This window comes from Pagrus major, chromosome 11 (assembly GCF_040436345.1).
Source record: "Pagrus major chromosome 11, Pma_NU_1.0".
In the NCBI taxonomy this organism is placed as follows: Eukaryota; Metazoa; Chordata; class Actinopteri; order Spariformes; family Sparidae; genus Pagrus; species Pagrus major.
In genome coordinates, this window is record NC_133225.1 from 31,711,224 (window position 1) to 31,783,312 (window position 72,089).

Consider the following 72,089-nt stretch of genomic DNA (forward strand, 5'->3'; position numbering starts at 1 on the left):
GACGCTGCCGCCTCTGGACCTGACGCCGCCAAACCTGCCACACCCACCCTCGTCCCCATGACCAGTCTCACCAACCCCTTCCTCAACCCCTACCCCAACCCATATCCAGACGACACCATGATGGAAACCCAGCTCAACTCCACCGACCCAGAACAGCCTCTAGTCTGACCTGCTCCACCCTGATCCTGAATGTCAGGTGCCAAATAATGAATCTCCTCGTGTCCTGGTTCAGGTGCAGCTGAAGGGGAAAAACAAACGTAGTCCTCCTGTTCCTGAGCAGCCTGTCATCTTCAAAAGGGCACGAGCTGGATTCTCCTGTGTATCTAGTGTCTCGTTGAGCTGTGACATGCAGAAGGAAGCATGGTCATCTCTCTGTACATATTGTGTTAGTGTTTAAAGTTGTGTGGTGCTACAGTACAGCACAGAGGGACCAGAGAGCTCTACAGTGTGTCCTCTCACAGAGATCATTCCAGTCTGAGGAGGTTTTTACATTTGTCCTCGACCTTCACCCTCAAACTGTATTTTAGATTATAACTTCACTCAGACATCACAGCTGCTGTGCCATTTGCAATGGTTTATTTTAATAAACAAACACTGGGCAATGTAAATACCTTAAAGGGGAAGTCCACTGATTTTACACAAGAAGATCAGTTAGCTAAAAGCAGTTATACTGTCTCGTTTGGCTGCTTTTTTTTAGTAGTTGCGCAGGTTGCGTTACAAACTAAAGTCATGGCGAGGAGGATATATTGAAAAGAGAGTTTGGACTAAATTCATGATATCTCAGCCTCTGCTGCTTCGAGTCTGACCCTCTCTGATGTACAGAAAATACCTTAAAAGTGTAGTTTTGTTAAATGTTGAAAACAATTTATAAAGTAAGGGTTTACATTAAATCAGTGTTGAAAAAAAACAACTTTTCACCATCAAATCTGTTCCTGATTGTGCTAAAGGTCGTACCCAGATTTATAAAACCCATTCAGCACAGCCAACTGCAGCACTCTTCATGCGAAAGCTCAGTATTATTTTCTCATTACTGGCACAATCATTATTTTTCCTGTGTAAACTGTGACTGATGTAAAACAACATAATGAGTATTGAAGACTGAGGAATGTCGAGGAGACGTTTCATCTGGATCCAACAGGTGAAAGCGCAGTATTTATGAGAAGGACATATTTTCTATGGTTATGTGAAATGCCAAAAAAACTGAGAAAAAAAAAACAAACACCAGGGTGAGATGATGACTCAGAGGGTCTTCTTCAGTTATGTGTGCGATGCTGAGGTTTACCGACTACGACCACAAACACAAACCTCTCTTTTAAATCTCAGCACTGGAAAGAGAAGGAGTCTGTAGTTTCAAACAGCCGTGAGTACAGAAAATGTCAAAAACTCATGATGAAAGTATCATGAGTTCAACTGCTTGCATGAATTTGCATTTACTTATATTGTGTTTTCTTTCTTTTGCTGTGAGAATTCAGTGTTTAATTGGTTGTTAAATTTCTTATTTTTCTTCATGAACTTCCTGTCCGGCTGTTGTGGAGGCGACGCTCTCTTACACCGATTCTCTCGTCACTTTTTAAAGCCGAGCCTCTTCAACAGCCTCCTGCAGGAACAATGCACTGGTCAAAGTGAAGGTCTAGACCATCGCAAACATAATCCCCAACAAATTCTCCTGATTTGTTTCTGAAAAATCCGTTTTAATTTGATTAATGAGTTTTGTGTTTTCAGACGAATCCCTTGTACAACCTTGTAGTCTCTTTGTCTTTCTCCAGTTATTCTCTCTGGTGACATTTTATCTCTTTATGCATGAAAACAAGCACATTGAGACAGATGTTACCTTTGGAGAGACAGACTTTTAACTTGAGGTAATTCTCTCATTCCAAAGATGAATTAATCAACTGCTCGCTGAATTTTTGCACGGCCGTATCTGTTTGCAAAGGCTGAGTTCTCTTTGCAACTGATGTCACAGCAGATGTTTGTTCCTTTGGTCTGACTCAACTATCCTCTGAATCCCAATGTTTGACTCTACTTTGTGTCTCCAAAAGTGCCTTTAAGCACAAAACAAGTATTTTGACTTCTGTTGATGATTTAAAAAGAATAAAAGATTTGTCTTTTCATTTCAAAACGAAACTGCAAAGTAAAGAAAAGGGTTGAACAAAGTGCTTTTATGATGCTTAAGACTAAATCAGTGTTTTAAACCTGGAGGCCTTCAAACTACTTTAACTCATCTTTGCTGAGGATGAGCAGAACATACGACAGATTAGTGTTTTAATCAAGCAGTGCTACAGTATATCAACTCGGTATGTCATGTACAGTACACTGTATCAAGAATAAATATGTTGTACTTTTCTTGTTTTATCAACACATACTTTATTTTCCTCTACAGCAGAAAAAAAATAAATCACAGGACTATAAAATCTGAACCACAAGAGACTTTTCTTATCTTCAAAATAATCTTCAAAATGTGAGACAATTTTACTTCTAATCCGACTGAATTTCGAAACATATTTCTAAACAGAAGAATAATTTGATCTAACTATAAATGTCTGAAAATTTCTTTAAAGACAAACTTGAACTGGAAAACTCCAAAACAACAACAATTGAGTGAATAATTTATTTTAACAATAAACTTTATGACTAATAACAATAGAAAAGTTCAGTTCAGTATTATACCATAGTTAAATGTTGAGTTTATCTCTTCATAAGCATTATTTTATTGGTAATTTGCAGGTAAAAAGACGTCACTACTGAGTCCCCAAACTGACAACATTTAGTTCAATAATAATTGTTATTTAAAGACAAAATGTTTTGCCAACTGATTGGTTTAAGTTTGTTTTTACATTATATTGTAACTTTTTAAAAAGGTATAATTTGTTAATGTATTCAGTTATATTATTTACTTGTCTGATAACTTTTTTGAAACACTTCGCCAAAAAGGCTGTGAACATTCAGATAATTCTTATGTTTTTAAAGTTATATTTTTTTACATTAGTCCTTTAACTGTCCTGTTATATTTTCTGTAAATGATATCTAACTACACGGCGGTCTAAATGCAGTATCAAAACTTTATTCATATTGCAAGGAAGACTTTTTTTAACAGCCTGATTTTGAATATCAATTATTTAAAAATGAAACACCACATTCGTGCAGAAACAAAACTGAGGACAAGGCGTCTGTGTTGTCAGTGACAGCACTGCAGCCAAACTGTTTTTACAGGTCGATTTTGACTGAAGGTCAGTCTTGACTCTGGGAACAGCAGTTGACAAAAAACAAGGTACATTAGTAAATGCCCCAGAGCTTGATCTTCACCAGTAGACAGAGTTTGACCAGTTTTCATTGAATTGCAGACGCTCAAATTTCCATTTTTTCTAAGAACATTAAGAACTTCTTTTCCATGTTAATATGAACTTCCATTTTATTTTTAATGGACCTGATAAAATAATGTTTTTGTCTACATACTAGGATAACTAAAAAGTATTTTAGTGACTGCATTTGATTTTATTAACATTTATTTTACATACAATACAATGAGTCAAAATTGCCAGAAACAGTAATGACATTTCCACAATGGATCTTGGTTAAAATGTGACTGTTTTTGACCTCTTGATCAATGGTTTTCATCTTTTTCGAGTCACAACCATCACTAGACCAATGCTGTAGATAACATCGGAATGTTTACCTGAAACTGAAATATAGTTACTAAAACGTTCACTTTTCAACCAAATTCTGTCCAGTCTTACTCTAAATGTCTATACATCTCTTGACCTGCAAATTACCAATTAAAATGTGTTTTAAGTCCAGAGAGAAAGAGAGGAAAGAAGGGCTGACCAGAAACTGTTGTCCTGTTGTTCTGCTGTGTCTGTATTCAGTGCAACCTGAAATAATAACAGTGCAGATCCAACAGCAGCCATTGGGGGGCCCTGTTTCATCGCGTGATGTTTGGGGAAAGGGCTGGACAGAAATCTCCACCTCTGCTCTGCTTCAGTTGAATGTTCAGTTGAGTTCATCAGAAACATTTTGACAATCTCACCGGGTCACGAGCCTCATTTTGTTGATGTATTTATAAATGAGTTTCTTTAGTGTTAATACGGGAGTTGGAGCCTTATATTATTGCCAGTACTATGTTGATGTCAGACAAAGATGTTGCTATTATTATTATTATTATTATTATTATTATTATTATTATAAGAAGAATAAATATTCATTTGAACCTGTTGTTTTGAGCTATGATGTAGTTAGTTGAAGTGTTTGAAAGGTCTGTAGCCAACCTTTGTGAATAAATAAATAAACTGCAGTTTAAATGTGCGAGACAGAAACAAGCTGCCAATGTCGTACCTTGTAAAACGAGTTTTCTGTGGTTCAAAGTGAATAGCTGTCATTTAAAGACTTGCGCTGTGATTGTTCTCTCATTTTTTTATTTCATTATTTTTTAATGGTGATTGTGTTTGCTAAAAGTATAAAGCCTCCTGTGATGCCTCTGTACTCTCTAATAGGCTGATGCATGCGTGTTAAATCGTTTTGATCTCATTTTGACCAGCAGATGTAATCACGAGGGAGGGTCGAGCTTTCAGCCATTAAGGGAATCTGAGCTGGGTCCTTTCTTTTTGAACATAATGAGTGGATGAGGCGATTAATAAGCTAGAAGACGGATAGTGGGTTTCAACTGTGAATGATTTCTCAAATTGTAGCTCCAGTCCCATCAGGACCCATCGAACACTTTTCCTTTGAATGTTAATCTTTGCTGACATGAGGAAAAGTAAAGTGCCATAAACAACTGCTGTACTCTTTTTGTTCTTATTGATTTTACTGCAAAGCATGACAAGGTGATCTGGTTTCAACTGTTTTTTCTTTTGAGCCTTTAATGGTGGTCATCTTTATTGAATTGCTTTATTGTAGGCTACTGATCGCTTGTGTGAATCAGTTAGAGGTAAAAAAAAAACAATAAACAACACCTGGGGCTCAGCAGTTTGTGTGCTGATGGCTGAATGTAAAGTAACTTAAGCACTCGAGCCTGCTTCTGTCTGCTCCTCTTCTGTTCATTTGATCTCTGTCACTGCAAAGTGCACCATTTGATCTTGTTTCGGTGTGCACATTAGAATGGTTTTTTGTACATTATGGAAGTATCGACAATAAATGTTTTTAACTTGTGGCTCAATGTTGTTGTGTGTGGAAAATATTGAGCTGTCTCCTGGATTAAAGGATAAGGTTGGTGATAGGTATGTTTTTATTGTACGTGTTAATCCATCTCTGAGCACTTCCCAATGTCCCTTTCCTGTTCGAGCTCTCAGCCCCATTTGTTACTATTCCTTCTAAGATTTAGGACATTTAGGGTGCATATATTGCAGACTAAATTAATTTTTTTAATTTCTTTAGAGGCAAATTCACACCCCTTCCAGTGTGCCCATGGGACTTTATTTCAGAAAATAATTGTACATTAGTCAGTGGCGAGAGTCAAATAATTTTTCGTTGTTTTTCATTTTAAAAGATCATTTTCCAGGTCAATAAAGTCTCAGTTTGTCATCAAACTAATGAAATATCAGACTGTGAAAATCCGAAATTATAAAGGCCACACAGCCAATAGTCTCGTTAGTGACATCCTTTCATTTAACTGCAGTTGTGTTATGGCCAGTTTTATTGTGATTTTTATTTTTTTAAATATCTTTTCTGTGCCGAGTTGGCGGCCATGTTGGTGCTGGTGACGTGTGTTGAACATGACGATGTAGTTCACTGAGTGCTTTAAACACAAAACTAGATGCTATTTTACTTTAATTATGACAAACTGACTGTCTCAAGATGAAAAATTAGCTTTTAAATTGACAAAGATTTGATTCATGACACAATTCAAGATCAACATTTTTTGTCTCTCTCCATTCACTACCATACAAAGTTTTCCTGAAATAAGGTCCCATGGGGCAAACCGGAAGACTTCGGCTCTCCATTAAAAAAGTTGATGTCACAATAAATCTGGTCATACTGACAGCTGCATTTATGTGAAAGGAGAGTCAGTTTAGCAAGCTAGCTGATATACAGCACCAGGTCTACAAGGTTTCAGTTACATGTTTTGATGAGCATTAAATGAGAAGATGTCACTAACACTATACACCTGGGTGTGAAGTCTTTAAAATTATGTTTTTTAAGTCTCACAGTCAAACTGCAACTTTCTCGAGCTGAAAAATTATCTTTTAGATTGACAAACATTGTATGTGTAATTCATAGCACAATTCAAATGGGAACAAAAAATTATTGATCTATTGCCATTCACTAACATACAGATTTTTTTCCCCCCTGAAATATGCACCCCACCCCCACTACACATCAAACACACAAGCTCAGCTCAACCTCAGTCTTTTTATATCTGATCAACTTAAATGAAACATGTTAAATATAAATAAACTTACATTATACTGTATAGAACTATTCCTCTCTATCCAGCATGAGTTTCAGTGGTGGATTAATCCGCATTTGGTTCTTCAGTTGGACAAAAATGTATTAAATGTGTATTTATCCGCCACAGAAAATAGTCCCCAACAAATGCACTATTTATTCTTGTTACATGAATGTTTGATAAAAACTACAGAGGCCTGCCATTTTCAGGACTTACACAGCAATGTTAAAAAATGAAAATATACTATGTGATTTATTTTCAAAGATTTACATCTTTGGTTAGAAACAATGGGTTAGGAGCTGAGTGCCCGAGTTATGTTAGTTTTATTCCAAATCAATAAAACTCAATAACAGTGTAAACAGTAGTCCAGTTTAGTAGTTTGTTTTGCTGCAGTAATGGTTTTATGTTTTCTTTTTAGAAGTATTAAAAAAGTGCTAAAAGTCGTTACATTTTTTATTTTAAAGAAAACGCAGATACCCAGTAACATGGACGTCCAAACTCTGATGAACAGAACTAACACTTAAGAAAAAGAATAAAGGTAAAGGTAAAAGAATAAAAAAAATTGAGGACCATTGAGTGCATAAGAATATTATGAGAGAGTTTTGTGAGATGGACTTGTTGGGTTGCTCTTTTCACTGGATGTTGACAATAAGAAATATATAGACGATCCTTATCCTGTACCGCTCATCCCCAGCCCAAATAAGAAAACACCAAATGAAACTGGCATTCATGTAGTAAACTGGAACCTGTAAAAGAAACACCAACATCACTTCTTCAAGAAACAACAGAGAAATAACACTGTAGATGGGTGTAATCTAAAAGTTCACACACAACATGAAAAGCTCTCTCTCAAAAAACATCACAATGGAACATGTTCAGTTAATATCAACCTCCACTTCCTCACTGCACAATTTTAAATTGGATGAAAGCTTGTTTTTGTTGTTCAAGCACAAGAACATCACGCCTTGAATCTGACACAACACAAAAGCACATCTGTTATGCTGCACAGCAAAGACTCAAGTACATGGTATAGTGTCACACTCCTAAATAGTTGATTTTGTTACACAGATTTTGAGAGCAAACCTACTGAAGGTTCAAAACACCTGAACTGCAGAGAAAGAGTTATAGTTCATGATAAAGGCACTGTAGTGGTCAATAGCTGAGTAATATTTCCTTCCATGAATAATACTGTGCGTAAATACATGTACATATTTGTACTGAGCCTAACACGTTAAAACACAGAAAGAAATTCAAAGCATAGATACAAAGATTATTTCTCAGAGGAATCAGGTTCTGGATTAGCATTAGCACAGCAATCAGCATCACTAAACCTATGCTAACAAATAGGGAAAGTACAGTACAATTTTCTCCACATCTTGCGATATTACAGCATATAAGAATAAAACATGTATAATACAAAAAATATGTTAAATCTATAAATACCAACGTGTCTGTTTAAGCTGTTCAATCCATTTTTATCTACCATTTATGGGCCTTTTTATACAATAACAAGGTCATTAAATACGGTTTATAAATCTGTTGGAGGAACTGTTCCGTCGTCATAAAATGTAAACTCTAGCTCAGGTCTATTTACATTCACACAAAGACATAAAAACAGTAATCAGACAAATAAATAGATTTTACAGTCTAGTGCTCCAGATGTGTGCTAGTGCACTGTGCAACATGTTGCATGCAGAGCCACTGATGGTAACACGGGCGCATTTTATTAAACAAAGAAAGTCTAATTATAGAAGTAGTGTCTCCGCATGTGATTGTACCATTTAAGAGACCAGTAGCAATAACATGGACATCTAAACTAAACTCTAATGAACTGGTGGAACTAATCTATAAGAAAAATCAATGTTTATTGGCAACAATCAGACACACCAGCTGACCAGTGGAACTGAAAAAAAGAGGGGGAAAAAAGGGAAAAAAACATTACTTAAAAATTGTGGTTTGTTAATGTTTTTGAGCGAGCAATAATAAGTGAAAGAGTATTTAGGGATCAAGCTGTTGGAACTATGCAGCAGTGACAGTGCCAGTCATTGTCATTTGTAAACCATCCTCAACATGACGGATTAATGAGCAGAGGTACTGCAAGAGTCTTGCATCAATATCTCAGCCACATGTCTACACTGCACTGACATTTTACGGAACTTTTTACTTTTAAACTCTGAATGTTCCTTAAAGATAAAAGTAAACTGTAACAAAAGGACAAATATACTCTCCTGTGGTTGGTTTTATAGTTTGAAAAAAGTCTGAATTTATCCAAGGACATAGCAAATTAGTCCAACCCAAGACAGTCATGAACTACATAGCTCTGTGAAATTTAGACAAATAAAGGCTGACTCTTGGGGAGATGAAAGCCAGAGTCTGTCTTTGTGAAAGAAACCTCAGAGGTTTGATTGCTACTAACAGCACCTCCAGCCTGGTCGCATGTTCCAGCACAGCCCTGTCTCCTAGACCTTACTTCCATATACAACTAATTGCAACAGTAAGAACATTTTGAGGGAAATGTGATGATGACAAATACATTTTCTACCAACATTATGAGGAGATGTTGTTCATTAACATACCTGGCAAGTCACAAAAACATTTCATTTGTTTTTTCGCCAAAATAGGCAATCTTGCAATACACTCGCCACTTGCAGCTGTGACAGCACTGGCAGGAAAATACCTGAAAACCAGCCACAAAACAAATACAAATATACAACAAAAAATAAATATGTATGGGGAATGCCAAAGGTCACAAATGCTTTGATAATAACAGGAAAAAATGTCTCTTTTGCCAATAATGAAACTGAAATATGTACTTCTGTCACCACCTCAAAAGTCTCCAATGAAATGAAACGGGAGGAAACTGAAGGTGTATAGAGGAGCTTGGGTATGTCGGGGTTCAGTTAAGATAGACAAAGAAACCTGCAGGCATCAGGCTATTGAAAGGCAAACAAACCTGTTACACAGATAAGCACGGCCCTGATGCAGGTGACCTATGAATGGTGACTTTGGATCGTCTCTAAACTAGAAAGAACAAGGACAGCAAAGACATCTGAACAGGGCCTGAACCGAGCAGAGATTCAGGCTGACAATCAGTTTGGATAAGGTCCGCAGAGTGTCAAGGAAGGAATCACAATCACAATCACAATGACCTGAGAGTGCCTTCACAAAAAGGCATCATCACACCCTGATTGGCTGTGAGGGGAATGCCCCAAGCTGCTCTCACCCATTAATTAGGAGCCAATCACCACACCTGCACACAGGTGATCTGAATCTACTGCAATCAATCCAGAGGGTTTTAAAATAGACAGCAAGTACCAAATAATGGGACTGCCACACAGCGACAACAGCACTGTTCAACTTTTATATGGTTATGTTTCAGGACTGGCAGCACGTGGTTTAGGTTAGAGAAAGATCATAAATATCAGCAGCAGATAAATGTGGTGTTTCAATCACACAAAGAAACATCTATGAATATAATCCAGGCAGCGATTACATTGACACCATAGCATAGCTGTGAAAATAATTTAGTATTATACACTAACATAATTTTTAGGAGACAGGGTTGTCCAGGAAATATAATTGGCTGTGTCAAAGTTGTGGGTGGGAAGCCTGTGAGGGATCACGTTCTTCTCACTCCCTACCCTCTCCAGGACAAAAGTTAGCTGAAACAAGGACTGCACTGCTGAGGGAATATGTCATTTAAAACTGGGAGAAAATGGGAGAGATTGTGAAAACACCTTTTTTTTTTACTTTACTTTTTTTTACCCTACTAATTAACATCACTGCTTCAAGAAATTCCTGAAATTCCTCTCCTGCTCCTCCTCCACATTGTTGTCCGACTTGTCCTGTTTTCTCTTAGCATGTGAAAATACGAGCAAAAAACAACATTTTACCACAAAGCACAGCAGCTGAGACACAGAAGTGCACAGAAGCACTCAGGGGAGCCGTGACTGAAGAAAGTAATCATAATTCTGATGTCAAAAAATAAATGTTTTTTCATTGTGTGTGTCGTGATAACAGTGCTTTAGTAAAAAGGGGAGAAATATTTGGTGTTTGTGAGTCAGATGTGGAGGAGGGCCCCCTAAGCTAAATCCTGCCTATGATAAACACAAAGGGCACCAAAATATGTGACCTCTTCTCCAGCCAATACTAAAGCCAGTACTTTGGAAAATAATTAATATCGTGGGGTAAAGTTTGAGTTTGTGAAAGATGTGTGGGATTTTATAAAAAGACTCAAGTTAACTCCTGTAAATTAGGCAGCCCGTGTGGGATTCTGCAGATAATTCGTACCGTATTAAGTTAAGAGGTACCTTAAACATTCAACAATCAGGCTCTGTGGTTTAATCACTTGTTGACGACGACTCCTGGCAGGTTTGTAACACACAACACGAGGACCAGCGCTGTCCAGTGTTCCTCAGACAGTGGACACGTTGTTGGGTGTGAGGGCGTGTGTCTCTGAGACCGGCTGATCTTTGGGGCTCGATTTGTCCAGGACGGATATCTGAGTGACCGTGCTGCTTTCAGTGAACAATGTGCGCCGTCGTTTACTGTAGCTCAGGTAGCTCTGAGTCTGCCACTTCCAGAACCTCTTCTTCAGTTCAGCCTGCACCTGATCACACACACCAGAATCCATGTATAAACACACAGAAATAAAACCAAACATAACAACATGGAAAACAAATGCTCCAGAGACCAGACTGAATTGTGTTCCTCTCTGAATACCAAGAATTTTGGTCTATATTATTGCCTTCCATGCCTAAAAAAGGAACTGTGATAGTGGATTTGCAAATTTCAGTCAATTAAATACCAATACTTTATGACAATTTTCCAAAGCATACCCAAGATTTTTAGCCTGATTTCCCAAATGTGAGAGACAATGGATATAATGTATCACAGTATGATATGAAAATCAATATTTCTTTTTTTTTACAAAGACAACTAGGAAAGCTCATTGCTGCCAGGTCAGAAAAAAGTATCATGTTATAATGTGAAAAGTTTATTTATGAAAAGATCTTAAATGGAACAAAGGAACAATGTGTGATTGATTGGGTGAGATGTGCAAAACCACTTCTATGATCTTTGAACTGTCAACATACACAGTATCTATTGTACTGGAATTCTGTCATTTTAGTTGTATTGTTTGTGTGTTTTCTAGGTTTTTTTGTGGTGTCGTTTGAGTGTTTTTCCAGTTTTCTGTTTTCCCTCCCGTTTTCTTTACTGGCCTGATTTTTCCTCTACACCTGTCTTGTATCTGTCTTAATTAGCCCAGCACTGTTACCTGAGTTCTTCGCCAGTCTGCTTTCCCTCCACACCTGAACTTCCTCTCCCTCATTAGCCCTTCCCTGTTCCCTTCCGTTACAAGTGTTTTTCCATTCACTACCCTCACCTGTGTTTTGCCGCTTATCTCCACCTGCACCTCATTGCCTCGTTTATTAAGTTTATATTTAAGTCCAGTCTTTTGTTCAGTCATTGTCGAGTCTTTTGCTTAGTTTCTGTTATCCTGCTGTTCCTGTTTCCCTGATGTTCCTTTGTGTATGCCTCTTGCTTGTATTGCGGTTATCTGGATTAAAACCTCATCCATTGCACTTCCTGCCTGCCATCTCATGCATTTGGGTTCACCTTCCCTGCTCCAGCGTGACAATTAAAGGAAATTGAACACAATAATAATGTTTTGGGATGAATGTGACTAATTCTAATTATATCATATTAATTCTAAAATATTGAACACAATGTTGTATACAGCAGTATTTACTTACCTCACCATTCAGGAAACAGTAGAGCAGCGCCACAACGAATCCCTTCAGAGCAGAAAAATATTAACCAGAACTGTTAAATATTAAATATTAAAAACATAGTGTAAATGCTGGGCAAAGTTCTCTGACACTGAATCACTATGTATTTATGAATAACACAGATTATATATGTCAAACATAGCCATTTTGGATTACAAGGGCCTTACTTAAGTTTGTGTCTGTGTTGTGTGTTTTACCTGAAAGGATCCCAGACCGAGCTCGATGAAGATTCGGGCCTCTGCTCCTGTGTTTTCTGGCAGGAAGGCAAAAACCATGTAGTGCATCCCAAACAGAGGGATGAGGAGCAGAGTGGACTTGGCCAGCCTCCTGCACACAGTGTAAAAACAGACCCATGAAGAAGACATACGCTGTGTGTGTGCAAATCATTTGTGCGTGCATCTATGTGTTTGTGCGTGTCGTCATGTGCGAGGGATATTTATTCTCTTCTCACTTGAAGTGACTGGTGTCGTTGCCACCGACACCTGGAGATTTCAGCTTCTGGACCAGAATGCGGATCACATTGATGAAGATGATGAAGTTCACCTACATCAAAACAAATGACGAGCTGTCAAGAAAAATGTGAGACAAATACCACAATCTTTTGTGCTACAACTGCAGCCAGTTATATTTGTTTTACTGGCAATCAACCTCTCACTCAAAACAATTCTCTGCATTTTGAGTTACTTTAAATTAGGACAAAAGTATATTTTCTTCTTGTTCCTACAGTTTTGTGTTTGAGCTTCAGTGTGTAGAATGGTGTATGTGCAGAGTTTGATTCTTGAAGGCTGTTTTAACATCCATTGGTCAAAGTGTACATTTTTCTTTGAGCTCAGTGAAAATCAGATTTTAGGACGCAGGCATACAAACATGATGTGTGACATTACAAATAGTAATAGAAGCCAATCCTGGTCTAATTATCATTATACACAACTGTGATAGGAAACTTAAAACCTCCAGTGCACAAACACTGAGAATGGACTTTACAGGGAAGTAGCAGACATCTTGTGTCCAGCAGTTAAACTTGTGAATTAAAAAAAGAAGGAATAAGTGTTATTTTAAGGATTCTAATGGTAATTGCACTTTTTCACTAATTACAAAAACCTTGGCCAACACACATTAGAATTGAATTTTGTGTATCTTAACACGTGTGGAGGGGATCTTTAACGTCATACAGAACATGTACCCAAGTGGCTCCATTAATTTAACTGATCAATGCCTGGGTCCCTCTTCCAATCAGTGGAACTAATGGAGCTGCTTAGATGCATCTAGAATGTCTTCAGGAATAACACATCCAGTTGTTTTTGACTTATTACTTCACATAAGATACAAAACAAGATTCAGCTCCTTGCTGCTAACAGCTAGCCACATAAATAATATAAATAATAATGATGATATATGTGCATTTAGGGGAGCAGAAAGCTTGTTTCTACCTTCACTCAAACAAACACAATAAATTCACACCAGCAGGGAAGGACGGAAGTGCACTGATTAGTTGTTGGTGTTACCTGCTAAAAATAACAAGCTTGTCAACCATCTGTCCAAGTTTTCCTGCTTCCAAATAGGAAATGAATCAACTTCTGTCACTTATTTTTGCTTCTAATGTAAACACCAGGTAAGTGTCTACAGTAGCTGCTGCATAGTCAACAATAAAAGCCTGATCTAATATTGAGGACTCTTCTTCACTAGCTCCCACTTTAACTGCTCTGTACTCACCAGTAGTGACGCAGTTATTGGCGCTTTTATGATCCACCAGATGAAGGCCACATCTGTGTCATCCCAGCACCTGAGACACATGGCAGACAGTAATGAGATAAACAAACCAGTCACAGAAGAACAATATTGTAGATCTTGTCACGAACCGCACGACAACTCACTGTCCAGACACAATGCTGTGTTAGAGATGGGAGAAGCAAATTTATTTATCTGTCATCCCCTCTGAGTATCCTGTAATACACTTTACATTTATCATGGTATGATCATGATGTATTCAACATGCAACGCTATGCTTATGAGCCAACTGATTAATGTGACTCACTTCCAGAAATTGGTGACTATCTCATTATGTAACACATGGATATTAGTACATATTGTAACCTTAAAGAGGTGCAGTAGTTCACCCAATATAATTTTGAAATAAATTTAAGAGAGAAAGTTCGGCAACAATTTTCTCTGATATTCTCCTGCAGCAGCTCACCCTCTGTCATCATAGAAGTTGCGAGTAAGGATCCACGCCATTATGATTGTTGTCGGGACACCTGGGAGGCACAAACAGAGTGACCTGATCATTAGGAAAGAGTCAGACAGAGAGGAAGAAAGACAGAAAACGAAGGTAAACAGAAAAGAACGACTATTAGCGGGACACCCACCCCAGCCGATGAGTATGTACCACCAGAAGTATTTCTTCTGGAAGACAAAGGTCAGAGCGAGCAGCGTCTGCAGGTACATGCCCTCCACCAGCAGCCAGAAGTAGTTAGCGAGGATACTGAACTGGAAGAAGGCCACGGCTGATTTACAGGATGTCTGTGAGACAAAAACAATGAGAGCCACAAGCATCAGATGAGTCTGTGGATGTCATTTATCTAGAGTGATCCTAATGGTAATGATCCTTCCCATCAATTTTTGGGTCACAGGGGGGTCTGTGATGATAATACGTCTGAGGGCAAAGAAGGTGATTATAAATAGAGGTGGGAATTTTCTGCTTGGTCACGCTCATTTGAAGCAGTGGGTGTGGGTTATAATTACTCTAATTAAAGTTAAGCCCTTCCCCCCTTACTTACTGTTGTGTCGTCAAGCTTCTTTCTGGAATAATCGGCTACAGATGCAGCTTACAATAATGGTGGCAGATTGACCACTCAAAATAATTTTTCAAACAAAGATTACAAAAAAATGGCATTGCAGCTGTGGCTCCGGGATAGAGCCAGTGTCTTGTTATCAGAAGGTCATTGGTTCGATTCCCCTGGTCTGCATGTCGAAGTGTCCTTGGGCAAGATACTGAACCCCAAATTGCTCCTGGTGTACTGCTAAATGCCCTAAATGTAAATGTAAATAAAAGAACTTTGATTTTTCAAAATAAAAAGAAGGCTTTGGATTTTGTCGAAGGCACCTTTCATCAGCTGCAACTAGCTAATCAATGCTATGCTAATAACTCTGTATTTGAGCTGAATTTGTCTAATTTTTTTTACAAGAGAAAAAGCTTTGAAATATTTGCGACCTTTCATATAAAATCCTTATTCTCCGCTTGGTCACACAGTAGCTGCACCTGTGGTTGTGTGTCATAATTGTGCTCTAATTAAGGTTGTTACAGTCACAGTAGCCATGAGGTCGATGCCAGACAGAGATAGACACCAGTTGGGCAGTGGCCTACTAAGTGTCCTGAAATATAAGTGTGATTACCCTTTTCCAGGACTGTTGGTCAAAGGAATTAAAATTTGAATGCCCTTAATGCCCAGTTACTCTGACATTACGTGAGACAGCTTGTTTTGTTGTTTTTCCAATTGTTAATGGGAGCACTGGTATTCAATTTGTGCAATCAGTGGAAACACCAACATTGGTAGAAGAACTTCTCAGAATTCAGAAAAAGTACAAAGGTATTAGCATCAAAATAAACTTAAAGCACTAAAAATAAACTAAAATTGGCCATTTGAGAAAAATGTATTTTGATATAATCCAATATTTTTTTTATGATGGATTATGATTATTGATGCATTAATGTGTACATAGTTAAATACTGAAGACTGAACAAGTATCTAACCATTTTACTTAAGTACTAGTTAGAGATGTGAATCTTCACTGGCCTCACGATTCAATTACAATTCAGCGGTCAACAATTCAAATGCAAAACAGTTCATCTCAGTGTATGGCATTCCCAATGGTGGTGGAAAGTCCCATGGAGAATCCCTCGGAGCACACACAAAGACAAACGTGGCAATGCTGAGACTGTCTCTCAGCCACAGGAAGCCATAGAGGAACAGAATGACAAACTCACTCGGGAGCTTGGAAGAGGGAAGGTTTTGCCCAACAGCCGCAGGTGACGTTTCCACAGAAGCAGCAGACAATCTCACAGTCATGGACAGAATGCAGGTGAGTTTACCGGGGAACAGGCGAGGCGGGTTGGTCAGAGACAGGCAGAGTCGGCAAATCCCCGATAACGGTGGCGTCCAGAATATGCTGAGCCAAGACCCATGATCTTTCTACTGGGCTGTACCCCTTCCATTCGACCAGGTACTAAAGCCCTCTTCTGCGGCGGTGGGAGCGAAGCAGGCAGTATACCGTGTAAACTGGGCCCCCATCGATTATTCGAGGCGGTGGTGGGGGTGGGGCAGCTGGAACCAGTGGGCACTCTTAAACTGGCTTAACTTTGGAGACATGGAATGTTGGATGGATCCACATGGACTTGAGCCTCACTGCTGTGGGGTTGATGACATTCTGTTTTACAAATGGTCCAATGAACCTGCCCACTGAGCAGGCAACGTCTGTGGACGTCCAAAACAGGTTGATATCATGTCCGTCGGGCCAGGCCATGATCTGGACGTCCACTGACAGCCAGAATTAGTCGATAAATGACATTGACAAAAGACGTCTGGCCAGCCCATAATCAGTTCATAAAAAACACTGAAAAAAGACCAAAGAAAAAAGATGCTAGTTGGGGTGGAGAGACAGCACGGCTAAGAGACACTGTATGCATCTTCCCATGGCCATATAAACGTCTATACAACGTCCAGAAAAGATGTATATAAAAACTTTCATTCTGGCTCCCCAGAGGATGTCTTTTAGAGGTCTTGGATGTCCAAAAATGACATCTAAAAGACGTGATCTAGACCACTTTTTGCCCACTGGGTGGATGCCAATTTCTTGGACTCTACTTGTAGGGGTATGTCCCAGGTTGACAACCACACCTTCTGGTCTGCCTGGTAGGTGGGGGCCTTGGTGCGGCGGTTGGTTGCTTCGGAATATTAATTGGCAGCGCGGAGGAGAGTAGTTCTGGCTCAGGCCCAGGTCCGACGACAGCGGTGGTGAAGGTCTGGACAGACAGGCAGGAAACCTCCTTCTCCAGGGCAGAGAACAGTGGAGGATGGTACCCATAGGAGCTCTGGAAAGGGGACAGACCGCTGGCTGAGCTTGCTCAATCTGGCCATTGGACTGAGGATGGAATCCTGATGATAGGCTGACTATGGCCCCGATGAGTGTGCAGAACTCCCTCCAGAATACAGATGTGAACTCAGGACCCCGGTCGGTGACCATGTCAGTAGGGAGACCATGGAGTCAGAAGATGTGCAACACAACTAGCTCAGCAGTCTCCTTGGCTGATGGAAGCTTGGGCAGGGGAACAAAGTGGGCCATCTTGCTGAATCAGTCTACTACTGTCAGAATGGTGCTGTGTCTGTTGAACGGTGGTAGATCAGTTACAAAGTCCAAAAAGATGTGAGACCAAGGACGATGGGGCACCGAGAGAGGTTGCAGGCGACCAGGGGGAGCCTGGTGGGATGGCTTGTGCTGGTTGCAGATGGGACAGGCATTGGCGAGCCCCCGGGTCTCTTCCTCTACGGTGGCCCACCAGAACTTCTTTGTGGGACCTCCCTGGTCTGCCAGATTCCAGGGTGGCAGGTGAGTCTGGAGCTGTTAGCCTATTGAAGAACGTCAAGTGTAAGGGTCGACGGAACAAACAGGCAGGACCGGGCTGATCCTCCAGGGCGGCCCATAACCCTCTCCTCTGCCTCCCAGGTGAGTGAAGCAACCATGAGAGGAGCAGGCAGGATAGGGTCAGGATCAGGAGCGGAGTTCTCCCTCTCCACATACTGGCGAGACAGGGCATCAGGCTTGTCGTTGCGGGAACCAGGCCAATAGGAATGGGAGAAGTTAAACCTGGTGAAGAACAGGGACCGCCGGTCCTGCTGGGACTTCAGTCTCTTGACGGACTGGATATACTCAAGGTTCTTGTGGTCCATCCAAACCAAAAAAGGTAATTTGGTCCCCTCGAGCCAGTGGTGCCATTCCTTCAGGGCAGCTTAACTGCCAGTAACTCCCAGTTACCAATGTCATAGTTCCTTTATGCGGGGGAAAGTCACCTAGAGAAGAAGGTGCAGGGAAGGAGCTTCTGGTCGCTGGCAGCCCCGATGGGATAGGATAGCTCCCAGCCCCACATCGGAGGCATCTACCTCCACAACAAACTGTCTCTCGGGGTCAGGTACTTGAAGGATGGGGGCGGAGGTGAAGCGGGTCTTGAGGTTCTGGAAAGCCTCCTCAGCAAAGTGGGTCCACTGTAAGGGCACCTTGGACAAGGTACACAAATGCATGCCTATTTAACATGTCCCTTAGTACGTCATTGACCACGGCCTGGAATACAGTCGGGGCGTTGGGTGCGGTTTTCCAGTCGACACCTTCTTGAATCCGGACCAGGTGATAGGCATTGCACAGGTCTAGCTTGGAGAAGATGGTGGCCCCCTGCAAGTGATTTTTGGGTGGTGAGGTGCCTGGTTGCAGGTTGATGGAGAAGTAACATGGGGCGATGCAGGCGCCGAGATGTAGCCTTGGTTTTACTGAATACCTCACGGAAGTCATGGTATATGGTGGGGACCCCGGCAAGATCTGGAGCCAAGCTGGAGTTGGTTGGTGGTTTGGGCACGGCAGGCTGTTGCCCAGTCGAAGTGTGGATTGTGGTGGTGGAGCGAGGGGTACACCAGGATCAGGGGGTGCTGAGGTGACCGCAGGAACTGAATGGTTTCATGATGGTTCCCTGGTAGGAGCATGCAGATAGGAGAGGTCTGGTGAGTGACTGTCCCCAGCAGGTGATCATCCAGAGCGCTGGCTGGAACAGGGCAGGGCAGGAGCACCTGATCAATCCCCAGATGTAGAGCAAGTTCCTCATCGATGATGTTGTTGTCGGCACCAGAGTCGATGAGGGAAGCGAGAATGCGGGATACGTCCATGAGCAGCTCCTCAGAGAAAGCCAGGAAGGACGAGCAGGCTGGTGTGTGTTTTTGCCACTCGACTGGTTCTCAACAGTCATGCTCTTCCCGTTGTTAATAGTGAAAGACACCAGGCAATAAGTCTGGATAGAAGTGCTGGAGAGTCTTGCATAACGGCTGAAGAACAATCTGGCAATGAGGCTTTCCATATTGACCTAGTAAGACCTATCATTGAACACTGATGGGGGTGACAGTAAGAAATATCTTTTAACAGTAGCAATATAATAATAGGGGTGTCAATAATCATTACTTTTACTATATCAAGTACTGCATCATTAACTGTGAAAACTGGCATGTTAAATAAGACTTTGAATCGTCCCCACTTGAAGTCAAATCCAGTCCTTCAATACAGTCTCTTTCTCCCACCTGATGTTATATTTTTTCACATAATTCGCCCACTTCATCCTTGACATTGTCAGCTGAAATCATGTTATTTTGCTTTGAAATATCACCCGTGTTTCAGTGTGTAAGGGGGTAGATGAGGGGTAGAGGAAATAAGGTTGAAGGCAGGTCCTGCAACACGACAAACTAGATATTGTCTAGTTCGCAACGTGCAAATACTTTTCACAGTACCTGCAACTTTTTTCACATATGCAGCCTGGTAGCACTCACCAGGAGCTGGGGAGAAGAGCGAAATGATGAAATGGTCTAAATTCCTTTTTGATGTTTTCCTGAGTTTACTGGTGGTATTTTTTTTCCTGTTGTTGCTTTATATTTTCCTCCTTTTATTCTTTCTTTATTGTCTTTTTTTTTTCACATCTGATACAAGATCATATGTTATTTTCTTTTGTCCTTTCAACCCACGTCACATCTTTCTTTATTTTCTTCTTCCCTGTTTGTCTTCCTATTTGTATCCTTCCATGTGTTTTCCTCTTAATTCCCTTTCCTTTTACAACAACAAAATTGTTCTTTTCTCTCAGGGGGCTATTTCTACTTTGGATTACATGTTCTCCTGCTACAAGATGTTTTGATGAAAGATTTTTCCTACAGTACTTCAGTAAAGGATAAATACAGGCGCACTAATGGAGCTGTTGTGGTGTTTTCATATACTCACAGTAGACATGAAGCAGTGGTCCAGGTTTTCATCAGAAAAAAGAACTCCATCTTTAATAAAGACAGCACTCGCTCTCAGGATGAAGGAGAAGAACAGGTTGATGTGGATGTAGTTTCTGGTGCAGTGAAACTTCCTGTAGAGCAGAGAAAAGCTTTGGCGGGTGATTTTATGCTTTTAAAGGAGGTATCTCTCTGTGTAGCACATTTGGGGTATTTGTAAGTCCTTTTTTTAGGCTTTAATACCTTGCAAGCTGGCAAATCATGTTTAGTTAAGTTGAGTTGAGTCTAGCTGGTTGTAATTTAATTTAGTCATAGTTTAGTCTTTGGTTTAGTATAGTTTAGTGATAATTTAGTGTAGTTTATATTTTAGTTATTGTTAAATTGTTACTTCCGTTAAAGTTTAGTTTAGTTATGTTTAGTTTAATTAGCTAAACCTTCGAGTAAAAACAACAAGTCCTCCTTAAAAAGTAACATAATATGTTATTTTTCCATACCCTCCAGAACAACACAGATGTCTTTTTTTTGATCTGATGTCCCAATCAGCAGGAAGGCATTATTTATCTGTATTTATCTCTCCACAATAAAAAAAATAAATAAATAAGATTGAAGAGATAAATCTGTTGAATCATGTGACACTTTATGGTTAAGGTTTGGTCACGTTTAGGCACAAAAACAACTTTTTTAGTACTTTTGTTAAGTTCAGTAAAAGAAGATAAAAAGTGAAGATAAATTTGGCCTGTGGTTGGAAACAGGAAGCAAAAATCAGTCTTACATGTAAAGTCTAAAGTTTTCTTGATCTGACCCTGACCTCCACCTCAACTTCATCCCGATTCAACAACATCACCAGACTTCCCCCTCTGCGCCAATCATAATTAATACAACCACCAGGTCTCACTTCGATTTAAGCATATATTGTTTTGGGACACCATAATGAAACAACTGATGTAGGCTTTTTCTTGGGTGGACAGTCTCAGAAACAATGTTACCTGAACACAGTGAAGACAAAAATAGCCGATATAAGAGAGATGAGGGAGGTAGCATAGCCAGCCGTGTACACTTGTTTGAAGTTGGAGAAGTACGTCGTCTGAAATGGAAAAAAACCACAAAAAAAACCCAGACAAGATAGAAGAGGAGAAAGAAATAAAACAATGTTAGCATTTACATATGAAGTACTACATGTTAACTCACACACTTCACATTTATCATTAAAAGTGTTTAGAGGTCACTGTCAAAATAGTAAAAATGTCTTATTTTTCAGAACAAAGAAACAATGCTCAAAGGGTTCATGTTGATGTCTCAGAGAAGGAGAGAAATGTCAATCATCTTTTTTCAGCCTACTTTAAATAACACCAGTCATTTAGCCATACCCAATCATAATAGGCAAAATTATGGGTGTGGAGCTCATAATTAAAGTCCCTTAGTGAGAAAAGAGGGCATCATAAGGAAAAGTGTGTATGACTCCGGTCTACAGGAGATCAACAAGTTTGGTCTGAATCCTCAAATATCCACCAGTAGTGAATGCTTTGGTATCATCTAAATAAACAGGCACTCTACACAATGACCAGACAGACAAAATGTCCAAAAAACAAGGCTCAAGACAGCAGAATAATTGGGCAAATTGACTCACGGATGATGTAGTTTGTTCCGTTATGAAATAATCATCTGAATCATTTACCTCTGGCTCTGTCTTTTCATCCACGGGGAACTCGCAGGCATCTTCATAGGAGGGGTAGAGCTCAGACCATCCGTCCTCAGTGCAGTTCCTGTAGATGTAACCTGAGAAACACATGAACGTCTCAGCGCGAACAGCAGAAGAGACACCAAAAACAAGGGACCAGGGGAATCTGAGAAATCTAGAAGAGGATGTGAGCACAAAAACACAACATGTAGAGATACAGTTTGGACCCAAAACAATAAAAAGTGAGAGATATGGCATTTATCAGTTACACAAGAGAAGTAGTGGATGATTAAATAAATAGCTGATACACAGGACGAGCTCAGCTATTCGAATTTGGGGTGTAACAATGTACCGGTATTGACAATAACGATGATAGTTAAAAATTAAATATTGATCCTAATACATAATACTAATACAAAAATGATCATGTCATGTAAATAATCCAGCGCCTCTTAAATCATTTGCGTTTCTTCTGGAACTTTAAATGCAAAGTTTCAATGTTTTGAGCACCGCAAACAAAATTCTACTCACTTCAATTACATTGGGTTGGTAGCAGAAGTTATCAAAGGCAGATACAACACATGGCCAAAAGTATGTGGACACCCCGATCCTCATTCCTTTTGTTCCGAAGCTGTTTTTCTGGTTTGAACTGGCTCACTTTGTCCCAGTCAGTACAAAGTCAACAGCTTTAGAAAATAGTGTGCTTCCAAGTTCGTTTTCAGTTTGTGGCAGCATCTTTCCAAAAAGAAGAACTGAAAAATGACAGGGCCACTAAATACAGAAAGGCAAGTTCAAAAGAGTTTTTGACAGAGTAAAAGGGAGACACTGAGGTAGCAAGACAGATTCCAACAGAAAAGCTGTTCCAGACTTAAACTGTTGATTGTTGCAGATCGTTGATCTGAGGTTAAGTGCAGGGTACACAATGGGCACAACATCTAGAAAATGTGTGCCTGCGCCTGGGTCATTGGAGGGCTTTAAAAGTAATGAGGAAATCCTGAAAATTGATTAAAAAAATCAACTGGAAGCCAAATGCTTGGTGTCTGAACGGGACCAAATCCCTGCAGCAGGTGAAACGTTCAACAGTCACAGTCTATTCGTTTTACTGAGACTCTGATGAATGATAAGAATAACAACACTCTCTTCTATTACACATCGCCTCTCTCTGCAGCTATAAACACATGTATACACGAGCACAGACACTCCCAGCAGTGAAATAACACCACAGCTCTTCATTAGGATTCAATGGGCCACACTAAAGCTCCATCTGTCTGTTAACACTTCATATACACTTATACACAACAAGAGTTCTACAGTCTGGGTATTCACCACACAGAGGTCAGGTCTGGGAGCTGGCTAGGATTCAGTGATAATGTGTTGAAGTTTTAAAAGAAATACTTTTCATGTTTCATTTTTCAGGCTTTTTTAATTTAGCTGTGATTGAAAAAACAACTAAAAGGTTGATTATTGACACCATCTGGTTGGAAGAATCATGGTTAAATTATTTTTTCTGCATTTAATCTAACCATAATTCTGAGAGTCAGAGTGACTGAAATGTCTTTATTTTTCTTCTTCTTCTTCCACTCATGTGTGAAAGTTCCTGTACAGTCATCATAGTTTGATTGAGGGTCAACCTGTTGACCTGTGTAATTTTAATAATGACCTTTAGTCTGTTGTTGCACTGCTGAGCCTCAATCAAATCATTATTATTATGATTATTATTATAATACAGTCCAACAACAGAAACAAAAATAGCATATTCTGTATTTGTGAATGTGTTGAATGTCTTATTAATAAAGCTCAGGGGTAGGGCTGACTGATATGGCCCTAAAGTAATATCACAATATTTATCAGCTATAATGTGATACCCTCATGTCCCCTCTGTCCTCAAAAGCACTTCATAAGTATGAGGAAAAATCAAATATCACAATATTTCTGTCCAATACCTTGATATCAATATTGCAACAATATTGTTGGGATGACTATTGTACTTTAACTTATGATGTACTACCCTAATTATTAAGAGGGTAAAGACAAGTAATAGAACAGTCTGGTAAGAGAAAATGACGACCTCACTTTAGTGTAATGCAGCCTTTAAAACCAGGAAAAGACAACATATCAACATATAACTCTATCCAAAATCTAAGACCCTAATACAGTCTTGATAAGAAGATAATATCGATATATTGCCCAGCCCTACTCTGGGGCTCTTTTGCTTATTTTTGTTTTTTGTTTTCACCATGATTTTATGTTCCCAAAGTTTTTCTGCCAAATAAAGATAAACAAGATTAAATTCAAGGAAGGTTGACTGTTAATTAAGTAGCCTTTTGCAACATTTTGAGAAGCTCCTGTCTATGTTGGGACAAGCAGAAGTAAAAAGGGAATGCTGAAAAACTGTGAAAATACGACATCTCTATGAATGCGTATGTAGTCTGTCACTCAACAGACCAGTTTCTTCATGGAGCTGTGGGGCAGCATGTTCTACATGCTCACACTTGAGTCCCAAAAACACTTTTCTTTTTTCAAAATCCACATAATTTTTGCATTAGTGCTGCTGCTTCTGAGCTGGAAAATGAACAACCTTTACTCAAAATCTTTGGGATGCTCTGATTGTTGTTTTTCACTCTGGCTGTTTAAGAGCCTGTAGTACAGTTTGTGACTTCCACTATTTTAATGGCTAATGGGCAATTTCCTACAGTGTCCCTGAGAGCTGTTCTTGGTTGTTTTCTTACTTTGCAGCATTAGTGAGGATGTTTCTTAATTTGCTTGTGTTTTGTTTGGCTCTCAGGGACACTGAACCCTCTCTCAGACGGTAAATGCCACTGTTCGCCAAACTAAGTTGTTGGGATCAATACTCCACACAAATATCTTTTATTGACATCAGTAAATCCTCTGTATGGAAACGTTGGCAGTCTGACTCTGTTGTGAGCCACTTAACAAGTGTATAAATTGGATTTAATGCATTTTATGGTGCCAGATTGGGAGGAATGGTGTCCTTGGTAAGCTTGTTAGCTAGCTGCAACTCTGAAACAGAGAGAAGCTGTCTGTCCATCATTCCCTCACACAACCTAACTCAATGTAACTAGTTACATTTCATTCAATTACAAAATAGATGTAACTGTAAATACATTTCAGGCATCATTTTTACTTTGTTCACGTTCCTGGAAGGTAACACTGACAGTAGTCCTCTCAGGTGAAGGCTGATGAATACAAATGAGGCAAACTCTCTCACTATGGCCTTAAGTGAAATGAAGGAGCTCACTCTTCACTCACTCATGACGCACTCAAGGTCATCTGGTTTTCAGTGTAAATACATGTTTTTAAGAGGGAGGTTGAAACATCTGCAGTGAACCAACAGATTTCATGGTGTGAATATGCCGGTCCGGCTCCTCAGCACAGCCGAGGACAGTGTGGGGGTTTGAGTTGTGGGTGGTTTTACTGATATCCAGCTGCATTAGCTTCAGTGTAACGTGCTGTGGAGAGCCTGCAGGCCTGCGGCGGCGGTGGGTGAATGGTTGGATGTGAATGGTGGTTGAAGGCTGAGGCTCTGGGGAGGCCAGTGGTGCTCACACCGCCATGCTTAACAAGCAGCGCCAATTCCTTCCTCATGCTCTTGGCTCTTACAGTGAACTCTTTGATTTTTCAATTCATTATTTTCTCTCCACGCAGCCTCCCGTTGGATAGGCTCAATCTCTCCGATCAGTTACAGCGCTTGACTTAACCGGGCGTCTGTGGAGGAGGAACTCCAGTGGGGTCCAGAACCCACTAACACTAAGTTATGAAGTCATAAACAGCAACCTCCGCCTCCTGATCCATATACACTTAACTTTCACTGAGGAGCTGCTGTGTGTTTTTCTTCTTCGCTGCTTTTATTCTCACCGCTGTTGGAGATCAGTCAAGTGCATCTTTTGTAACCAGCATCCCACATACTGTACACGCTCTCTGCTGCTGCTGACACTTCTGTTAAAAGTAATTCAGCAACACTAACTGACAAACTGGAAGAGTCTTGACTTCACCCACAGTGATCCAACACAAGGTAAGTGTGCAGTCTGACCGATACTGGCTGGAACATTCAACCCTGTTTCTTTAAAACTAAGTTTATATCCTACTCTATTGCTTGCCAATTATGTTGAAAGGACGAACATAATCCTCTACTGTTTTTCTTTATTGAATGAAGCTCAGTCACATTCATATTACATTTATTTACCTCATTAGAGCAGCGTGGAGGTGTTGGGTCAGGGTGGTTGGTGGGTGTACAAAGCGTAAAGACTGTGACACCAGAGACCAGGATTTGCTTCTAGACTCCCATATGTGGTCTGGCTAAGGCAATCACAACGCTTTGGTCAAAGTGAAAAAAAAATGTGGTTTCAGTTAAATGTGTCTCAAGATATTGTTGATATTTTCTGCATTAAATAAACCAGACCATGATTTTTCCCTAACCTTAAAGCAGCTACAAAGAACTTGAGTTATCTGTTTATTCTGGCGGCCCCTGTGGACAAAAGTGCAGTGAGCACCTTGATCTGGCGAGAAAGATGCAACATATTTTGATGCTAATTAACTTTTTTTAAACACAGCAACAAGATGCATAATGATTAAGTAATCCATCTATTTGTTGCCAAGTAAGATTAATAACTGTAATATGACGATGACAAGTTTTGGTAAAGTTACTCTTCACACACTTACAGATTTGGTTGCTCATAATAATAATGTTGTTGAGAAAGCTAAATTCATCAACATTCCCTAGTAATGTTATTATTTTGCAGGGAATCAGACCTGGTGACAGGCATTAAGAATAACCAAAAACTATGAAGAAATAGCCGAACCTCAATATAACTATACAAAGTTTAATAAAGCAGTGATCACTGCAAACAGATGCTGGTGGAAAACAGATTAAATATGCTAAACATTAACAAATAACACTAACAAACATTGGTGTAAGTATCCCTTAAGTTTGGCTGTAACAAATATGTAATGATTGTCAGAACTTAACTCTTTTTTATACATCAATAGAAAATCTGTTTTGTTCATGTTTTCCTTTAATTCCTTTTCACTTCATGTGTTCCTTTTCATTATCATGATCTGGACTTTTGGTGTGGAGTTTTTGTTGTTCTGAGCTTGTGTATTTTCAGAGGTGCTCTGCTGAGGCTGGGCCTGGTTTCCTCTGATGGCCGGAGCAGCTCCCTCTCACACACCTGCAGATTATTTGTTATTATTATCAGCGCCTGCTCAAATACTCTGGTCTTCGCTCTACTCACTGCCAGATTATTTCGTCCTTGTGATGTGATACATGGCTTTACAGCTAAACGCATTTCCTAGCGCCGTAAAGCTCTTTGTCTTCTCGTGTGCAATTCAATTAACTTTGCTTCTCTTCGGCCTCTCCAGTGATCACTACCTTCGAGTCCAGCTCCACTTGCTACCCTGCCACCCAGCCTCCAACACCTCTGCCACCAGCCTTCATTCCTCCATGGATCCTCCGTGTCCCCGCCACAGCGAGCCCCCGCTGCCACACCTGCTGTACCACCTGAGCCTGAGTCTCTTTCCACTGCCACCTGCCTGTGCTTAAAGAATAAATTCCCTTCAATTCCAGACAGACCAAACATGGATTTGTCTACAGTCATGCTCGCAGCTCTGGTGGGCTGTAATCGCCACTGCTAAACTTTGAGTTAAATGCAAGCATTGGTGTGTTGGCATGCTAACAATTTTTTTAATTTATTTTTTTATCAGCAGTGAACAAAAAGCACACCTGTGCTGATGTCATTAGTTCGACAGGTATTATAAAGTATTTGAAAAATTAAAATTTAGTCCTGATGATGGCAGAGAGGAAACTCATGGGATTATCTTCGGATAATCTTAGGATTTGTCGTCAATAAATGTCTCTATCCAATGAGTAGATGTTGAGATATTTCAGTTGAGACCAAAGCAGTGGACCAACTGACTGACTGATCTTAAACGCACTAAATAACTGTGACAGTAATAAAACTGTCTTGTATAGAATCATTGATTCCTTTTAAGATACAAGCTTTTCAATCATCAGAGCCTCACTCCTAAAATTGTTTCCATCCCTCATTAATCTCATACTGACCTCATTACTCTTTAAAAAAGTGTCTTTTAGTCTTTCAATAAATATTTTATATCTCCCCTTTTGCTCTGCATGTAATCAGACTATTTATAATTTCCCGCCTGAATAAGGTTTTTACTGCCTCGTCTTCCACATTCTGTATTTCCTCTGTTCGGTCTGTTTGTGACAACACACACATTTTTCTGTCATCATTCGTCTCCCAAACGTCCAACAACACATTTTTCTAACATCTCAGTTGCATCTGTATCTGTCTGTCAGCCATTTGATGATACATGAGAGATTCTGTGCATATTTACTTTTCTCTAGACCAGCCAGCTGGATGAGACAAGGCTCTGGGGAAGGTGGGGGTCACGTAAACAGTCAGGAGAGCAGCGCTCTCTGCAGCCATGTTCAGACGAAGGAGACGAAAAATGTCCAGTCTCCATAAACCACTCAGTGAAAGCATAACACTGATCCTGAGAGATATCTAAATATAACCTGGTCACTGTACTCACTGTAAACTGAGAGATGGATGCAGTGAGCTCATGTTCATTAGGTTGTAAAAGTTCCATCTGACAGTTTTTCGGCATCTGAAAAATCACTCTTCCCTTCACAAAGCCTGTTCTACACGCCAAAGTCAACATGGCCTTAAGACAATGTATTGACTGACAACAACAATGGAGGAACTACAGCACAGAACAAGCAGGAGGATGAAAAGATGATCAGTATGATTGTTGGCAGGATTATTAATCATTTCTCTGCACTGATACAATCATTTCATCTGAGAAATAAAATCAGAAAGTAAAACAAAAAAAGCACAACATAGAAAAGTATATGATAATAAACTAATCAACACCCACACACACAACTAAACTTAAAAATAAAATAAAAAATATATCTGATAAATGAGACTAATGGAGCTGAAGCAGCCATCAAAAGTGAGTTGAAGTGATTTACCTTGGTTATTAGCAAACAGCAGGGAGACATTAGCGCACGACACGCTGACCACCTGTCCCACCTCAGCATGATACCAGCAACGGATCTCATCCCACGCTGTCGGACAACCTGAGACAAGAAGTGGACATTCATCATCATGTTTATCACCTCACAAGTTAGTGATGAGTTTGACTGATGAGCTCACAGTGCAGGAAAAAACCCTGAGAATAAACAGTATTACAGTCTATTATGGGCAGACACATTTGTCCCTGGAGAACAGATGAGCAAATAACTCACTACAATATGTATCGTGCAATTTACCATCTATGTCTACATTTGATTCAAGATAAGGGGAGGTAATGTAATTATCTAATGCAGTCAAGTGTATTTTTTAAACCTATATTTTCTTTTAAAACAGGGACGGTCAATGAGAGCAGCTCTCTTTTGCATTGATGCCCTGGTTACTCAGTCATTAAGGGTGTTTTCACACTTGGTCCCTGTTAGCCCTCAAAATGAACTCAGGATACGTCTGCATTTCCTGTGCATAGTTAAATACTCAATAAGAAGAACAAAAGAAGACCTTGGTACTCAGACTTCCTTGCAAGGTTGTCTGAGTATGGTTCACTTCAAGTCCACATTGCGGTTCGCTTAACCTGTGCATCATGAGCACAAAGCACTCCAGGTATGCCTTGCCCTTTACCATTGTGTTTTAGCCCCAGAGGCTTGCCATGGAGAACACTGGGATGCTCAATAAACAGCACAAAACCATCATCGCTGAGGCTTATGTACAGGGAGGAGTTTGGTCTCAGGAAGAAACTACTGGACTTCTCCATGTCCACATTCCCAAACAGATATTTTAAAACAAAACATAATTTTTGTGTTTTTTGTGCCTAAACCTAACCAGACCATAAGCACAGATTTTCCACAACATTAAACTGAAAATAGAACCTAAAGAACTGTAATCTTCGCAGAGACATTGCCATCCTGCCAACATCTGACGACTGGGTTGTTGGGTACCAGCCAAACAATTAAGAATCAGATCCTGCCAGAGAGGTCGACCTTTCTTTTCCTCTCTTTATGCAGCACACTTAATATTCTGTCAACGGGCGACTTGTTCGACCTTGTACACGTTTGAATGCTACAACTCTTGCTAACGTTTATTCACAAATCTAATCTAGAATCATTTGATCTGTATAGAAGCTCAGTCATCGAGGGTCATTTTTCGAGGGGTTTCCCCCAGTCTGGGAAAATCAGGGGGCGTTTGATCTGGTGACGTCCTCTGAGCCCACGCTGTGTCTCTGCTGCTCCCCTCACATGGCTGACAAGCTCCCCCCGCAGCCTCCATCGCTCCCGACGAGGGAGAGAGAGAGCGGTAATGAGGAGCCCTTCTCTCTCCGTCACCACAACGCTTCGTACATCAAAGCCGCTCGGCCCTGTGTCAATTAAAACAGCAGCGCGTGGAGACACTCATTCATAATAAAACACAGCTTTTGGCTACTGCTGAAGCCTCTCCTGCCAGAGCAAGCAAACATCTCGCTGGATAAGTGTCACTTTGAACTCTCTTTTTTAGAACACTTTTGGCTCACGTCTGTTATCTTTTATACACCAACACCGAGCTGCTGAGGACATTTTCACCTGCTGCATCGATTGAAAATGGCACATCATGAGGCCGTTTTGTAAATGTCCTAATGGCTCTCCAGGTAATGAGAAGCCACTCTCTAGCAGCATAAAAGGACACGTTGCTTTTCTTTGAGAGGTGTCAACAGTAAGGTCCTTCATTAGGTGCTAATTAAAGGATAGCTGGTGACACCCTGTCAGGATGACACAGTGGACAAATAGGCTGGTGCTTCTCATTAATGGTTGGATCTTTTTGTCCTGTTAACAGAGAGCATCCTGAGCACAAAGACTTGTTCGTTTTCCTCTTCATGCTTTCAAAAAATCTCCTCTCCAGGGTCTCACTTATCCTGTTCGGGTCAGTGGTCTGTGTGACAGGCTGTTGTGTAACATTCCTCAACAGCATCATAATGCTCACACATGCATGAACTGCACTTTACAACAGAACTGACTCAGAGGCATGTGAAGGCAAAGAAAACATTGCAACAAAATAAAGAAATTAATTCTTTTTGGGTTCCTCGGCTGGTCTTGTGTCATAATTTATGCATTTAAAGATACATATTGTGATTCTGCTGCAGAAGAAGGCTGCATTCATACCAGAATAGATGGAAAGGAAAAAGTTTGTACATTATTTTGAGAAAAAATGTGGACAACTCTATTTCTGTTTGTTGTGTTGCATATTTGTAGACATTAGTTGGTGAATTAAATTGATCAAGCTTTGCTAAATAGTTCCTTTTCAATTCTCAATTCATCTTTTTTATGTTTAGTTTGTTAATTTTGTCACAGATTGATTAGATTAGAGATTACAGAGTTTACTGTCATATAATGTACAAGAACATTAAAAGGGCTTCACATTAAGGTGCACAAGAAACAGACATCCACGCACAAATACAGGCATCCACACAACAAACTACAAAATGCAGGCATCCACACTCAAAGTGTAGGCAGCTACTCAGCACATTTGCACATTCTGTAGGGGTTGGGGTCATTCAAAAGTTAACCAAGATCAAATATATTTAGTAAGAAATGCAAGGTTACTTTAAAAACAAATAACACCAGAGACTATCTTGAGATGTAAATGTAAATGTAATTTGTACATCTGTACAAAATCCAGTCTTAATATACAGTATCCATTTGGAGCAATGTTTTTTAACCACACTGTTAAAAAAAGATTACCTCAAAATTACCAAGTAAAGTAGACTAATAATTCTAAGCAGTTAGAACTTTTTAGCTCATATAATCAAAAAACTAATCGTCTACTTTACTTGGTAATTCTGAGGTAATCGGTTTCCTGACTTTATTTAAATTGAAGTCAACTTTTAAAATGTACAGTGTAGTCAACCCAGAGCATTGGTGATGAACGACAGGGAAAGAGTGTGGTGTTGGTTTAACCTCTGTTACAAAAACAATGGGACTCTGTGTAAATCCGACCCAATCATGCTACTACCACCAGTTAACAATGAATCCGTTCACCTGTGGAATGATCCAAACGGGTGTTTTTGGAGCAGTCTTTTGTTGCCCCTGTACCAACTTGCTTGAAACATGTTGCTGGCATCAAATTCACAATAAGCAAATATTTACAAAAATCAGTGACGATGATGCAAAACATTAAAACATTGTCTTTGAAATCCTGCAGAGCTCCCAAACTGTACATTTTTAACACATGTAGCCTCATTAGAGCTGCTTAGAAGATTATTGAACTCTGAAAACTGTGACGAATATACAAGACAACAAGATCCACACATCTGACTTTTATGAATTATCTCTCTGAAAAAGGTAAAACAAGTCAAACCTGAGTGGCTTGTCTGCAGACTTTGCCCATGCGGCAGCAGAGTTATACAACAAACCACCCCTCTGACATTTATGTCATCTATAATAAACATCAGGAACAAGTCATGAGGCAAGCTTTGTCATTTCCGAGGGGCAGACATAATGCGGGAATGAGAATTAGATTCCCCAAATGTCAATCTAAACGTATTTCCTGTATTTCCTCTTTACCTGTACGGCCATATCTCACTATTTTATTCCTCCTCTGGCTACAGGTTCACCTCTCACACACTCTCTCTACTGGTTCTATAAAGCATTCGTCTTCTGCTGCTGTAATATTGTTACACATATTACAGCAAATAAGGCTCCACTGGGATGTGTACGACAATATCCGCCCTTTAATAAACAATGTTATGTGATAAGGGAGAAGCAGAGGTGGATGGAGAAACAGAGAGGACGAGGAGGACGAAGTGGCAGCAGGGAGATATTTAAACAGACAAAGAGCTTGACCAGAAATTCAGGTGCTGCTTGTTTAGTTGAACTGACAGATGATGGAAACATAAAGTTTGTTTTATGTTCTGTTTAGACTGAGGACACATCTCTCCTCCCTGGATCTCTCATCTAATCTCTCTCCTGCTCCAAAAGCCCAAACTGAACATCTCCCACTTCCATGTGACATTGTTGATCCAAGCAAAATGAATGTTAAACCTCAATGCGATAAAGTGAAACCGCCAAAGACGATGTCCACATTTTGGTGAATACCTACAGTACTGAGCAACTGGTTGGATGCTGGAGACAAAATGGAGTAAAAATTACAATATTTTTCTCTAAAATGTGAAGTGGCATGTGTACACCAGTGGTTTCAAAGTCAAATAACATAGTTGGGTTTGGTGGTGGTCACATTAAACTCCTCAGCTTTACTTTTAGTAACAATTTGATACCAGGTGTGTCGCCATAAACCAGCTGAGGTGTATTCTGACATGGTAAAGGCCCTGAAAACTTCTCGTGGCCCCAGCTCTTCCTGCAAAAGTAAGAATAGGTTTGAGTCTTTCACATGAGATTTTTCTGTTTTTGTCCTCACTTTTTTTTCATTGATTTAAGGTGGGCGGGGCTCCATTGGAAAAAAAGTGATGACATGCTGACTGATCACAGTTTGTTAACATTTTAATCAGACTGATGACAGCATGTTGCTGAGTCACTGTCAATCAAATGTTGGGGGTAAGAGCTGTCAGAATCATACCTATTTATGGAGAGGCGAAAGAATTCAGCTGAACCCAACCCAAGAAAAGCAACTTCTTCTTCACAAATGAGCCAGGGTGGTGGTCACAGTAAACTCCTCAACAGAAGAATCAATGTTATTAGCTCTTAAAACTGTCTGCCCTACAGATTGATTTTACTTTTAGGTTTAGAAAGACACAGGTATGCCATCGTAGAACTGCTGGGGAGTTTGTGTCGTGCACATTGTGAAATGTTAAAGTGGCGGATCAAGCCACCAGGGTTGGTGATCGCTGGTTGGTGAACAGTGGAGGTACCAGCCAAGATGGACTGGTGAGTTTTGTCTGGTTTTTATGTCAGGTTTTAATAAAGTGTGTTTTATGACCATAGAATGACTTTTTCTGCAAATGGATCCTGGTGACTTTTGTGAGCGGTTGTTTCTGGTTTAACAAAAAACACCTTATTATCTAACAAATGTCTATCTCTGTAGTGATCTTTTTCATAATGTTGGCAGTCACGTAGAATGAAAAAGTTTTGTGATGCTTTTCCGTAGTTGGATAAATACAAATTCTGCCACCATGGAAAGGCTGTGATACATCATTAGAGATTGCCTGTCCTTTTCCTGCCACTCAGGTCCCACAAAGCAGTGACTTACAGAACTGTGTCGTTGTTGACCCACAATCTCACTAGACTACATTAAAATGTCTAAAATGACTGGACCTTTGTTATGTATGTTAAGTTGTGTACTTTTTTAAGATTATCCTTAATGTTTCAAACAATGTTCAAACCAGAGAAATCTGTAATTTTTTCAAGTAATTGTGCATTTCATGTGGTCTCCCATCACTATAACATCTGGAGATGTCACAGAGTGAAGAAGGATGTCAGGCAAAAAGACTAAATAGAACATAACATAAAACTTTATTATATAACTTTGTCAGTGAACATTTATGCTTGAGTCATCAGCAGTGGTGGTTGTTTAACAATGAAGACAACAACTCCAGTTACCCCAGCAATTCTTTTGTTTATTTCAATAAAGAGACCACTAGCGGCAGAAATGACATACTGTGCTTTTAAGTATTTCAAGTGAACACATTATAGTAATTTGTGTGCACAGAAATCACTCACTTGCGAACATGTTTTTTTCCTCCACACCTGCTAGCCTCTATCTTTTTGGTAAGAAGTTTGTTGTGATTTTTTTAGGTGCAGGCTAGCTTGCTACGTTAGCCAAAATGCTAGAAATCATTTTAAAACTCTGCTCCTACGGACCAAAACAATGACTCAGGGAGCCATGACAGTCCTTCACTCTCACTTAATCTTTCCTTGCTCTTTTGCTTATTTAAACAAAAAATTGTCTGGAAAGTACCTCAATATCAACTGCTGTTCGCTGTGAATTTGATAAGAAGAGCCAACTGTGCAAACTAGCAAACTCAGTGCTGTCTGAAAATGATGTCAGAGCCACCAGATAGCCTATGTGATCAGTCAGGTCAAAATCACCAGGACTTGAACGCTCTATAAGCACTCTATAAACGCTCTATAAACACTCTATAAACGCTCTATAAGTTGAGTAAATTCTACACTGCATTAGGACAATGAGGTCAAAACTAGTGTGCTTATCACATTTTGCAGATTTCTGGACGTCCTCACTGTGGTCCTGTCCACTGCCAAACTCAGGTGGAGGCAATAACCTTCATCATGGCTTCATTCCATTCAGCTGTGTGACTGCAGGACCCAAGTACTGCGCCTGCTGGCTTACTGGCATGTCTAAATACAACAGAGCCATAATTAATGCTGTTAGCTGCACCTGCGCTTTTCATGCTAGAACAAGTCACAATGTAGATCTATTTTTATTAAACACCAGTGATGTTAACGAGCTCTTCTCTAAAATGAAATCAACAGATATATGCAGGAGTGAAATGTGCAATATTCCATCTGAAATGTATTTGAGTCAACATTAAATCTACCAAAAATTGAAGTAAAAGCGTTTAATATCCATCTCTCTTACCACCTTTACCTGGTCCTCCTCTCACCTGTACTGCCTACAACACTTTGGTCGGCGACATACTGAAGATCTGACCCAACTGACCCGAACACTTCTCCTCAGGACAGTCGTGTTAAAACGTGTCTGAATACTAATGAGTGTGAAGCTCAATAACGGTGGCTCACAATCACTGAATGTGTGTGGTATCTTTATCCTTTGTTAACCTGGCAGTTTGTGCAGGTGAGCAGCTCTAGCTGACCTGTCATATTGTCTGTGATTTGCTCCCAAAGCTTCATGCCTTTAATCACATTTTTTTCTTTTATTGCTTTTCTCTTTAATTATTTTAAAAAGTTTGTTTTCATTGTTTCACTGTTAATCTTTCTGTTGTTTTGGTCTGGAGCATGAATTATGGATAGCTTGGTTGGTTTAACTGTAAGTGTAAGGAGCCGAGGAAGCTGTTTTTTTTCTGTTTTGATAGGCACATGGAGCCTTAATGAGAAAGAAACATTGACAATAATGCATGGCAACAAATGTGTAAGGAGGTTTAGTGAAATATTTTGCTAAAAGTCATATAGATGACAGCAGGCATACCTGTTGCCAGAACAACCGCGCTCTTTCTGTGTGAAAACAAATGCTGTGACAGTGTCTGCACCAGACTGAAAAGAAATGCACCACGTCTAAAAGCTGCTGTGTCGAATTGTAGACATCAAACAATAAAAACCACCTCAGCTTACAGTCAATATGTGTCCGTCTGTGGCAAACGCTTCATCACAGGTTGGTTAATGAGGTTACTGAGAAAAAGGACATGCACAGATTGTGCTTGTAAATTGTAGCAAAACTTATAAGATTCTAACTGCAGTTTTTATTGCTACAAAAATAGGACACCTGCTTTCAGAATGGAGTTTTGTTATCACCCTATCCTCTCGAAAGTCGACCAGGAGCAGAAATTGACATAAATTCCCATAAATTGAGCTGACCTACCTTCTAATAATGAAGCTTAAACAGTATAAAGTAACAAAGGTAGCGGGGCTAAAGCTGACCTGTTTTCTACTCCTCTCATCTCCTAGTAAATGGTCACGTATTGAACACAAACGGCAATCAGAATAGAAACAGCGGTTCTGCTTTGCCACAGGGGATGTAATTAGTTTATAGTCATGTGACACTGAACGGAAGATGGAAGGAGGAGTTTGGCAAACATATCAGAGAACACAGAGGTTCCCATAAGAGTAAACGGACTGCGGGTTGACTCACATACATACACAGATCTCTGTGGAAACAAGGAGTAACCCAGCTTCCTGTCAGGAGCTGAGTGTGGAACAGACATTTTAACATTGTACTGCCATTAAATTCACTCCCATGTATTAAAGCACTTTGTACTTGTATGAGTTCACCCTGCTGCCACCTGACAAAATATACACAAGTATCCGTTGCCATACCACCAGACTACAGAGCAGCTTCCTTCCTCAGACTGAGACTCCTGAAGTTATCCTCAACACTCCACTATAACATTGTATTTTTCTGGTGAACCGTAAAGGGACTCCAAGTGGAAATCTGTGTTGGAGAATGACAAATAAATGAACCTTGAAGATTGATCTTTTCACTTTGTGTCTGCCCCTAAAATCTTGACTGATTTGATGCACCTGTGTTTGTCAGACCATACAGCTGGGACTGTTTCTCCCTCCTGACAGTCCAGTTTTGTAAAAGCTGACTGAAGAAGTGCCTCAGTTTACTTCATCAGTGTTCAGTCCGAGCTCGAGGTGTCTCATACCTGCCGCTTAAAATACTAATTGTCACGTCTTTGCTTTGGATGATCACAGGAAAGGGAGACAAATGATGCAATTAATTCTGAGCGACACCAGCTGTGCCGTGCACAGGCGGTCCCACAGCCGAGCCGACGACTGCCTTTACAACTGTGGCTTTCATCAACCTTCTCAGAGTGCAGAGACAGAGCCTACCTGCCTCGAATCGCATAACTCAGAACACTTCAAAACAAAGAGAAGTCGTGTGTCATCGTGTCAGGTGTCATGGACGTGCTTTCACACAGCATCTCAGATGGAAAATGAAGTGCGGTCCTCCTGAAGGACAAGCTGTTCCAGTCACTGAGTTTTCTCTTCTGAGCCACTGAAGGGAGGATAATGGATGAATCTCCTCTGATTCAGTTGGCTCACCTTCTACCTGAGCTGCGGACATGAAACAGGGCCGGGCCAGCTTCTTTTAATCCAGACATCTCCTCACCTGATTAGTTCCCCTGATTGTTTTGGCTGCTCTGCCAAGTGAAGGACAGTCATTTGATAACAGGAAGCAAATGTGCTCGCTGTGCATTTGATTAAACTTCTGCAATCATCAACTGCAGGAAGGCACTGAGCAGCCTGCTGTGTGCGCTGCCATGAGCCTCACATACAGATGTGGTTTGAAGGAGGGTGGTTTAATCTACTGTATAGTTAAGATGGAATTTTGATGTATGTATTTGTTATTTAATGTATTCTGTATTCTTCACATTCAAATACATTCTGTATTCTTCACATGCGTTGAGTTGAAAACGCTGTAAATAACGTCATTTTCAATTTGGGATCTCAGGGCTTCTGGAGACTTGGATTACAACAGACGAGCTGTATGGAGCCTTTTTATGCTTATTTTTGCTTGTTTTTTTACAGTCCCCAGCTACTTCAGTTGTTTAGGGGGAATGCTGCAATGCTGTTTTGCTGTGAAGCTCCAGAAATGTTTTGTGGACTATGAACCGGCTTTCAATCAGCATGGGGGGAGGAGATAAAGACTGAATTTTCATTTTTGGGGAACCAAAAAAAAAAAAAGTGTTTGGTGTGGTGATGCACCGTGCAACTGTATGATGACCTTGGATTGTGAAATCTTAAGATATGTCATTTTTGCTTTGGTTTGCATTTTCAGAAATGATGTCACATAATTTGATCTCTTAGTATTTAGGTCTGAAATTTTTGAATATTTCCTTTTGTTGCTTTTTGGAGCTGATGAGGTTTAAACCTTTTTAGTTTCAAGAAAATTCAACAGAACCACTAAAAACACTGTATGAGTGTCATTAGATTATCTTTTTATAGAATACATATTTTGTATCTACCAATAAATTTGATTTTGAGAGTTGTTTCCAGTCTATTGGATATGATCGATATAAGATTCTCTTAGACTAAGACTTCCAGTGGCTGTAACCTGGTGGTTATCCTTTAATGAGGAACCTCCACACAAAAATCAATTCCCTGAACTGAGGAAATGTGGGAGCTTGCTGGCTTTGTCTTCAACTCCTGACATTTACTGTTAAAGCTCCAACACCTTTCACTCCCTTTAACACCCTCTGAAGAAGGTGAAGAGAAGAAGCCTTGAATGAGTCTCAGTGAAATGTATAAATGTACATGGTCAAGAAGAGGAGGATTTGTCATAAAAAGAAAAAACAGCATCTCCTGACAGAAAACTCCTGTAAAATCCATAATTTTTCTGTCAAACTCAGTCGTGTTGTCTGTAATTTTACAACATGACTCGGGCCCACACAGAGTGCTCCTCAAATGAAAATCTTTGTTCGTACAACATGATCATAATACCCACAGACCTGTCCCTGTGGAGTGGTTGTTCTCCTCCTGTTTGAGGATCTGGTTGCATTCTTCCTGAGCCTTCATGTGCTGAACCACCACGGCACAGTCTGGGTGCATGGCCTCCGTCTGAGAGCAGAGAAGAGCAGAGTTACACATGAAATCACTCAGCAGGGCAGTAATGGTGATAGCGGGCAGCCACATCAGTGTGTTGTCAGTGTTTACACACTGACACCGTAAGTCAGCAGGAAACAATATGATTTCCTCCTTCTGCTCTTTTTTCGTTGATAGAACGTGTAATGTTAATGTTACGTATTTCAGGTGAAGGTACGTTATTTGTCAAGTACAATTTTTTTTTTTATATGGGCAAAAAAACTTTTTTATTATTTTTTTAATAAAGTCATACATTGGGAGGCTTGGGATTAGTAAAATAAATACTGTAAAATAAAATGATTTGAGATCTGAATTTTTTCCAGAATTCTGAAAGCTTTTGTGCGTCAGAACTACAGATGTGGGGATATCACTGGTTACGGCTACAGGCAATTTAAATGGGATCTGTGTTACAGCAGGATAGCAGGTCATTAGACGAATTGATCCTCGAGGTGTGGAGCTTGGAAGAGCGCAGTGTCTGAGGCACCGGCACTACAACACTTAAAGGCTTAATGCTCTTTGTCATATGGATTCAGAATCCATATGGTACAGGAATTAATGGATGCATCAATGGTTTCACTCATTTTGTTTAATGTCAGTTTAAACATACTGAGGCAGTTCAACAATTCAACATTGATTCCTACGTAAAGCAGACTGATTGAGGAATGGTGCTGTGGGAGTTTTTCACCAGGGTTTTTGGTTCACTGCCTCAAACATGGAGCCATTTAAATGCAAAAAGTACATTTTATGTCTGCAGTGACTGCTTTGAAAATGTTGAAATCCCTTTATAATCAGTTTTTGTTTAATAGCTGTTGATAGCAGGTAAGCAGTGTTTGAGTATCTAGGTTTTTAATGTTTTCTCTGTCTGCCCAATGTTCATGTGAGTTTAATCCGGTCTTTGTTTAATACATATCGTTGCCCTGCCACTCACCCTACTTGAAAACCCTGAGGATGTTGGTGGTTCCAATCCAGTGATGAACCTCTGCATGGTAATCACCGCCCGACAGCAGAAATGTGGGAGTTCAACGACTTCCTCTTAAAGTCCTGACATCTACTGTCAAGACTCCCCTGCCTCGCACTTCCTTTCACATCTTCTGACAAACGTGGCGAGGACAGAAACCTGCCGACCCGGAAAGATCTATAATAATCTTAGATGTATACATTTACACATATAATATAAATGTCACATATATTCAAGCTGCGTCTCCACCCTGCAGTTAAATTAATTCACGTAACAAGGTGGATGCGTGAGAAATAATCCCTTTAATTGCTTTGATGTGTTTGAATGTATTTGGTTTGAAATGTGTGAAGCTTCGCAGGTAGAACACCTGCCTGTTGGACAGATGGAGACACTGCAGGTGAGCTTGACATTTGACCTCATCCTCTCTTAGCGCTGCAGTGTTTGGTATTAACACGAGAGGGGAGATGCTTGCTGTGACTGGACAGAAAAACCTCCTGACCTTTTGCAGACTTACCATACATCTTATCCTACAGCTGGTGTTGTCTATAGATCAATCTGTGTGTCTCTGCAGTGTGTATATGTGTCTGTCCTTCATACAACCTTCATTGTTTAGGAGCTTAAAAATAAAGACGGGGCTCATTCTCGTGTTGGGAGTCTTTCCTCAGAGTTAAAACTGAGCAAAATCAAAAGCGTGAAAAGAGAGAAAAAAGATTTGTAGGAGTGTCCCTTTGTCATATTTCAACTTAAAATGTACTAAACTAAATATAACATTTATATACTGTTAAATTGTATCATATGTTCTGGAGTTATTGATGCCTATTACAACCCAGTTGCCAAATATAATCCTGGCAGTCTGCAAACCGAGAGTATATTCTAATTTGTTCTTGTGATACTATCATATTGACATTTCTACGTGTCATATCATGTTCACATCATGTGTATATGAGCTGACTCTCTTGCCAAGTGGAGGGGAGAGACCACAGCCCAAGACAGCATTTCAACATTTGTAAGCATGAAAACACTGGACATTTTTGATGAGGTGACATTTTCAGGCCATGTTTGTGGTTATGAGACATCAGCACATCTCATCCTAAACCAAAACATGATCTTTTTCTAACCCTAACCAACCAGGGCTTTGTGCCTAAACCACAACATTAAATTGAAAACATTTTCACATATCCATGGTTTACAGAAACATATATTGCTATGATCTTGTAGTGTAGTGTAGATTTGACACCAAAGATCAGAGTTTGTGTCTTGCGTCCCAGGTATAGATTATACCTTTTTTTTCTATTTAAACATATGAAGGCTTGTGTACTGTGTGTTAAGCACTACAGTATCTAAGTGAATTTATTTCTGACCATAGTTAGAAGAGTGAGATGAAGAGAGTGCAGCGCTGAGTGTGTCAACTTGCTGTCGGAGAGAAGAGAGAGTAAGGCGCAACTGGTACTGCAGAAAATGAGTATTGAAACCGTTTCAGATATTTAGAAACAATATATCAATATTTCTGAAAACACACTGCCTCAACAACTTTTAAATATATTACCATAAAATTCTGTCAAACATTCATGAACCCCAGTAGATGAATTCCAGTCATTTTGGCGATCACCTTTCCTTGAGTAGCACCTTATGTAGTCAAATATGTCGACATCTACAGGCGGGTATTAAGTGTACAGACAATGTACGTGACAATGTACAGACAATCATTGTTCCAAGACAATGAATCCTGATTACTTTGATGACACTCTTACCAGGATATTCACATGTGGCTTTGACTGAGCCACATGTGAAGGTCTTTACCACTGATTACTGGATTGCCCTGAAATTTAGTGCAGACATCCATGTCTCCCTCAGGCTGATTCATAAATCAAAGATTATTTATTTGATTTCAATAAATGTCTTTACTTATTCAGATTTATATATTTAAATGCAAACTCATATGTACAGATCTACTGCTGTATACTGTAGAGTAAAGCCAGTCTCTCTGATAAATAACAGTTCATTCATAACACAGACAGACTGATATGCTTGGATCAACATGAATCATGATGATATATCCTCCTTATCTTCTACATTAAATACTCTCATTTTATATTTAAGGAGTCTGATAAATCCACAGTGCCCCCTGAACACACACAAGGAGAATATTTACACAATTTATTTTAACTGGGTGGCCCAAACACTCCTACATCACTGATAGTTTATACCTACAGCAGCAACAAAAGTCTGTGCTGCTGAAAATCCCGATCTGGCAGCGCAGCCTCGCCGTGACACAAGACATCATATCTGTCATATCTGCACTGAGGTTTATGGAACAAACCTCTTTCATGCGAGAAGCAAGATAGCAGCACAACATGAAGAGACACAATGTGTCATTTTACAGTTTAGTGATGTGCAGAGAATCTGTGATGAGGTCCAGAGCCGGCAGAGGTTTCCTCCAACTTTATGAAGCAGAATGATAAAATCAGATTGTGTGTGTGTGTGTGTGTGTGTGTATGGGTAGGTTGTTGTATGGTTGGTTGAAGAGCTGGAGTGCCATTTGAGCACGCACTTTAATTATTGTAACCGTTGATCCGAATGGCAACAGTTTATGTTCATTTAAATTCAATCACTGTCTGAAGCGGGTCATTATTGCAGGGCGCCAATCGCCTGAAGCCAGTCTTTACCGAGCTGCCATCATTTACATTCTCAGTGATACAAAGGACGGGTAATCACCAGGTCTCTGATGTCATTAGAGATCGAGTGTGTAAGTGTGTTTGTGTGTGTGTCTATTACTGGCCAATCAATGTTTTCAATCTAAATCTTACCTCCGGGTCAAGTAACTCACAATTTCTCCTCATTCTGATGATGATAATGATACATCAAGACGTCGCCTCTCACTCACATCCCATCTTGTCGACATCAAATAGTAAATTCACATTGTGGGAGATAAACTTAAGGTCAAAGTTTTCACTTGTCCACTGAAAAATCCAGACCAGTCGCCGGAATAAAATGTTGGCAGGTAACATTTCTGCAACCACGGACACATTCAAATTTGTATATCTACCAGACCTGTTATGGTCATGGTTTGGGTTTTTGGTCAGTCATTTCCTGTTTTATTTCGTAGATTAGATCCTCATGTCTGGTGTTACTTCCCCTTCCTGTCTTTGTCTTTTTTTTGTCCTGCCCCTTTTCATGCTCACCTGTGTTCCATGAGTTAATCACTCCCTGTGTATTTAATGCTGTGTTCTTTTTTCATTTTTTGTTGGTTCGTCTGTGTCTCAGGCATCTGTTACTCAATCCTCCTGTGTTCCTGATACCAGCTTCATGGTTTTCCTCTGTTTTTATGTGACTCTTTAGTTTTCCTCAATTCTGACTGTTGCCTTTTTGTCACCTGTCTTTTTGTTGCTTGCATTTTGGATTTTGGGACTTCATCTTGGTTATAAAGCTGTTTTTTTGTTTTCAACCTGCCTGCCTCTGTGTGTCTTTGTTTGCGTTGCGGTCCCTTTTATAAATGTGGAGCTACACCTAGACGGAGAAGGCTGAAAGCCAGTGATCAGAGTTTCAGACTGCATTTTAACATTTGTGTGACACCAGTGTAGGCCTACCTCCTAACTGTTACCCTTTTCCTAACCCTAACCAGGTGGTTTTTGTGCCCAAACCTAGCCAGACCATAAGCACAGCGTTGTCACAACTTAAACTTGAAAATTGACTGGGTTGGAAACATCTCAACTGGACTTGCACACAATCTTGTACCAATGTTCTTGTTTGCCAGATGATGAATTCTACTAACTTTGTCAATCCTTTGATTTGACTTTAGCATCACCATGAGTTTCACATTGAGTTTGTCCAATACTTTGGTTTAAAACTTCCATTATTCCTTCAGCCTCAGCATCAATCCTTCCTGCCTTCATTTCCAGCACCAGAATGACTGTCACTCATTCTTTCCCCCCAAATCAACTAACTGCCTTCCTTTGGAACAAAATTCAGCCACCAGGAAAGATAACTCACAGAATCGAGAATAACTGGATTGCATTTTTTCCACTTGACCTCTTTGGACTGTGGCCTTTAAGATTGATTTTAAGGTTTTACGGCTTGTTTGTTAGGCAGAGGCACGAATGGCCTCAAGCTGGACACAGAAGGTAGAGTGTCATTTGACATCAGGGTTCAAAAACTCTGGAAGTGCCTTCTGTTAAAAATCTGAAGAGAAAACCTGAGTGTCCTTTTATTGAACTCCACAAGCAGTGGAATGTATTTATATACTGTATTTAGGTACATATCTGCAGCACTTTATATCAATGTACACTGTAAACCCAGATTTAGTTTTAATTAAACTTTTGAGCGCTTGTTGATTATTCTTTTATATTTTGTGAAACCCCTCTGCCATTGCAAAATCAAATTAGTTGTTGATGAAATGATGAAATATGCAGTACAATGATCATATTAAGCACATATTACTTAGTATTTTAAGTTTATGAAAGGGAAGGGAGGGGCCTGATCCACAGCAAATTAGCAGCATGCATTGTTAAATGAGAGTAAAAACTCTCCGGAGACCTTTTTTTCATAGTTTGAAGAAACATATATGATTGAAGTTTGATGTGTGTCTTTTATACATTTCAGTATAAGTCGTGTTTTTTTCTTTTCTTTTCATTTTTTTTTCTCCGTACAATAATGAAGACATCGCTAACCATGATAAAGGTTATGAATGAATTCAGTCTGGACCTAATCACATTTTTGTAATTAGGTGAAAATATGGAAAAATTGTTTTATTTGTGCTCAAATACTGGAACAAATAACTATCAGCAAGTTGAAGGATTGTATTGACTCTTCAAGAGACTTTCATAGGAACTTGATGGTTAAGATAAATGTAAATTAAAGGGTAGTTCTTTATAGATTAATCTTAATTTATGTTGTGTTTATTTAACTTAAGATAGTTATCTGTACAACTTAGACTCCTGAAAAGGCAGAATTTATGTGAACTAATGGTTTTGAGTAACTAATGTAAACTCGATATGTCTACTACATTTAATTATGTGTCTAAGTTTGTACAACTAGATCTGTTTAGTTTCACCTTGTGTAAAAACTTGCGTGGTTTAAGGCAACGGGTTTCTACGCAGTTTTCTAGTAAAGTCAACTAATTCGGAAGTTGAGTGGACTACACTGTTCATACTGCTCCACCACATACTGGAGGACATTACTGTAATGTTTTATTCCACGACATTTATCTCTAATCATAAATTACTTCGCAGATTAAGATTTGACATAAAAAAACACGTGATGAGTTATAAATGATGCTGCATTGATATAGATGAAACTCCCCAACTGTATGTTAAGTAGTGGGTGTAATAACACCTATTCAAATTTAATTTGGGATCGTTCTCCTGAGAATCGCAGCCCAGTCACCAGGATATGATGTTAGTACTTAACATTACTGCAAACCACAGATACATCCAGGGTTGACATTTGTATCAAACACAGCATATCCCATTCACATTATGTTCTTTTTAGGAAACCTAGAAACATTTCCAGATGTTTTACGTGGCATCAAACCGGCTATTTTTTACAGGAAGCCGGATCATCTCCATCCATGAGTATGGCTGCTAAAACAGGTATTTTAAACCAAACCATCCTAACCCTAACAAAGTGAATTTTGTACCCAAACCTAGCCAGAACATAAGCACGGCGTTGTGACATGAGAGAAATAAAAATTCAACCTAAAACAGACATAAAGACACTTTCAGTTTTTACTTATCTGTGGTTTTACACAAATGTACTAAGTACTCAGTTACATTTATTCTGGTGATTGGGTTGAGAAAAAAAGTTGGAGCCAACTCATGAAATCACAAATTCTTAGAGACACCAGAGGTCTGAAACTCTTTTAAAGCTGCAAAGTATTATTTTTGTATCAACAATAGGTCAAATGATGATGTGTAATGTGGATTATGTTGATCGACATATAGCTGATGGAGAAGACATTCACAATGGCATTCAGTTCAAATAAGGTTAAAATGGAATAAAACAGGAAAATTCTCCACCCTGATTTTTCTGCATAATACAGATGTGTGTGCAGAGAAATAAGAGAAGATATTAATGCTTTCTCTTTGCTGTCTGGAGCCGAAGGCAGCAGAGTCAAGTGTCCAGTGTTAATGGAGCCACATGAGACAACGATGGATCTGTTATTTTTATTGATTGATTATTCATTTGAAGGTATAATAATGTATGTGTGGTTTCATCAGTGTTGCTCCTGTTGATAGTTGAAAGTTTCTCTGATATTTATCTTTCATTCATCAAATTTTATAAATTTGACACTGAAATAAAGCAAAAAGTCACAGTCAGGTTCATAGTGAAAAAGTCTGGACTATTAAACCTGTACACTGCTCAGCCAGTAATGAAGTTAAGTCACATGTTTGACACCATGTACGATAAATTAGTCATCCATCAGGTAGGGGTGAACAGGGTTGGTTGTCACATTAATAAGATCTAGCTTGACCCTGAACTCTCAGTCTGGGTTCAGAGGTCAGCTACAGGTTAATTTCAGGAATAAGACACTTGACATTGAGGTGAGAGAACTTGTAGTGTTTTTCATGTCAAAATGTTAATATCCAGCTCTTCTGTGTTTTTTTGTCAAGGCTTTTAGGAGCCCGTCCTCATCAGGAAAACCACCACAGCTTGAAAATGCAAGCAGGTTAATATGACCCATATTTACGCCAACCTCTAGCGGCTGTAGTCATTATCACAGCTGCAAAGGAGGAAGTGAGGAGAATAGTATAAAAGGTGATGGAGATCTGGGATGGACAGTTGGGTTAGGTTGCTGTTGCTGTTGTGCTGGGTTAGACAGTCATGTGGTTTAGGGAACGGTGATATATGGTGTTCTGGGAGATGCTGACAATCAACCTGTTCAGTCGTTTAGGTTTGAGGATGTGTTGGCTTTTACACAATGTGGTTGTTAGCTTAGTCACTAACAAAAGATCCCAGTTGGGGATTCTCTTTGGAGTTGGTTGGCACATGTGACAATATGTGTCACTGACATCAGGATGAGTCGAGTATTATGGTTTATTACATTGTTCTTTGTATTGTTATATAAGTATAGGTCTTGGCTTGGGGACTTGAAGATGGCTGGTTCAAGTCCCACTTGGACCAAAAAAAGTATGACATAGACTAGTAGTGGAGAATGCTAGTTCACATCCTGGGCATTGCCTCGGTGCCCTTGAGCAAGGCACCGACCCCAACACTGCTCGTTGGGCGCCGTGCATGTGGCAGCCCCTTGACTCATCTCCTCTATACATTGTGTGTGTGCCTGTGTGTAATGTGAGTGAAAAAAAGAATTTTAATTAGTTTAATTAAACTAAAGACCTTTCTGTTTGCCACTGCTTTTTATTGAAGCACATTTTATTCTTTAGTCTTGTCTCTTTTAAAACTATTCTGTTTTAGCTTATTTTCCTATTTCTTAACTTGTTTTAATGTTATGCCCATGTTTTTAATGTATTTTAAATGCGATTTTTTATGTTTTTTAATGTAATTTTGTGCCCCTGTAAAACACTTTGAGTTGCCTTGTGTCTGAATTGTGCTATACAAATAAACGCGCCTTGCCTTGTTGCATTTCAATGAAATAAAAGTATTAAGTTCATTTTTAAGGTGGGCGTCATGTTTTATTTTTCTCCATTAAAATAACAAAAGACAACCGACCCCAGAGTGTGTGACTCGCAACCACTGGATTAACAGAACAAGCTGAAGGAGAGTAAGGTCACTCTATTCTTACCTGACACTTTAGGCTTCCATTACACATCCAAGGGAAATTTATTAAGGATGCAGTTTTTAAGGGATTCAGTAGAAGTAAGAAGTGTGACAACCACCCTTCTCCCCTGATGTTTCAATCCAGACACATCAGACAACATGAGGGCAGCACATCAATACCTGCTGAAAACAGCTTCTCATCTCTCATCACTTTTCCACCTTGGAAATTTATTTTAAGTTGTTCAGATTCAAATTCAGATAACTTTATTTTCCATCAGAAGTTGCGTGAAATGCATCAGCAACTTGCCAAAACAAGTACAGAAAATGAAATGTTAAAAAAATAGTATAACATTTGTTTAAAAACTGCTTGGTATTGAATCTATAACAGTCAGAAATCTGACTGGACTTTATTCCCCCTTTTATTCCACCATGACCGCTCAAGGGAGGAATATGGACATAATTAAACATGAAGATTATATTCAGTGTTCTGCTAACTATGATCTGAATCTGAGGATATTATGTGATATGTTTTATGGTCACCCAGTGTCAGCTGGGATCGGCTCCAACCCCCCACGACCCTGCTAAAGGATAAGCAGTTACAGATAATGGATGGATGGATGTTTTAATGTTAACTTTGTGGTGTGCTGTGGTGTCATGTGTCACTCTATGTTTAAACTGTGTGTAAACGTCTTTGGAACTGCCTCAGGATGCAAAATAAATTTCAGTTTAAACATACCATAAAGCTGTATCCTATCTTGTCATATAAATACACAAACTAAGAGGACAGTGTCTAATGTTGTTCAATAACGGCCAAATGGGAAACAAGAAAGAAGAAAATGACAGATAGACAGATATAGCCTATGAATCAGCAACCACTCAAATATTCAATATTAAAAGTGGACGATGTTGGTTAAATGGCCGCTATGTAGTTTTGGAAAATTATTCAAACTGAGAATTTTAATGTTTGCTGTTTTAATGATATACTAATACAAATTAAGGAAAACCAAAAAAAATACATAAGTGAATAAGTTATCTATTTTTTAAAAACATATAAGAATATAGTTTATTTTAAATTTACAGGTGCTTGAATTAATCATTTAATGTCTCTTAATTACATAAAATTAAAAAAAATGTTATTATACTCGTCTCCCTGACCTCTTATCAGACCTTTCGATTGGCAGATTCTAGCTCACACAACAAAATGTAGGCTGAATGTTTCTCTACATGTGCAGGAAGCAAAAACTGCTACTTGTCTACAAATATAAATGAGTGTGAAACAGCTGAAGTGTTATTATAAATCCTGCAGATCAGGTTAACCTGAGTGTTGTCAGCGGACTCACCGTTCTCCACACCGCCAGCTGCAGGAACAGACCCAAGTGAAGTAATGTGGCCATCCACTTCAACCTCGAGCCTCCAGAGATGAACAGGCTGTGCCACAACATTTCTAATGTTTCTTCACTTTGACAACTAAAATAAAAATATGTCCGAGAATAATATCAGTCTTCGAGAACAAAAAAAATACTTCCATGAACCGCGCCGATTGTTAGCTGTTTACCGATATGGATGTGGTGTCCGGTGCAGGGAACTCTCCGCATTACGCGCGGAGGAGAGCCGGGACTCGACTGAGCCAAACAAGGTGCGCTCCTCCCTGAAGAGGCGGAGAAGAGGCGGAGAGGAAGCGGAGCGCACAGACGCAGCAGCGGCGCGGAGCTGCGCGCTGACACACGAGAGAAGATCCGGAGGAAATGTTCATCTGGACACACACACTGATGGAAATACATTCATACTGACTGCTTTGGTTGAGTGTCTAATAACATATCTTTTAAATACTTCATATATTTTATGTCCTGCGTTTTATTATGTGTGACACACATGTGAGTCCATGTAGTATAAACAAAATGTGTGTTTTTTCTAAAAGATTTTAAAACCGTTATCATCAAAATATGAAGGCTTCAACCAGAAATACTATTATGAGATGTGGTTCAAAGCTCCACAAGACAATCTCAATGTTTGTCAATGTCAGAATATATAGCCTTTATGTAGTTTGATGTAAACATGTTGGAAGCACTCTCATGGGACATCTCCCTCACAACATTGTCAAATCTATCAAGAAAACTGGTCTCAGCATTTCAGAACTAATCACTGACTGAAAAGGTCATTTCTAGCGGGATTAACAGGGCCGGTTTTTGCCATGGGCAATGTGGGCGACCGCCCAGGGTGCAATCTATGTGAGGGCGCTCAAAAAAAAAAAATACAAAACAAAACTCGCCAGTTTTCTAGACTACCGCTCATTTCCATGTCAAGTTAGTGGCGTGGGCGCTGGGGCCTCACTGTCACGTCAACTTGCTGCTGAGAGTCACACAGGTTGTGTGTGTCAGCAGAGGCAGGGGGAGGGGGAGAGGGAGAGACTGATGATCCCAGGCCACACAACACAAACTGCTTCCAAAAAAATTGTATTTCATTCCTAAAATTAATATAGACCCATATATCTACATGTAATTAATTGGGTTATGTGAAAAATGTAAATAAATAAATAAAAAAATCTGTGCATGCATCTACGTGAATTTGTTTACATCACGTGACTCCGGTTGTTTGACGGGCGAACGGACGGTGTTGGCAAAAGGTAATGATGTCGAGTCTTCATCTTCATCATGGATCAAAGTAAAAGAGCAAAGAAGCCATCAGGTGCCCAGTTCAGAAAAAGAAGAACAGAAGAAGAGGAGAAACGGGCAAAAGATAAAGGTATGCAGATTTCTGAGTGACGTGAGTGACAGTAGCCTATAGGCTATTTATTAGCCTCTTGCTAATATGTTGCTACTTAGCCACAGAAGGTTTTTAGTTTTGCTGAACTAGCAACTATTAGAATTGAGGCATCATGTCATGCAACTAATTTCACCCGTAGGCAACCTAGGCTAGTTTGTGTTTGCAACACAACAAGTGCAAATTCACACAGACGTCCTGACTGTGGAGTTTTTAATGCTATACGCTGTATGCTAACTTAAACAACTTCTAATATACATTGACATGGCATTTTGTAAGCTACATGTGATATAGCTTTTTGAATAATTTGTAGTGTGTTATGCTTAGTTAATAGGATGTTAACAAATGTTAATAAAATGTGCATTATGGTCATTTTAATTGGGTAACTGATGCATGTGTGATGTAAGTGTGATCTAACTTACATATTGTATCTTAATTGTGAATTCAGGGGCACTTCTGAAGTATTTTGGAGCTGGAGCACCCACTGGCCAAAATGAGGAGTCAGACACTTCCACAGCCACAGACATGGTCCTGGAGTCTGATGAGGAGCCATCTACCTCTGCAGCCACACAGGCCTCTTCAGGGATGGTCCTGGAGCCATCTACCTCCTCAGCCACATGTAATGTTCCTTGCAGGACTCCTCAGGTGTGTGTGCGTGTGTGTGTGTGTGTGTGTGCGTGTGTGTGTGTGTGTGTGCATGAGTGTGTGTGGGGGGGTGTATGTGTGTGTTTTTGCATAATTTTTTACTTTTGTAAATGCTATAAATGCTGTGAATAACATGTATACTAATGACAATACAATATTTTTTTTTAGCTTTCTTCAGGGATTTTTCAAGCATGGTTATTAGATCCTGTGGTGAAGGATTTGTGCAATTTACATTGGTGTTTATATACTGTATTTCATTTATTTATCTTGTTTTTTTCTCTGTTCTTGTTCCTTTTTTGTATTTAAGATTATATATAATAAAATAATACAAATAATATTTGTTTTGTGGGGGGGGGGGTTGTCAAGGGATGGTTCGCCCAGGGCATAAATCTAGCAAGGACCGCCCCTGGGGATTAAAGTGACTTTATGTAACCTTTCAAAGCCTTGTTAAATCTCTCTGGGGTTTTAAAGGGGATTTTTTTTAATTTGGGTCATATATTTAGATGTTTTGGTTTGTAAATGATTTGTACCAAAAGTTGTGGAATCGATGCAGTAGATGGCCTCCGCTGGCGATTGCAACATGGCTGCAACGAAATACGGGCAACTACAGATGTCAAAGTTACGTCCACTAAAAGTGCTTCTTTTTGACACCAGCAAGCTGAGGTTGTTATTCTAAGCATCTGCTGCATTTACACTGGGACCGCTGAGGAGATGTCCTCAACACTTTTTGAAATGACTAATTTTATCTCCATCACTTTTTTTATATAAAGCATGATTAGTTAAAATGTGATAAAAAAAATAGCTAAACTGTCATGATTTGGACTTGTTTTGGACTCTGTGTGTTGAAGACAAATTCAATTTTCACAACCGAGACAGACCCTTTTTGTTAAATAGTAAGATCCTTTTTGTAACCAGAAACACAAGTCTTGTTCAAGGAAACGTCTCACCCTGAAACCTCACAGGACGAGGTGTTATGGTTGCTGCCTTATCTAGATTGTTAAAATAAGTAAAAAATTCAGAAAATTGATTCAAAATTCTTGTTGGCAGTTCCTCTGGGCAAACGCCTCTCTCCAACCCTTCTGAGGCATCACCTTCCTGAAACAGCCCAACTCTCGCAAGATTTCAGAGCAAGACTTCTCCTTGAACAAGACTTGTGTTTCTGGTTGCAAGAAGGCTCTTTCTCTTTAACCAAAAGGTCTCTTTCTGTAGAAATTGTTTTCTGTAATGTTGAGAGATACTTCAAAGAAAAACCTCAGCCTGTCAGAGACAAAAACAGACATTTTTGGTGGACGTAACTTTGATGGTTAGAATTGCCCCAAAGGATTACGCTGCAGCCATTGCAGCTGACATTGTGTCACTGCTGTCAGCTGAGGTAAACTACTGGACGGATACCAAAACTTTTGGTAAGAATGAATCATTTACACACCAAAACATGGCATTATAGTCCAAGTTATAGGCCCAAGTTTAAAAATACTGGAATTCTCCTTGAAAGTTAGTCTTTCGTGATCTGGTTGTCACGGTGTGTACCGGGACAGTTTTCTTTTCTTTTCCTGTTGTGTTTTTCCCCTATCCATTTCCCTGCTCCTTTTCCCTTCACCTGATCCTCCCTAGTATGTATGTGTGTGTGTGTGTGTGCGTGCCTGTGGCCGTGGCTTCACTGCTGCAGAAGAGAGACCCACCTGTGTTTCATCTACTCATCAACTACCACAACATATCCCTGGTCTTCGCCTCTCTTCAGTGCCGGATTGTTCCATTGTCTCATCTGGTGACTCTCCAGCCTTTACCAAGTATAGTATCTCGTGCTTTGTCCATCCTGTGTGGATTTTTCATGTTTTGAGATGTTGTCTTTTTGCTTGACTCATATGCAGATACCTTCAGCTTTCTCTCTGCTCAGCAATCAGCCCACCTGCCCATCTGCAATTCCTGCCTCACACTGGATCCCATGTGAGATCACTTCACTCGGGCTCAAGCTATTCACTTGCCTGCCCTCCTCCTCGTTTAAATGAGTCCATTGAGTCTATGTGTAGGCTGCATGCACAAATAGGATGATCTGTAGTTTGTGTTAAGCTATGTTTAAATCTGCCTGCAGAGTGTGTGTGTGTGTGTGTGTGTGTGTTACAGTTTGCATGCCCTTGCAGTTTGGTTTCATTACTCTGGACACTTCATATAAACAGTTAGAATAAACAGTGAAGGTTGACAGAAGCCCACAGAGCAGCTGTGTGTGTGTTGGAGGTACCTGCACCTTGCAGAGGTCGATCGATGACAGACAGTGCCTGTGGCTTTTCCACCAGACCACCAACAATGAACTTCCTGCAGACAGCAGCACCTGTGAGCTGTGTATGTATGTATGTATGTATGTACTGTATGTATGTAATATATAATATGTGTATATATATATATATATACACACACACACACACACACACACACACACACACACACACACACATACTGTAACTGTTCAAAAATGATTCTATAAACATTTTCTGACCTGTTATCTCTATAGTTAAGGGGTTTGGCTAAGTTAAGGAAACTAGGACTGACTTGTTTAAGGTTTGAGGAGGATCATCTTCATGGTTCAACAAAACTAAAGTCACATGTTCATAAAAACATTCTAGACAGTTTAATCCGATTAAAATGATTAGAAAAAGGGTTATTTACACTCTTTACATCTTCGCTGTAGCTGCTAAGCTAAAAGCGTGAGCGCACACCCCACCTAAAAGTGGGTGCACTAACTCAACAACGCATTAAGGGTGTAAAAAATATATTTTCAAATCAATTTGGGATCTCAGGGCTTCCAGAGATTTGGCACTCCGTCTCTGTTCTCGGGCGTCAAGAGACTTGAATTATGCCTGATGAGCTGCATGGAGCCATTTATTTATTTATTTATTTTTACGTTTTAAAAGAAGTCCCCAGCTACTTCAGCTGTTTAGGAGAATGCCACAACACTGTTTGCTGGGAAGCTCCAGAAATGTTTTGTGGACTACAAAACTTCACCTGACTTTCCATCAGCATGGGGGGAGGAGATAATGCCTTAACTTTCATTTTTGAGTGAACCTGTCCTTTAAATCACCCTTTTGGACACTTACGAATTGTCACCATCTTCTGCCAGCATTGACATTCATACGTTGAAGTTTTGCACTGAGTGATTTTTAGTAGTAAACTAAACTCTGGACAGTGGAAAGCTGAAACAACAGGGCTTTCCTCTTCTTATCCATTTAAACTGACTATGACAGAAGAAGCTGGTGCATGACCTGAAAGTTGTCACTGTGTTACTGATCTTCCAGCAGAACAAATGAAAAGCAGAAAAAGTCGATCAATTTAAGAGTCTGAACAAACAACCAAAGCTGTGTTAGGATCTTCTCTTGCAGGTTTAGGGCTCTAACCCCATCAAGGTCAGGATAAGCCTCCAGGGTATTAATATAAATCAATGCAATATCCTCACAAGTGTAACAGCAATGATGTATAAAGGATAAAGAAGCTGAATCTGCTTGACTTTGGAGACAAACTGTCCTCCTTTCTGTTGTTTTCCTCATTTGATGTCCCAGTTCATCTCTCTTTGACTCACAACAGATTATTTTTCCATCATGAAAGAAACCACCAGAGATTTCCTTTTATGTAAGAGGTGATTTATTCAGGCGGTACACAACATAACCCTCCTCAGAATACAGCATGACTGATAAACAGCCTTGAAACACCAAAAACATCTGAGGGAGAAAATCTGAAAATATATGATTCACTCTCTAAAGTAGAGATGATGCATTCTCTGTAGTTTTTGTCATTTGGTATATTATTGTATCATGAATCAGATATTTTGTTATCAACTATTGAATAAAACCATTTTTAAATGTCAAATGTAAGAATTAGAACTGATTTCCCACTGTTAAAATAAAGTTTTATTGTTAAAGAATAGTAGTAGTTACTGTATATTGCTAAAGTCCAGTACTTGTTCGATCCAACCACCTCACAGTCTTTATACTATCTGCCAGACTTCCTCCTTCATTGCCTTAACAATCACTGCCGCCACCAGAGGCTTTCACAGTTGCCCTGATGTCATTTATCTGCTGAGGTCATGTGAGACACTGTCTGACCACTCTAGTGAGGTTGTTTTCCAGATTTTAGCAAAGTGTTTAATGAGTAAAATACATAAATGATAGAAACTACTCAATTTTTTTTTTTTTTTTTTTAATCTTTCCAAGGTTCCCTGTTCCCTGTGGAGTTTTTGACCTCTAGTAGAGCACTCCTGCCAGTGGTTTCACACTATCCCACTGATATAAAGGTGCCAAAGTGCCAAGAAACGCAGCAATGTACCAGCAAAGGCAGATTAGAAGAAGAAGACTGTAAACTAGTGAACATTAATATAAACAATGATGATTAAAAATACTTCTATGAGGATGAAAACGCATACGATACATTCATTGGACCTCAAGGATGCACACATTTGGTTAAAGTGTAAAACAGAAAACTGGATAATCAGACGTGACATCAACAGACATCTCCCACCGTTGATTTTGGACACCCACCACTGTATTAAAGCTACAACTGACCTCTTCTTCGTTTGTCCAAATCTGTTCCTTTGTACAGAGGAATGCTGTTTAGCACCAATCCACAGTGTGTGTGTGTGTGTGCGTGTGTGTGTGTGTGTGTTTGCATGTGTTGTCATTGCTTGCTGGTCGCCTGCTGTTTGCAGCTGCATGTCCCTGCTTGGCCCACAGAGACGCTGTGAGGCTCTGAACTCTGAACGGAAACTGATGAGACAGACTCGTCCAGATGTGTCACGTATCAACTCCTCACCCCAGGACTTCATCACCACTCCTATTAGAGGAAGAGGACGCCCAAAGTTGTTGAGTGTCATTCTCAATCATCAGGTATAGATTTAGCTAGTGGCAGCCCTCTGATCATGTCCACCAAAAGACTACCTCAGCAGCAATTTCTATTACGTAGTTATGCTCTTTATTATCTTCTGCAAATAACAAAATTGTTTTATTCTTCAGTGGTCAAAAAGACAATGTAAGAGAAAAGCAGTCTTATAAAACTCAGCACAGTATCAAACAAGCTATATAAAGAAATAAAGAAAATAAAGTTGACATCCTCAGCAGTCGTGATAAATTAAATGTAAAACTGACCACAGGTGGCAAAAGTTCACACTTTCTTTACTCCAGTAGAAGTACAGATACTTGTGTAATAAATAACAGACTGATTCAATTTCTTTACTCAGGTAAAGTAATAAAGTACAGGCTCTGAAATGTACTCAAAGCACAGATATGTCCAAGGTTGACATTTGCAGGAGCCATGACAACACAGTCACCAGAATGAGGCCAAGTAAGTTTCTGCAAAACCACAGATGAGTTAACTGAATGTTTCAAAACCATAGATTGATTGTTTAGGTTGATTTTTCTGTTTCTGTTTTGTCAGAAGAGATTGAGGAACAAAAAACACTTGGTTAGGCTCAGGAAAACATGGTTTGTCTTAAAATACCTGTTTTGGTCGCCAAGACCACGGATGGCGATGGACTGACTACACTTGAAAAATAGCCAGGTTTGGTCACCATAAAAAACGCTGAAAATGTCTGCAGTTCTCCTTAAAAAACATACAGTTTTGACATCACTAAAGTGGCTGGAAATGTCTGCAGGTGTCCTTTAAAACATCCAATGGTGTAGCTTGAACTGCGGTTGTCTGTTTGGAGGCTTTCTTGGCTGTAATCACACCACCACTCTCCCCTCCACCTCCTGCTGTGACAGGTGGCTATTAACGTATCATGTGAATGTGATATGCCACATTTGCTACACATGTCAACTATATAAATCCTGGGCTAAACATGGAATATCACATTCACATGAAATATTAGCTTATTAGCTGACTTTCACATCAGGAGATGGAGGGGAAGGTGGTGGCGTTAATACAAATCAACATGGCTGCCAAATGGCCGTTCAAGTCCCACCACTGGATATTATTAAGGACACCTGCGGAAATTTCCAGGTGCTTTCATGGCGACCAAAACCAGCTACTTTTCGCGGGAAGTTGGACCATCTCCATCTGTGTTTGTGGCGACCAAAACAGGTATTTTAAGACAAACCATGATGTTTTCTAACCCTAACCAAGGGGTGTTTGTGCCAGAACCTAACCAGAGCATAAGCACAGCATTGTGACAAGAGAGAAATAGAAAATTCAACCTAAACTAATGTAAAGTTGCAACAAGAAACATTCAGTTTAAACTTATATGTGGTTTTGCAGAAACATTTATTCTGGTAATGGGTTGACATACTATAGTAGCTTTAGTAAGATGGAAGGAGTCTTCTTTCATCAGTGGCCTCATGTTTTGCTTCCTGTTGCTCCACAGAGACAAAAGGCCACTAATGTCAGTGCGTCACCAGCTGTGGTTGGATGATGAGCTCAGGGAGAGTCAATACTGAATTACAGCTTTCAGACCAAACAGGACACTGACACATGATTGAGCCTTGATGCGTCGTTGTACTGAACTGAGCTCAAAGTAAAGATACAGATAGAAACTCTGTCCTTCATTCACAATAAAAGCCTCTGCTCATTATTCAGCGGGGGAGTGAACCACATGACTTTTTCCCACATGTGTGTACACTACCCGTGTGGATCATCTGTGTCATCCACGTGTCCCTGATGTCCTCAGTGGAGGTATGTCTCCTTCCGTCGGGCTGCAGACTTAGAGATCAGCGCTCTGATCTGACGGACGTTTCATTGACATGCAGGGCAAGATAACCTTCAGACTCCCCTCTGAAATTCATGAGGAGATATTTTATGAAGATGATTTCAATGATAATATACCGACAGTCATGATTGTATAACATTTAATATTCTATATTGCTTTTAGTCCAGATTGGATTTTAAATTAACTCGTATAATGACCTTACTGGAAGGCAATCCTCTAGTCTTTGCCTCTTTCTCATTTCATCCTTGGCAGGTTGTTGTCTCCTTATTGTCTCTATTTTGTGTGTTGTTTGTCTTTATGTTTCAAGCTTTATTTTACTACTTAATTTGTCTCCATTAGTTTAAAGTATTTCACTCCAGTGTTACATGCTCCCTCTCTGTGGCCAGGATGTGTCACTGATTGGCCTCTTGCCTGGCCAGGTGACAGCAGTTTGTCTGATTGGTAAAAATCCTATAAGAGGGGGTAGGGCACTAGGCTCTGGTCTCTCTTGCTCATGCTCTAACCTCATTCACCTGACGTTGACCAGGGAGGCAGTCAGTCAGCCGGGAGGCTGACTGTGGTAGTATGTTTATTTGTTTTGTGTTTGTTGTTTATCTGATGGGTACGGTAGTTTAGTTTTCGTGGCTTTATTTTCTGTAGGTTTAGTTGTCTCTTTTTTAGGGTAGAGGATTAGTCCCCAGATCTGACGGGCCTGGTGGGTTGGTCTGGGTGGCTGCCCTTCTTTTGTTTATTTTGACCGGCCCATCAGTTAATTTGTTTGCTGGTTTTTTAATAAATGTATCTTTCTTTAAACTACCACTGGTTTGTTATCTTGTGTTGGACCTCACTTAAAGGGGGGGGTCGTAACACCAGTTTGACGCATATGTAACTCAGATTTTGGAAAAGTAATACTACTCAAAGTGATATTTGGTCTGTAAATGAGCCAACAATGACAAAAACCACTTATTTTTTTATATTCAAAGGCAAGGAATTATTTTCTACTGTTTCTATGTGCTGAGCAGTTTTTGTTAAATAAACCCAAAGAGCAGTTGTGCTGAATATAAAGGATACAGTCATCATAAACGTGAGTCTGTCCATGTCTAATTTGTATTTATCTGCTGTGGGATTTTGATGTTCAGTTGAAATGTGCGGAGCATTTTAAAAATAATCTCAGGGAGACATTTGAAGGTCAGATTTAATTGTGCTGTAGTCAGAAGAGCTTTTATGTTTTCACATCTGACCCTGAAAGATAATGTGGACTGCACTGATGGTGAAATGGTCAGAACTTCAGGTTGATGTACAGGGACTGAGCAGCCAAACATGTGCCAAACCGAGCACCAGTACATGTATTTTACCACATCTGGAAATCAGATGTTATGTTGGCATTGTTGAAAAAGAAATTGAAATGCACTTGGTTTTATATTTTCGTTAAAGTCATTATTAGAGTCATTCAGAAGAATTAAAGTTGCCCTGTGAGGCTCACAGTGTCAGACTTTGCAAAACTGTGGAAAATAAGTTAAAAGTGTTATCTGTAAAATATGACCAGAATTCAAAGGGAGCTCAAACTATATGGTGTAGCATATGGCTATGGTAACCGACAACTGATGCTCTTTGCAAGATATCCTTGGCTGTAGCTAGCTAACATAAGTAAAGTTAGTTCAGTTAGCCATGGAGCTAAAAGACCTTATTGACTGCAGCTTGCCTACTGCAACCTCAGATCAAGGGTTGAGTCCCTGCGGTCACCAGGGCTCAGCTCAACCGGGCTCTGTTGCCTCCACGTGAACAGCAGCTGGACACCAGACTGGGATTCGTCTGAGACAGTGATTTACAGCGGCTCTGACCAGGACTATGACTACAGGGACAAGAAGACACGGCAGGCGGGGACAGGAGAGGCATGAAGCAGCAGCAGAGAGAGACAGACGGACATCAGGAGCGGAAACGACGTGTAGAGCTGGAATAATTTCACATCTTACACTCTGGATTTATTTGACCAAATGAGACATGATTGTGGAAAGACAAGCGAACAGCAAGACGATAACACTGAGTTTTATTTGGTTTATTAAGCTCCTCTTAGTTCAATAGAAGAGAGAAACTTGAATCCATTCAGTGTATTTTTCTTGAAATTTTGAGTTTATTTTGTTTACTTTTTAAACTAAGTCACAACATTGTGGCTCACATGCATCTCCCAGCTGCAACAGAGGGTTATACTATCAGACTATCACCTCTTGAGGTACAAAGTGGTATTAGACGGGACGAGCCAGCGCTAGCTGGTTAGCATGCTAACTTCAGTAGACATCTCTGCAACACAGTGCATAGATCAACAATGTTGTTTCTTCATACTCTGCTGATGTTAGTTCATTTCTTAATGTTTTAAACTAAAATTCTGGCCATATCTTATAAATTACTCCTTTAAGGCATTAACAGTTATTAGACTTCACTCTGAGGGGAACAGAATGGAGAACAATAATTTGCCAATTTGCATAGCAATCAATCAAATATCTATTTAATATTTGTTGTGAATTATATCATTCTTGATGAAAGCTAAAGGTTGATCTTCTGTTGTACATGTTTATTCTGTTCTCTGTGTGGTTCACAGCAATGATTTGGATTTCTTTGGAACATAAATGTCAATAGCTCAGGTTTTTCCGAAAGGAATATTACGCCTCCGTTTCACAAAGACAAGGTGGCAAATTGCAGCCTTTACCTGGCCGCAAATGTGGCACATTTTCTAACTAAAAGGGGCTTCTTTTTCCTCTGATGCTCTTTTTTGTGTCTCTACCTTGATCTAACCTGCTTCCTCTAAGTCCCACCCCCATGCTCTCTCGACTGAACGACAGCTCATGACAATGGAGCAGACGACCAATCAACAGGCTATACAGGGATGAGTGACAAATAAAAACACTAGTTGCCTGTACATTTAACCAAACATACTATGAACACATTTTAAGTACTGTCTTGACTTATTTTTTTAAATATATTTTTAAAACTGAATTCATGCATTTTAAATAACAGTTCCTATTATATGACTTATAATAGAATAACTTCTTTATAGAAAGAACCTTTTTTTTAATTTATTTTTTTAACTGATTAACTTATTTACATTTAGACGGGGCTACACAGACATCACTGTCAACATCTCCTGTCTTTGTATTGCAGGGCAGAGGTTTATCTTTAAAATAAAAGGTCAGACTGAATCCCTCCAGTTTTAGAATGAATACACAGAATAAGATCACGACATTTTTGCTCAGCTACACTGAAATGTTTTGTTTTTTATTTTGTGTATTATTGCGTCCTAACTCAGTTCACAGCAGCACACCAGTATCTGTCCTCAAAGCACTAACCCTAACCACAGTGGAGCTGCTCTCACAACAACAGCTTCATTAAAAAGACACATGATCAGCGTTATCTTTACAAGGTCTGACAACAACAGCAGCAGCAGCTCCGTCCCCTCTGACTGAGAGGAAGCCTTCAGAATGAAAAGTCTGTTTTCTCCTCTCTCAATAGTTCTGACCGAGGTCAGGAGTCAGGACAATCACAGAAAACTGATGAGCAGGTAAGCATAGGCAAAGAAAAGATGTGTGATGTCACCAATAACCATTGCATAAGATGCTAATAAGGCTTTCAAGTTTGATCAGTCTTATCATTAAATATTTAGCTGACAATTGTGGTTTATATGAGGTTTATTTTGTATTAAACTATACAGACAGTTTATAGAAATATTACAGTAGTTTACAGTAACCTCTTACTGTAACCTCTAAATAGTTAATTTTATTTTTCTACAATGACTTTACCACCAACCAAGCTAACCAGGAAACTGCCCATCTGAGATTATACTTGTCATAGGCTACAAACCATATTGACATTTCTATAAAACGTCATATCATTTACATTACATGTTTATTACCTGATTTTCATTGCGGGAGGTGAAGTGGACAGTGTTGCAGTCAGAGGCAACAAGGCTGCCAAGCCACTGACAGGGGTTGAAGTCTGCGTTCAGCACTTGTAAGTGTGAAGCCACTGCAGATTTTTCATGATGTTTCAACAATTGACACTAGTGGATATTTTTGAAAAGACCTCCAGTCATGTTTGTGATGACCAAAACAGGTATTTTAAGCCAAAAAATGCAAGTGTTTTTTGTCCCTAAACCTAACCAGAGCATAAGCACACAGAGACGTACTGCAAAGCTTCTCCTGCTCCAGTTAAAGAGATCATTTTGATCACTATCAAAGGCAAACTCCATGTAAAAAGATAGAACTGTAGCTGTGCTGGGTAGCTTGTATCCATGGTGCCTCCAGCTGATCAGTGAGAAATGACGCTACCTCCAGAGGGAGGACTGATTCTCTCCTCTGTACAGCCCCGTGCTACTGATCACAGTGTCACCACCGTGCTCTCGCCCTGTCTGACCCAAGCATAAAGTAGAAGTTAATCATATCATGTAAATGAGATAATAATAATATAAATTATCATGTTATTCGTACAATGATTCGTACAATAAAGTTTTCACGTTATGACGTAATAGTGTTTTGTTTTTTTCTTGTGTGGCAGCAATGCACTTCTGTAAGGAAGAGATGTAGGTAAGAGAAGCTATGACAACCATGAAAAGCTTCTATATACAGGAGTCGAAGCATGAGACTATACTGGAAATCCAGTTTCGTACTTTATTAAGTCATTTCTACAGTACTTTTGGCTCTTACTGTTGGTCTTGTTTATGCTTTCACTTCTTTCTCTGATTTGTCCTCACTGAAGTTGTCATGTTTTATTCAAAAATGTTTTCACACTCATACAATTGCCTCCAGTAAAAATTTCAACTGCTGTCTTTGGCCTTTATTGGAAGTGTGTTTAGCTCACTGCTGTTCACCTACACACATACTGAGGGCAGAAGAGCTATTTTAAAATGATTTATTATTTATTTCCAAACAGATGATAATTCTTAAATCTCACACAGCTTTCTTCATTTAATGTCACATTTTCAAGGTCTGACCTTTAGAAATATAACATTTTATTCAAAGTACAAAAATTAAGGATCGTTCAGAGACTTTCCTGAACCTCTAAGGCATATTCAATTTCAACTCATTCCTCTCAAATCACAGATACACACTGATAAACTCCCAGATTTATTTTTTAAGGTAAATAAAAAAGATAATACCTGCTCTACCTGAGCCTATACATAAGGAAAAGTATTAGGGCTAGGGATGAGGGGAAAAAATGAGAGGAGGAAGTGTTTTTGTTCATTATGCACTTCAAGGAAAAAGCTGAAATATCAAGAATAAAGTTGAAATACAATTTCGTGAATAAAGTCGAAATGTCGAGAATAAAGTCAACTCTTCTCGTCCCTCATATCCAGTTAGGGGAGTGACCTGGAAGCGACTGACAGCTATGCCAGCTGCCCAAGTGTCCGGTCTCTGCCATTACTACATCCTTGGAGTGTAACATTAATGGTGAGTTTTTTGAAGTGATGCAACGGCATACTTAATTGATATGTGTATCATATCAGTATTGTTAACTTATTACCAACCTAATGCAAGTCATCAACCCGCCACCAAAGGATATGAAGCTAGCTAAAACTGTGAGATGCTATTTTTGGTGTTGCTGGAACAACATGGTGCCTGTATTCACTCAACTGTTTACAACTATTTCCAGGTTAGTCGGGATGCAAAGCCTCTCAAAATCGACATGAAATAACGCGCTAATGTTTCCTCAGAGTATAATGTTTTGCTGTTAGCTACAACTTTGTTGCTAAATCCTCAAAATGAGATGTAAAGCACCTGTTTCATTTATCATCGTTAATTGTACAGCAAATACAGTCAGTAATAATAAGTTGCTGTAGTTTAGGCTTGCAGAGCTAAGGTTGTACTTTTATTATAGCCTAACTAGCAAGAAATGTGTTCTTATGATATCACTAGCTTTTTAATGTTTACTTAAAGTCAAAGTTTAATACTGTGCTAAATCAGATTACAATATAGACTCATCTGCTCATGTCTTCTCAAATATCACCATGCTTATATGGATGCTAAAAATTCCTGTGAGAGACAGGACATTGTGTGTAATTATAAGAAATTTGATGCTTTTGAGGAACCACTGTTGCTGAAAAGAAATGACACTTACTACTGTTTACAACTTCTTCAGCTCTGTTCCAACATAATCTGTTCATTGGTACTACCTGCACTATTTTTCACTGCTGTTGCTTAGGGCTGGGCAAAATATATTGATATTATATCAATTTTGTCATATGAGAATGGTTATAATCTCAGATTTTGAATATGGTTATATAGTGATATGGCGCAAGTGTTTTGTTTTCCTTGTTTTAAAGGTTGCATTACAGTAAATTGATGTAATTTTCATTACCAGACTGTTTTAGTTGTTTGTTTGGGTATTTGTTTTTACCCCTTTAGTCATTATATTTACTTATTACTATGATTATTCATTTAAAATCTCTTTGTTTTAATATTTTGTGAAAGCACCAATAGTCATCACTACAATACTGTTGATGTCAAGGTACAGTATTGGATATTTTGCCCATATCTAATGGACCTAATGGATTATGTAACCTCATGTGACTCCTTTAAAGGACCATAAGCCACAAGAACACTGGTTCCTTGGACCTGTTCAGCACTGGGGAACACCACTGGAGACTGGGGAGGAGCCGGATCTTAGGTTCTTGAGTTGAACAAACTGTGTGCGACCAGTGAGATATGATTTCAACCAAGCCAGAGGAATGTCAGTGATTCCAATAGCTAACCTGTCCAGGAGGATGTCATGAGAGACAGTGTCAAAGGCTGCGCTGAGGTCGAGGTGAACCAGGATGGAGAGTAAACCAGAGTCAGATGCCATCAAGAGGTCATTTGTGATTTTCACCAGGGCTGTCTCAGTGCTGTGAAGGGGACAAAAGCCGGACTGAAATTGTTCATAGAGGTTTTAGTGAGACAGATGGGTTTTTAGCTGAGCTGCAACAGTTCTTTCTAGTATTTTGGAGAGAAATGGCAAGTTTGAGATAGGATGAAAGTTATTCAAATCATTTGGGTCTGCGCCAGGTTTCTTGATAGTTGGTATAATTGCAGCAGTCTTTAGTGATGATGGAACAACACCAGAAGTCAGTGAGGAATGAATGATGTCAGTTATTAGAGAGGACAGGGCAGGCAAGCAGCCTTTTACCAGGTAGGTAGGTAGGTAGGGGGTCTAACTGGCAGGTGGATGATTTGGATTTAAGGATGAGTCCGGTTATTTCAGAGACAGTTGGCAGTTTGAAGCTGGCAAGCGGAGAGCTGATAGAAAATGTGGGCAGAGAGTGCAGAGAGGATGCAGAGTTATTTGAAGCAGCCGGTGTCTGGTGGATATTTTCAATTTTGGCGTTGAAGAAGGTCATGAAGTTATCACACTGTGTAACTGTGAGTAAGTGAGGTGGTAGAGCATCAGGTGGTTTCAGGATATTGTTGATAGTTGAGAATAGGGCTCTAGTGTTCCCATCAGCTGTCCTGATTAAGGTTGAGTAGTATGTGGTTTTGGCTGAAGAAAGAGCATCCTTGTATTGAAGTATGTGATTATGATACATTTCTTTTTGTACTGCAAGGCCAGTTTTGACACAAAGGCATTCCAGACGACGGCCTTTAGTTTTGAGCTGGCGTAGTGCTAGTAAACCAAGGAGCAGAGTGGGCAAAAGAAACAGACCTTGTTTCCAGAGGTGCAAGAGTACTTAGCAGTCCATAAAGTCCACCATTGTAGTGAGATACCAGTTCATCTGTGGTAGATAAGTTGTCTCTGCTAGGAAAGTCATCAATTCCATTAGAGAGGGCCGACAAGTCGATATTTTTGATGTTTCGAAATGTGATAGAGTGAAGCATGTTAATCTTGGATAATTTTAGATTGACATTGAAGGATATTAACTTGTGGTCTGAGATAGGCAAATCTTAGGCACAACAGTTTTGAGGGGTTACACCAGAACAGCAGATTAGGTAAAGAATGTGTCCTTTGGAGTGTGTCGGAAAGTCAATATATTGCTGTAGTCCAAAGCTGTCAAGGCATGAAGTAAAGTCCTTTTGTAAAAGCATTGTTGATGCTATCCAAGTGGATATTAAAATCACCCAGCAATAGTAAATGTGGGGACACAGAACATAAGTTTGTTAAGAAGGCAGAGAATTCCTGTAGGAAGGCATTATTCGGCTTGGGTGGTCGATAAATAGTGGCCAGAATAGTAGGAGTTGGACCCTTGATTTGTAGAGCAATGGACTCAAATGAGGGGTACACAGGCACTGTAATGGAGGACACTTTCCACTTTTCACTGTATAGTATCGCCAGGCCACCCCCTCTGCCAGAGGTACGGGGTTGTGATGAGTAGACAAACCCAGGAGGAATAGTTTGATTAAGGTGTGAAAAGTCATTAGGCTGCTGTCACATCTCAGTCAAGCAAAAGAAATCAAACTTACAGTCATTCAGTAGATCATAGAGCAGAGGTCCCTTGTTGGTCAGTGAACAGATGTTAAATAACCCAAAGGTTAGATTGCTGGTGTGAGGTTTGGTGTTAGCTGACCTGGCTGGATTAACAAGCCCACTATGATCGACAGTTCGACTACACCTGTGCCTGTGTATTGATTTGCGATGTGAAATAACAACAGGAATTGGAATCCAGTTAATCACAGCAGTGAAAGTAGCTTTATGACAGCCAGTAGGAGACAGTGGACCATGGTAGGGGTGTTGAACCATGGAGAGTGTCAGTACCTGGGTTGGTCGCCAGCGGGAGCTTGTGAGCGACACAGTACTGCGTGCTGCAAGAGTAGGTGGAGAGGAAGAAGGCTCCAGGAGGGGGGCGTGGCAGGTCAGTAGTCAATCACATGGAGCAGCGGTCTGAACAGCATGCTGGATGTTAGCTGCTAATACTGTGCTACCCACAGTAGCACCCACTGTGCTTGTAGGTGAATAACAAACTATGCAGTGAGATCCATACGTAGAGATCCAGACATACTTGGACTGAAACAGAGTGATGATTTTTTCGGTTAAATGCTGATTACTTTGAATGTGAGATGACAGCAGAGAAATATAACATAATTAATTACCGCTTAATTAGTTAATATACCATTATTAAAATTCACTTGACTTGACTGAATATATCAGCCATATCAGAGGAATAGCTCGTTTTGCCGACGTTGGGCTGAGAAAGCAATGGGCATGAGTATTTGTGTACTTAACTATTTATTTTGTCTTAATGCCTACTCTTAGACTTAAATTAAAGTTTGTAAAACATAATTATCCAAGTCATGAAACAGTTACAGTGATTTCATTTGCTAATAAACTTTCACTGATGATGGTGAATAGGCTGAATTCAAATAACACTGCATGATGTTTTTGTGAGTGGTATAGATATAGACACCACAGAACTTCAATTAAAAGTCTATGGGACACTCATTCCACACCCGCACCACCATGTGGAAGAAGGGGCAACTTGTATTTCCCTTCAGTTTTTGAGTGGAAATATCTCCAAAATAAATTAACTTTGAAAGTTTGAACAATAAGTGTTTTAAATTTTTAACATGTTTTTCAATTGCTTTGTGAATGACATATTTTTTTTTAACTTGTATTTCAGTTTGACTGATTGAGAAAGATTACCTTCATAAGTCATTGTTATTTTTGGTCTATGGTCAATACAATGTGCAATGACTCTTGATATATGTCATTGTCAAAACCTCCTCCTGGCCTTTTTTTATCTGTAAGGAATCAGCTGCAATTATTCTTAAATCCAGCTCTAAGTGAATACACTAACAACTGGGGGTGTCACAATTTAATCTATATTATATCTATATTATATATATTATTTGATTCTATATCAAAACTTAATCAAAACCAAAGACTGGATTAGCAACTACCCCAGTATTTTTTGCATGCTCACCTAGTGGTAAGCATTAAGAATAACTACATTGAAACAGCCAGTCTTCTTGCTGATGGTCTACTTTGCTTATGTAGGTCAATTAGAGGCAACAGGATGAGACTGAGCCTGTTTCATAACAGTATGTTTAACTACCCCTTAAACATGCACTTTTCTTCGACTGCAGCAATGTGCTGACACTAGGAGCAACTCCCTTCCTACAACAAACCCTCTAGTCTATATCACATATTAGGATTCAGGTTTCCCACAAGTCCACCTTATCTTCAGGAAGGCTAGTGGATTTTTGCAGGTGATACCTCAGTAGCCTTCATCTTTACTGGTGCCAACCATTATTTCTTTGCCAGCCATGTGTCTTCCTACACTTATACTTGTGTATAGTCTGTTCACAGACTGCAGCACACACAGTCACAGCTGATTCCGTACAGAGATACACTAACATGCAAAAGGTCCAGGAGGACCATTAGAGTAAGATATCAAGAGTCTGGTGAATGAGTTGCAGACCTCTTTTTAAGGTTGGAGCCACACAGCCTGCTTGTACCTGTGCCTGATAGCTTGCTGAACTGCTGCAGCCCGCCCCACATAGACAGTCTTTCTGCTGCAGCGCTGCCCCTGCCAGCCCTGTCTTTCTACATTCAGTTTGCAGAAGACTTTTGAATAGAACAAGTGTTGTAACCAGGAAACTGTGTGAGTTTTTACCTTGTTCAGAGAGAGAAGGAGACAGACGGACAGACGGACGGACAGACAGATAGAGAGATAGAGAGAAAAGGGAGGGCACACTGGAAAAATACAGCTCATACAGGCTGTGTGGCTGCTCTATATATCAGCAATATGATACCTCCCACTACAGTTTTTCTCTCTCTTTCTTTGGCTCTCTCTCTCTGAAACTCTGAAAATCTGAAATATCTGAAATATATTTGAAATATATTTGAAATTTATCTGAAATATATCTGAAATATATTCGATATTTTTTACCCTTATGATGGATTTCCTTTGCTCTGTAGATCGACATTGCTGTCATTCAGCTTATGGACGATTCAGCTTTGGCCAACTACATTCCCTCATATGGAGACATAATTGCACTTTTAAATTATTGCAGAAAATCAAACTGGGCCTTCTTGAAAAGCTCAGGGAAAAAATGAAGTTGAGAAAGGACTCTATACATAGTGGAGAGGAGCCTCAAAACACGGACTATTGAGATAGTATGGCTAAAGGTGTTTCAAGAGAAGGCCATGAATCAGACTTCACATTTGATGTATGGGACTTTAAACAAAACTCTTTTTCTGGTGATGTTTCAATTGGCACTATATATGACACTGTCAAACTACCAAAGCTGCAATTCTACATCGCAACTCAGCCAAACCCAAGATCAGGTGAAGATACCTCTTGCACTGACTCTGAACTCAGAGATGATTATCTAAGCTTTGAGGCCCAGGCCCAAATTTTTGACAGCTAGTCCCTATCTCTGTCACCCAGTTGCTCAGATCAAGACCACAACCAGCACCAGATCAGCCTGCATCACCCTTACAAAAATTTCCTGTGGTACTGGAAAATGTTCCTGTACCACAGATGTACCACACAGTAAATGCCCTATGGCACTGTACCATAGATTTAACACATACTGCATTTTCTAAGGTGTTGTAGCAGACTCTAAAATCACCATCACCATCCAATCATCATGTTATCTTTCCTGAATTTGAGGCTATGAAAATTTGAGGCTGAATTCTTTTTCCTTGAAGAAAAGCTAAATGTACGGAGCCCTGGAGGCGACATGGATGTGTTTTTTTAGTAATTTTTAGTAGTAATTTGCAAGCTCCAAATAGTAATTCATGTGCCCAAACAGCTTTTGTGAAAGTGGAAAACCAAAGCAGTCGCAGTCGGTTAAATGCAGGACTATTACCATGGATCGAGACCATCTCATAATTTTTATTAATTAATTAAAAATCACTCCATTGAAGTGTTCAACAGATTTTAATAAAGTGTATTTTTATTATTGTGTAACGGTATTAGGTGTGGGAGAAAAATATGACTCTCCCAGGACATTCTGTCTTCATACGATAGGATCATAATCATAATCATATTTTTCTCCCACATTAGGTACATGTAATAGGTATTTTAATGATCCACGATGAGTGTCCAGGTGTAGGTTGTATTAGCTATTATGCTAGCCATGATGATGGACGAGTTGTCAAGGTAACAACAGTAGTTTGGTTATAATTAATGTATGAAATAATGTTGCAGCAGTGACTACTGCCAATCAGGACAAACAATTAACAATGGATGCAAGTGCATATAGTGTCATATCCATGTGAAAGTTGTGACAGAAAACCAACATTTATTTAGTAAAATACCTTCAGTTTTCCATGACACTTTCACACAGACCACATTCTCTCGGCTTTCACAGTGACACTGGAGTTGAGCGCGAGTGCATCTGCACGTGCGACTAAAAGAAAAAACACATTCATGTCACCTCCAGGGCTCCGTAGAAATGAATATTAACTGACGGTGTCTCATAAATCCTACACAACTTTTTAAAAAAAAATGTTCCTACCTACAGTGGCTATCGTAATAAAATGTAGCAGTGGACCAGATAATTTTAAAAAATGTGACAGACTGTTTGGTAAATTGAGATTTTTAAGTGTGTTTTTTCCCTGTGTTTTATGCTGAAAAAAATTCTTAGTCTTCTCTACTCAGAATTCCACTCTATCTCTCCTTGATTCGTGCTCATCAGAGCGGAATTTAGAGCTTTGAAACATCTAACATCACAAAGGATATTAGACCAGATTGATTCAAGTATTTTTATTTTACTGACTTCACTTTCACATCCCATACTTCTTCAAACTCTATACTTATTTACTTTGCTTCTCTAAATGACCTACTGTGGCCTCACAGCAACAAGGTATTGGGTTTAAATCTTGCTGAGCCAGACAAACATTGTGTTTATCATTTCCTTGTTTATTGCCATGTCATTTTGAATTCGTAAGTAAAATGTCAAATACAGTATAAGTGGATTGAAAACTGTGCAATTGTCACAGAAGTAAATATGTGTACTGCCTCAGACTGAAACGTGCAAAGGTAGGCTCGAGCAACCCAGAACAAAATAAGCAAATATAGATAATGTATTGAATTTGTTGTTTAAATAACATTGATCTTTCTTAAATTTCATGTGCTGTTTAAATCACATGATGGATTTATTGTAAAGAATTTTATTGTAAAGGATTACAGTTTGAAGTTCTAAGGTATTTCCTAAGGAATTTTGTCTTGCCTCTTTTTCAGCAATGGCTGCTGCCCAGTTTCCTGGCACAGCTCGGCATGTCCTTCAAGAAGCAACAAGGAACAAGCTTTCAAATGAACGTAAACAGTTAAAAAGGAAAATAAAATAATCCAAAAAAGTGTTTCTGTTTGGCCACCAGAGAATGTTCAATATCCCCTCCATTTTATTCTGGTTCGGTCTCTGTTACATATCATTTATAAACATTAGTTTATTTTCATTGTTCCTAAATCCACTAATGTTTTTACATGTTTTATTCTGTGTTTATCATACTGCAAGATTTAAATAAAATATGAACTCTGAGAATAAGTGTTAGTGAATAAGAGAATAGGTGTTATTTTCCTTTTACTAATTAAAAACAACTCATTTAAATGTTGGGTTTAGTACCACAGAATGTATGGTAAAGTACTGCAGTGCCTGAGGTACAATCCTGTGGTAAACGTCCCAAAATACCACACAAACCTCTCGAGTACCACTGGAATTTACTACAGGAACATGTGGTACAAGTATCACAGGAACATGAGGTACGAGTACCACAGAAATTGCATTTTTATTTTATGGTATTTTACCACAGGAAATTTTTGTATGGCAGTTGTTATGGATCGCTCAATCGCTCCAAATTCCCCAGTTAACACAGATCACCCAAATTGTAATTTTTTGTAAAAAATAAATATATATACTTACTTATTTTGAAGGAATATTACAACGTTTTTTTGTAGTTTTATGGACCTTTTCCTCTCGGGCACAATTGACGCTCGTTATATGGATTATCTCTGCCGGAGGGTACCCCCCGCGGGTCTCCAGCTGCACTTTGAGGAATAAGAAACAACACCGGACTTCTCACCAGCATGAGGGTGAGTCGATAATGACTGAATTTCGTTCTAGAGTGAATCATTCCTTTAAGATATTCTATGAATTAGGTGATGTGTTTGTATGCGGGCTCTGTATGTTCAGTTGTTATTGCAAATGAACAGAGTCATGTTCATAATTTGTTGATAACAGACAGGTACACTATTATCATGTGTATGGTCTTTTTAAACTATTCATTAAGTGAAAGATTCTTGAAGATAC

General features: G+C 39.5%; 1 protein-coding gene across 1 annotated transcript; it reads right to left on the bottom strand.

Moving 5' to 3' along the window:
- Positions 1-10,066: 10,066 nt before the first annotated feature.
- Positions 10,067-49,289, bottom strand: ghrhrb (growth hormone releasing hormone receptor b). The gene is made up of 13 exons (XM_073476828.1): positions 49,151-49,289; positions 39,007-39,115; positions 28,880-28,987; positions 21,865-21,965; positions 21,176-21,273; positions 20,191-20,323; positions 14,538-14,691; positions 14,366-14,426; positions 13,885-13,954; positions 12,623-12,714; positions 12,369-12,498; positions 12,136-12,177; positions 10,067-10,988 (listed from the first exon to the last, which is right to left on the bottom strand). Exons 1-13 carry the CDS (start codon positions 49,250-49,252, stop codon positions 10,794-10,796), a joined length of 1,395 nt encoding a protein of 464 aa, XP_073332929.1. The 5' UTR covers positions 49,253-49,289; the 3' UTR covers positions 10,067-10,793.
- Positions 49,290-72,089: the final 22,800 nt, after the last annotated feature.

Excerpts from the sequence above, each read along its gene's own strand:
- ghrhrb (XM_073476828.1), bottom strand. The coding sequence starts at position 49,252 with ATGTTGTGGCACAGCCTGTTCATCTCTGGAGGCTCGAGGTTGAAGTGG. Across the intron at positions 13,955-14,365 it reads AACTTCTATGATGACAGAGG|GTGCTGGGATGACACAGATG; the intron begins GTGAGCTGCTGC and ends CATGTGTCTCAG. Across the intron at positions 12,499-12,622 it reads AACGACACCAGTCACTTCAA|GAGGCTGGCCAAGTCCACTC; the intron begins GTGAGAAGAGAA and ends CACTGTGTGCAG.